The sequence below is a fragment of the Lepidochelys kempii genome, chromosome 4, assembly GCF_965140285.1.
Source record: "Lepidochelys kempii isolate rLepKem1 chromosome 4, rLepKem1.hap1, whole genome shotgun sequence".
In the NCBI taxonomy this organism is placed as follows: Eukaryota; Metazoa; Chordata; order Testudines; family Cheloniidae; genus Lepidochelys; species Lepidochelys kempii.
Window position 1 is genome coordinate 114,209,056 of NC_136383.1, and position 72,089 is coordinate 114,281,144.

Genomic DNA, 72,089 nt, shown 5'->3' on the forward strand with positions numbered 1-72,089 from the left:
GTCGCCCATTCCCAGCTTCTGGCAAACAGAGACTAGGGACACCATCCTTGCCGATCCTGGCTAATAATCATTGATGGACCTATCCTCCATGAATTTATATAGTTCTTTTTTAACCCTGTCATAGTCTTGGCCTTCACAACATCCTTTGGCAAGGAGTTCCACAGGTTGACTGTGTGTTGTGTGAAAAAAATACTTCCTTTTGTTTGTTTTAAACCTATTAATTTCATTTGGTGGCCCCTAGTTCTTCTGTTTTAAGAAGGAGTAAATAACACTTCCTTATTTACTTTCTCTAAACCAGTCATGATTTTATAGACCTCTATCATATCTCCCCTTAATTGTCTCTTTTCCAAGCTGAAAAGTCCTACTCTTATTAATCTCTCCTCATACGGAAGCTGTTCCATACCTCTAATAATTTTTGTTGCCCTTTTCTGAACCTTTTCCAAGTCCAATATATCTTTTTTGAGATGGGGCGACCACATCTGCATGCACTATTCAAGATGTGGGCATACCATGGATTTATATAGAGACAATATGATATTTTCTGTCTTATTTATCCCTTTCTTAATGATTCCCAACATTCAGTTTGCTATATTCTTATTATTCAAGCATGGAATACTATCCAAAGAGATTCTATGGTACAGTTTAGTTCATTTAAGATTTTTACTTCATTTGATTCTACACTTTCTTTCACATATAGTGCCACTCCCCCACCAGCATGACCTGTTCTGCCCTTCCAGTATATTTTGTCCTTGGTATTACTGTGTCCCATTGATTATCCTCATTCCACCAAGTTTCTGTGATGCCTATTATATCAATATCCTCATTTAATATGAGGCACTCTAGTTCACCCATCTTATTGTTTAGACTTCTAGCATTGGTATATAAGCACTTTAAAAACTTGTCACTGTTTAGCTGCCTGCCATTACATGATGTAATTGAATGGGACATTTTTTCGTTTGACTGTTTCTCATCAGATCCTACTTGTATTTTATCTTCTTCCATCCCCTCCTACTTATTAGGACGTAGGGAATCTCCATTTATAGATCCTTCCGAACCACATGCTCCTCTGCACCTCTCGGCTTTCCCCCAGCCCTTAGCTTAAAAACTGCTCTATGACCTTTGTAATGTTAAGTGCCAGCAATCTGGTTCCATTTTGGTTTAGATGGAGCCTATCCTTCCTGTATAGGCTCCCACTTTCCCAGAAGTTTCCCCAGTTCCTAGTAAATCTAAAGCCCTCCTCCCTACACTATCGTCTCATCCACAAATTGAGACCCTGAAGTTCTATCTCTCTAACTGGACCTGCATGTGGAACTGGAAGCATTTCAGAGAATGCTATCATGGAGGTCCTGGACTTAAATCTCTTACCTAGCAGCCTAAATTTGTCCTCCAGGACCTCTGTCCTATCCTTCCCTATGTCACTGGTACCTATATGTACAACCTTTTATGTACTTGAAAACTGTTATCATGTCCCTCTCAGTCTTCTCTTTTCTAGACTAAACAAACCCAATTTTTTCAATCTTTCCTCATAGGTCACGTTTTCTAGACCTTTAATCATTTTTTTTTTTGCTCTTCTCTCTTAATTAATTGCTCTGAACCATAAGAGTAGTTCCCCCTATCTGTGACAGATATATGAAGAATATTATATTCTTCATTTTACTTCATTGTTTCAGAGCACTCTTTTGGGGAAGTTTTATGGCCTGTGTTATGCAGGAGGCCAGACTAGATGATCAGAATGGTCATTTCTGGCCTTGGAATCCATGTATCTAAGTGTTGGAGAATAACGGAGAAAGGTTAAACAAAGCTTAGAGGATTTTGCAGCATTTTGTGGCACACTTCTCAGTGAAGTGAAAGGCATCTCCTATCCCAGCTCTCCACACACTAACATTTTGCATGCCACTATCAAAGAGCCAATGAAGCATATACCTTTGGGACAAATTCATATTAATATGAAACACCAGCGTATACTCATTCAACTACCGGCAGCACTGTCTACAGAAATAGTAGCAAGAATTTACACTGGAATTCTGGATCGACCCCTGGAAAAAGGCATGTGGTCAAATAGCTGGGAGCAAGGCTTGGCGATCTGCAGGCCATTCAAGCTCACTCACTAATTTGTCTTCACTGCTAAAAAAATGTGCATTTTTTACCTCAGGGTAACTAGTGCATATGTTATGCTTAAACAAAGCACACAAGATCTTTTTATAGGGGAAAAGGCAATACACTGCATTTATTGAGAATACAGCAATTGGCATATGCTTTTTAGTTACACACACACACACCAGGCACACAGTCCCGCCAGTCGATGTTTATAGTTACCAGTCCAGAGTTTGGATCAATCAAGTGGCCAGCCAGATTTGTCGCAGAGGGGAGCTGGGCTCTGTCAGTCACGATCCAATGCTTTTGGAGTAGTGGCAAGATGAACTCAAAATCCCATGGCAAAGCACTTTGTTTTTATAGTCTTTTTTTGTTATTGAAGTTTATGGATTTTGCTGTGTTAGTCTGTGACCGGTTACTCCTTAATTGGTGTTATTTTCTGATGTTAATATTCCAAAGCACCTCCGAGAGGGTGTTACCCCAAGGGGAGTAAGGTAACCTTCAGAGAGAAAATACTCGAGAAGTGGTAGGGGGAAAGATAGAAAAGGAAAGCCCCTTTTCTCAGAACAGCAGACTCGGCTCCCTTCTGTGTCTGTCACCAGTGGATTTAGCTTACAATAAGGGTGTCCCTCCCTCCCTGTGTGATGTAATAAAAATGAAGGCAAGACAAGGTAATATGGTGAGAACAAAGGTAAGTATATTAAGGGTAAAGGTACAGAGAACTGGAAAAATGGAGGGAAGAAACTCAAACTTAACCATACAGTGATTCAGTGACTGGCTTTAGAAGCTTGAAGCTCAGACCCACAAAACCTCCCTGGGTATTCAGAAAAACAATAAATAAAACCCCAATACAGAAACCTTTTCCTACGATTTAGGCGCAGTGGACACAGCATACAGGGGCAAAGCCCAGAACCTTCTACTCTCCGGCTGATGTGCAGCCTTTGAGGAGGACTACTGGGGAGTCCTGACAACTGTTGGATTTCATTGCAGGCAGGGAGACCCTCCTGGATGATGGACACCAGGAAAGCAGGACCCTCCAGAGGTAAAATGGATTCAGTTCGCTGTGGCAGGGATAGTGAGGACAGGCCTCTCCTTCCTCAACCTTGCTGTGGGATAGATGGTACTCTTCTCTCTAGCTCTGGAGACTTAGGAAGGCCTGACCATGTACGTGCTGCTGCTGGAATGGACAGCCCAGCACAGGTGCTGAGCAAGTTCTTATATAGCCTTTTTGGTAGGAAAAATTGGCTTAGTCCGGTTTGAGCCAGGGAAATCCAGGGTCTTTACAGTAAACAAGTCTGCTTACAGAGATGGAGTCCGAAAGTCACAGATGATATACTCCATATTGGATTTCATTAAAGCCAGTGATTTACATAACCTTTACCTTATACATACTATTCAAACAGCTAATTAAACACATTTAAACAATACCAACACAACATTTCTTACTAACAAGGGCCATTCCATCCTTTCGATTTAATTAATTGTTTTGTTTTGAGGGGTGCCAGCCTCCACCTCAGGGTCATCAATCTGCCTTCCCTCAGTCATGGATGCGCATTGATGGTCTTTGGCGTTGATAAGTCTGTTAATTTTTTTCACTTTTTCTCCCTTGACCATCTGGCTCCGACAATGGCCTTTACACCTTATTTTTTTCTGATGCGTGCATTCCTCATTCACACAAACAGTCTTTTACAGAGACTTTGAGCATACAAACAGCAGTATTTTATATCGAGCGAAAAGACACTGTAAATTAAACCTTGCTAAATTTTATAACCAAACCAATTCACATTGAGGCCCAGGCCTTCAGTGTTCCTCTAATCTACTTAACATAGACACAATACCCTGCCTCTTCCCACCCCCGCTCTGCCCCTGCCCCACCACTTCCCGCCCTGTTCCACCCCCTCCCCTGAGTGCACCCCACCCTCACTCCTTCCCCCTCGCCTCCAGTTCCTCCTGCACGCCATGGAACAGCTGGTCTGCGGCGAACGGGAGGAAGGTGATGGAAGGGAGGGGGAGACGCTGATTGCCGGTGTTGCTGGCGGGCAGAAAGTGCTGAGGGGAGAGGGAGGTGCTGATAGGGGGACTGTGGGTGGGAAGCACCCACAGAGTCAGTACCTATGGTCTCTGAGAAGACATGAGACTGAAGAAGCCATGTTGTAAGGAGCCACAATAAAACTGGAGCCTGTTAATTAATCTTGTGTCAGAGTGAGATCTTATATGGCAGATGATCCAGACACAAAGCATAAAACAAAGACAAGGCCTGGGTCAGAAAGACATTTATTCCTCAGTTGAGGAATTATATTGATTTAGAATAAAAAAGTTGACTGGAAACCTTCAAAACCAGTATCTACTACCTGGATCTAAGGTTACTTGAGCCACTACCTGAGGGGGTATAGCAAGAGACATGAGGCCAGATCATTGAGTTCAGCCAATCAGCGTTTTAGGCTAACCTTCTGCCCCACTATTCTAGGACTGGCTGTTGGCCAAACCGGCCTCTAAAATACCTTAGAGTAGCCTGAGACACAACATGTCAAACTGTTTAATTATGACACAAACAGGACACACTGATCTAGGAACAAAGGTAAGAAGTTTCAATCAGTAGCAGATTTTCAAAATAAATTAAGTAAAAATAACAATTTCAGCTATTATGATATACCATGAAATAATGTAATACAAAATAAAAAAACATAAAATTCAAAATTACGTTTAAAAATTTTTCAAACAAATTTTTTTCAAAAAATATTTCATGACATTTTCTCATGGAAATTCCTGTTGAAACCAACACAATTTCATTAAAATTTTCAGTTTTTTCAAAACTGCTTTTTCGGATGAAAACTGTTTTAACAAAAAATGTCCAACCAGCTCTAGTGTCTAATGTGGCAGATATGTGAAATTGTGTGGTATATGCTACATAGGATCCATCTCTAGCTCTGAACTGAGGTATATGTCAGCTGCCCAGTGATTGTACTGGTTGAAGGAGAAGGGGTTAAAGATGAACATCACATCACATCCCCATTGGGTATGTCTACACAGCAAAGAAAAACCCACAGTTGGGCCATGCCAGCCAACTCAGGATCACGGGGCTCGGGTTGCAGGGCTGTTTCATTGCTGTGTAGACTTCTAGGCTTGGGCTGGAGCCCAGTCTCTAGGATCCTGTGGGGCAGGATGGTCCCAGAGGTCAGGCTCCAGCCCAAGTCTGGAAGTCTATACAGCAATGAAACAGCTCCTTAGCCCAAGCCAGCTGTATGGGCCAACTGAGGGAAGAGGGGAAAGGGAATGAGGGTTCTTCACTGTGTACACATACCCATAGTGACCAGTACGCTAACTTGAAAGGCAGAATTAGCTATCACTTGTGTTTTGGGTGGATTGTAAAATTCCATTTGGTTATTTTTTTCTTCTTTTATAAAGTTTGAAGAGCCAGCTTCCTTTCTTCTCTTTTAGATGTGGAATGATCGATAAATAACCCGAAATACAGTCATTCTCAGTGTCTTTTTAGTTGTGAGTTGCATGTTTGAGAGAGCGGTAGATGGGAGAACATGCACTGAGCACAAAAGAGTTGAAAACAGCCTTTCCTCACCCACAAGTGTTAGAGGGAAAGAAAGAAAAGGATGCATTGAACACCATCTCAGAATGCAATAGGGGCCTGGCTTTGCTTCTCATTGGTGTAAATCAGGAGTAATCCTATTGCAGTAGGAGAATTACACTGGTGTAAGAGATCAGAATCAGGCTAGGTTTTGCTCCACAATGCAAGGCTGATATAGTGGATGAGGTGGGGGAGGGGTGGTTGGGATCTTCACGTAAGTGAATTGCTTATGGAATTGATTGATTTATGTTTCAAGACATTAGTGTTTCCTCACCTCTCTGCATATCATTAATGGGAAAATCTGCCCTCTCCTGTGATTGCTGAGGACCCTGGAAGCAACATAATTGAAAACTAATCCTGTTCCCATTGAAGTCAGTTGGAATCTTGCCTCTAGCTCCAAAGGCAGTCTCATAGTGCTGTTCCTCACATCCAGCCCACAAAGGAGTCCACACCTGTGCATGCTACAAAACACAGCTCAACAGTTCGGGGGAGGGGTGGGGGAAGGTTGGGGACAGGTTGGAGTCAGGTCCAAAAGATATGCCAGTAAACAAGTCCACCAATCTCAGCCGCTCTCCAGGTTGGTGGAAGGGTCCTACCCAGCTCAGAGCATAGCCAGGACACCTAAACTGTGTATTGAGAAAAAGATTTGACCCCACAGACTGTTTTCCCCCTTAATGACTTTTAACAGAAACTTCCTCAGCCTTCTTTGTTTTGTGAAATTTTTTAACCCAACCTCCAGCAGCCCTTGATTCTCACAAGATTTTTTCCCCATTTTGTGCATCTCTTTTGAAAACAGGTCATTTGTCTAGAAGAATCAATCTTTAGTTTGCCAACAGTAACCAGTGTGCATTATGTGTCTTATTAATGAGAGCTAGACAATATAACTGAACAATTCCATTTTAAAAAAGACATCTTTCTGCAGCTCTTCTGATGAAAGTGAAAACAGACAGTGATTTTAAAGTGACTTCCTTTAATCAGACCACACCTCATTAATCGAGGTTACATCGCTATTTGCAATAGGTTTTTTTTTAATAAGATCATTTTTAAATAGATTTTAATGAGCTTCAGCTCATTTTTGTTTACTCTTTTCCCCTTCTGCTCTTTATTTGATTTGGAACAAAGAACTTGAATCATCATATCAAGCTGAAACTCTCTAATAGGAGGAATTGTTTCACTGTAGCACTCTGATATAAGTGAAATTCTGCCTATTTAATTTTAAAAGCATGTCTTTCTAGACATGCATACATTTACATATAAGGCTCACTGGTGGCAGATGCATAGCCAATATTTCATACCTGAAATCATGTAGGACAGTTCACTGCTGAAATGTGTTTCTTGGAGTCATGGGGCATAAAGGACATATAGGAAGCCTCCAAGATTTCCTTTCTGGAAAACAAGAGTTAGTTTTGGCTCTGACAGTGAAGCACCCAGGTAAACTCCTCAAGCACTATAACAACCTTAACATGGAGTCACAGACAGTCCCCTTGAGTACTATGATCTATCTTGCTACCCAGATAAGCTTTGTGATAAATGGTCCCTTACACCAAAGATCACAGCAGTATTCAGGTAACTCCCAGCCACTTACCCCAGCTCAGTTGTACCTTACATCTCACACCAAAGACAATGCTTGTAGCCAATCTTCTAATGAACTATATACAGATTCAGAAATTAGGAAAAGGAAATGAGAATTATTTACCAGGTTAAAGCAGGGAAACATTTATATACACACAAATGAGTTCCAATCTACAGTTTCAAAATATAATAGAAGTTTCTGTGATAAGCAAGCTCTATATGTCCTTTAGGACTAACCCAGGCCAAAATACTGGGGATCTTTTGCTTATACTTAGTAATCCTTGCCCCTCAATGTCCAAGCAGCATAAAAATTCCTCTTTGTTAAGGCTTTTTATTCCTTCCCCCATTCTCCTTTGAGTTGCAAATTCAGATGTTGAGAGGAATTCTTTTGCACATATCCTCTTCATGAGGGTGGAAGAGAGGAATCAAAGTCTTTTGTCCCCTGATGTTCCACAATAGTTCGTCGAATGCTGATGGGCCTCCTTTGTAGGCCAGGAGATAACAGTTCCTGTTGGAAATGAATATTTCACATTTACTAATGCTTCTCTGCTGTCTGGTGATACACAGTTACAGAGCAAACACTTAAATGTTACCTTATAACATGGGATACAGATATTGTAAGTGAAATTGATGCATGCAACAACTTATGAGCATTTCATAAACACTAAACACATTCTTATAATTCTAATACCTACTTTAACAAACAGGTTGGTTTCAGCTATGTATTTGTCAGTGTTCAGTTTAGACCTAGAGGCTTTGGCTTGAGCTGGCACCTGGTCTGCCAGAATCACAAGCAGAACAAATCTTCATAGCTGACCAAAGCCCTCTATTCAGTAATATGTAGAGGGGTGATCATCAGCAGAAACATCTCTCTAGCATAAATTGCTGGATCTCAACCACAGGACTGGAAAACCACTTCTCTTTTCCATTCTTGAAAATTCTTATGTTCTCCATATGTTGGCCAGCCTTTAAAGAAGGTCTAATTTTGGTTGTTGGGTTTAGTGTGTGGATGCTGGATGAGGTTGGTGGCCTGTGATTACAGGAGGTCAGACTAGATGATCTGGAAGTCCCTTCTGGCCTTAAACTCTATGACTCTAAGAAATGGCAAACTGGTGACATAGCCCCTACAAGGAACTCCCCACCCTCCCCCACATTGCCCTCCCCCTGAGACACTAGGAACATTTTACATTTTAAAAAAACATTAGTATGCTTAGTGGCCTCTGTTCCTTCCTCATTGGCTGCAAAAGTTGTCTGAGAACCAAGGATTCACATTCCTGGAGTGTTGAAAAATATCAAAATTGTGTCCATCTACAGTAAAGGTCTGTTATAGAGGTGAAGAGAGGGGATTTCTCAGCTTCTCCAAAGGAGAAAATATTATAAATAAAATGCTACTCTTGTCTCTGAATCGGCAGGACCTTTGCCATTCCACCAAGAGGGAAGGAGCAGCACCCAGAGATTGCAGAGGCAGATGGAGAAGGACCCTGGAGGAGATGCTCATTGGCATACACAAGAGGTCTCAGGAGCACTTTTGAGTTCCTCAGGGCATGGAAGGATTGGATCTTCCACAGGAATAGACAATGATGAACCAGTTTGTGGAGCAAGAGGGACCCCATAGCATTCCCTAATGGAGAAGCTGATAGAACTGGTGGCTGAATGAGTTCAGGGTCTGCCTGCTGCCATGGGCACTTGGCCACTGCACCTGTCCATGAACTTCCACCTTCTCCTCCTCCAGCTGCCACTCAGGGTGTTGCTGAGGTGGAGGACCCAACCTCCCCAAGTGACTGGGAGGAGCCTGCAAGACTTCCTGGATGACACCCTCCACTCGCACCTAAACCCCTCTGGGACTTCCCCTGAGTGTCCAGGACTGGAACAATGAGCCTGCAGGAGTCCCTGAACCCTCCCAAGTGCCCCCACTCTGGGCAGGAGACATCCCTTTTTGTCCCCAAGACCAGTTTTCCCCTGTGGTTCCACACTCGTCAAGGGGAGGGTAAGGAGATGGGTGCAGAGACTTTAACATTTAGCCCACTGTTCATGGATTCAGTCCCATTATGTTTTGTTGGTTTCCATCTTTTTAAAAAATATTTTACTTACCTGTCTAATATAGTACTTTCAATAACTGTTAAAGAAGAGTCCTTGACTTGTGTGAGGACCCTCCTCCCTAAGTCTGATGAACATAAGATGTTTTCACCTTTGGGATTGGGTGCCTCATTCACAGCACATGAACTGGAATGGTGTAATTGTCCGGTGCCATCATACTGCAAACACTTTTCAATCTATCCTACACCCAGAATCTCCCCACTCCCAGTTGAAGACATATCCACATTCCCAAGGACACAAAGGTGGGATGGGGAAAGTGCAGGTAGGGTTAAGTACTAAGAGAAAGCACTGCTAGTTGTAAATCCAGCAGAATTCACAAAGGGGAGAAAAACGTCTTTACGGCTTGGTTCACAATACAGGCATGCTCACTACCCAGTGATTAAATGGCCCCTCCTCCCCACCTCAAACCTTGACCAGTTTCAACCTTAATAGCAATTAGTGCTCTACACCAGTGTCAAAGTGCAGTTAGTGTTGCTGACAATGAATGGTTAGAAAAAAAGGGTACCCCCCTAAAGCAAATGTTGGTAAGTTTGGTAAGGGAGACTGAGTGCTCCTGATAATAAAGGGTTGTAAACAACTGTGAACAGTTAAGATAAAAGCATTGCATAATGATTGTTTTACATTTACTCAATTGCCACCCTTCACAGTACAAACCCAACCCTAAGGTGTTAACCAATGGAGGTGCCTTGTTAGAATTGTCTGTAATGTGTGAATTGTCACAGGAACCAATGGATAAGAATCTGTAGCTACAGGAGAACATAACCTTCACAAAGGTATGGAGCCTCACAAGTATGTGCCAAGGCTCCTTCCTGTGCTTTTCCAACAGCTGCACAGGGTGGGAAGGCATCCTAAGCACAGGCAGGTGTCATCCTCAGTCTCCCTGCTGTGTACATATTTCCCTGATTTCCCTTGCCCATTGGGCCAGTGTGCCAGGGTGGGATCTGGCTGTCTGCATGTGGGTGGGATCCGACTGCCTATACAGTTGATAAATCAGATTTGTCCTCAGACCATTCAGGATGGAAGCGCTCCATTTCACCCTCACAAACGTTATGGAGTGTGAAACAGACAACGGTTGTACAAAGAGCATTTGCCATATTTGCATCCAGATGAGAGCGGGCACTGCCAATGAGATTTCCGCCTACCAAATGTGTGCTCCATGACCATTAAGTCACTGAGTTTGGCTATGTCTACACTATGCACCTTTTAGCGACACAGCTGTGCCTCTACAGCCTTGGCGCTAAAAGAAGCGCAGTGTAACCGCTGTTTGTCAGCAGGCGAGAGCTCTCCAGCCAAAAAAAACCTTACACCCGCAATGACCTCTCCTGCCGACAAAGTGCTTTTTGTTGGCAAAACTTTTGTCGTTCGGGATGTGTGTGTTTTTTTCACACCACTGAATGATAAAAGTTTTGTCATTCAGGTTCCAGTGTAGACAAAGCCTCAATAACTGAATTCTCTTTCTCCAGGGTCACTGATGATGGGGTACGGTTTCATGTGCCAAGTTAGGAATGGGTAAGCAAGGGTCTCCCAAAATAAGGGCTGGCACAGACACACTGTGTCGTTTCTGGGAAATAAAGTCCATTCTTCCCCCTTTAAGTATAACCCTGATCTCCTCAGCACACTGGTGTGATGGACGTTATCAGAGCTTCCGACACTGGTATAAATGAATTTGCATCTGAAGTCCACTAAGCCTTGCAGAATGACAGAATGAGTGAATTTCACATACCCGCTCGCCCCTTTTGGTGGGCAAAGTATTGGGATGTGGATGCCATCAATGGCCACTTCACAGTTCAGAAACCCCATCCTCTGAAATCCAGATATTATTTCTGGAACTTTCCTTATGGCAATTACCCATGGGTAGATCACAGTGTTAATTGCCTCACAAAACCTGCACAATCACAACCCCAACAGTAGACGTTTCAACCCCAAATTGGTTTGCAACAGACCAATAGCTGTTGAATGTTGCCAGCTTCCACAGGGTAATAGCCAGCTGCTCCTGCCCTGAATTGAGTGTTCTGGTGCTGGAGGTTTGGTGCAAGATCCTCACCCAGCTCCATGAACGTCTGTTTTCTTATTCATAAGTTCTGAAGCCACTGCTAGTCACCTCTATTTTCCAAAACAATATGATCCCACCACGTCGTGCTGGTCCTCCTGTACCAGAAGTGATGGTCCATCCCTGGGCACACTGTAGAAATACCAACGTCCATCATATCTGTACCATGGGAGCTGAATGGTTTGTCTATGATTCTGCAAATGTCAGCCTTCTTTGAGGTGCCAGAAAGTTTGGCTCAAATTCCATCCAGCATCTCACCAATCACCTCCTCCACTGCATAAACATTTGTCCCATGTTAAGGACAATGTGGAGAACCACATCATCATCCCATTGTTCCATGTCTTCCATTCAATTTGGCAGGGGGAGATGTGGTCAGGAACCACCATCGGCAAATGTATGAAGATGGGACAGTACGAACAACACACAGCAAAGAAGCTCCTAGAGGGTCTCCCTGGGATACTGCCCCTGAAACACTGCCCCACTAACATTGCATAACAGAGGCAGTGTGGACGCAGGTATACGAGTGTACATAACATTATACCTGTGCCCAGCAGCGTATGTGAACACTGGATGTGGGTATAGGGAACATGTGCAAGCATGTACTTAATATTTCAAAATTCCCTTCAAAAGGTAATGGAACTGTGGTTACAGGGCTGTCTGCATGAATGGCTGTCGTAGAGTCATGGACCTTGGAAGACCTCAGATCATCAGATGCATGGCTCTTGGAAGCTGAGCCAGGCAGGCAAAGTGGCAGGAAATTAGACAGGTTTCTGATAGAAACCTGATAGTTTCAAAACCTGGGGTCCATCGGAATGTTGGCAAAATTGGGCCGTCTCAGTGAAACATTCCAAACTGGGAAATTGGTTCATCAGAATTTTTCCTGTCAGCTCTACCTAGTAACCTCTGAATATGTCCCCTCTAGCACCCCTGCAGGCCTAGTCACAATTTACCCCTCAAACTCTAAGCAACCTGATAGTTTTCATTTTCACACAAGTCAACCAGACTGCATAGGAGAAGTAAATAGTTTAATTATTAGCTGTATTCTCTAGTAAATAGATAAAAGATTTGCTTTTCATTCTTTGTAACATGTCAAATAGGGAAATAAATGCTTTGCTCCTGTAGCTTTAGGGAAATTTGGGAAATCTGAAACAAGTCCAAACAGCTTCTCTCTGTTGAATTTATACAACAGCAGCTCTGAGCTCATAAAAGTATATCACTGTGGAACTTACAAATATGGCTTCATATTTATTACTCTTGAAAAGATAATTTGCAGCTATAAATAATTTACACTCATCTTTTCGGGGTATCCAAAACATGGGTTATATAATCCCTTTGGATTTTCCTGAGTATCTATAACATGGGTTTCATAGTCCCTTTGCTCTGTGTGTGGAAATCCCAGTGATATCAATGAGATCTAATGTGCATGCAACAAGGAGAGCATATAGTCCATGCATATTGCTCTCATTAGTTATATTTAATTACATCCCAGATATAGCACCCTTTTTATGTTTAGTAGTACCTTACTGCATGAGTAATTCAATGTATTTCATAGAATCATAGGACTGGAAGGGACCTCAAAAGGTCATCTAGTTCAGTCCCCTGCACTCACACTCACCAACAGAAATTCCGAGCCTCAGAGCCAACGCTGTCCCTAAAAGGGGGCAGGGCACGGGGCAGAAGTGACAAATCCGTCACTTCCGGGACTGCCCACGCTGGCCGTGGGGCCCCCCAAAGCGTGGGACTTGGAGCGGTCTTGAGCGCCCAGGCGCCCTGCAGCCTGCCTGGGTGATTTAAAAGGGCCCGGGCTTCCGGCCACTACTGCGGCAGCTCCTGGGCCTTTTTACATTTCCCAGGCCTCTGGGCAATAATGCCTCGCTCCTCCCTTCCCCCCGTCCCCGTTGGCAGGCCTGCCTGCACTCATGGCAGGACTAAGTATTAGACCATCCCTGACAGGTGTTTGTCTAACCTGCTCTTAAAAATCTTCAATGATGGAGATTCCACAACCTCCCTAGGCAATTTATTCCAGTGCTTAACCATCCTGACAGTTAGGAAGTTTTTCCTAATGTCCAACCTAAACCTCCCTTACTGCAATTTAAGCCCACTGCTTCCTGTCCTATCCTCAGAGGTTAAGAAGAACAATTTTTCTCCCTCCTTGTAACAACCTTTTATGTAGTTGAAAACTATTATCATGTCCCCTCTCAGTCTTCTCGTCTCCAGACTAAACAAAGCCATTTTTTTCAATCTTCCCTCATAGGTCATGTTTTCTAGACCTTTAATAATTTTTGTTGCTCTTCTCTGGACTTTCTACAATTTGTCCACATCTTTCCTGAAATGTGGCTCCCAGAACTGGACACAATACTCCAGTTGAGGCCTAATCAATGTGGAGTAGAGTGGAAGACTTACTTCTTGTGTCTTGCTTATATCCCTGTTAAAACAGCCCAGAATGATGTTCATTTTTTTTGCAACAGTGTTCTATAGTTGACTCATATTTAGCTCGTGGTTCACTATGACCCCCAGATCCCTTTCCACAGTACTCCTTCCTAGGTAGTCATTTCCTATTTTGAATGTGTGTAACTGATTGTTCCTTCCTAAGTGGAGTACTTTGCATTTGTCCTCATTGAATTTCATTCTATTTACTTCAGACCATTTCTCCAGTTTGTCCAGATCATTTTGAAATATAATACTATCCTCCAAAGCACTTGCAACCTCTCCCAGCTTGGTATCATCCACAAACTTTATAAGTGTACTCTTTATGCCATTATCTAAATCATTAATGAAGATATTGAACAGAACCGGACCCAGAACTGATCCCTGTGGGACCTCATTCGTTATGCCCTTCCAGCATGACTGTGAATCAGTAAGATTACTCATAGAATGAAGTACTATTCAACATGAATGGCAAAATCGGGCCATTAAGGATTAGAGGACGCTACAACAAAAGTGTTTTTTAAAAAGCAACAGTGCATTTCAAGAAGTGAAGCTATACTGGATATCCGCACTTCTTGATTAGGCGAAAATATATGGCCTCAAATATCATGTGCCTAATAATGCATACAAAGCATGTGCGTGTGCACAGCATTGGCTTGGAGATGGTGTGGAACCACATTGTCCCAAAAGAAGCACTCTCACAATGTTTTCCAGAGTTGTTCAGTGCATGGGAGAACACCCAAATTGATGCACCTCTTTGAGCGATTCAACAAACTTACTCCCACTTCTACTGGCAGGGATGGAGGCTCTGACTACTCTGTCCCCTTTGATGTATCTGTGATGATCAGATACCCCAGCTGGAAAACAGAAAGTTTAAACCCCCAAAATGAGCAGTTAAACCAACTAATTGCATACTGTATTATAGTGCTATAAAAGTGTATCTGGTAAAGTCTTTTATAAAAGCTTGTAATGTTCTGAACTTGATGGTCAATGAGAGATATATACAGACTGGTTGTGAATCTATTTAATTTTTGTTTAAATAGAAAACTGTGCTCTTCATCTGTTCTATAACTTCAACTGCACCTCAAAACAAAGGTTAGCACTCAAGTAGCCAGGGGGGCACACAACACTGGCTTCAAATAACTATCTATTGTCCAGCCCAGGAAAAGACAATGATGGATCATTAGAATTAATGGGAAGACATTGAGACATCCCCAGCTATCAAGAGGGAATTTCCCCATGCACAAAGAAAAAGCCTTTTAAATGTAGGCTTGGGAGTGAGGTTTTTTATCCAGAATTTGAGGGACAGTCTGGTGTCAGGAGGCTGCCCGTGATCACTGGATCCTTCCCACAGGTAGAGGGTATGCTGAGAAACTGTCTTAAGGCATTACGTGACTTGCATTAGTGAATGCATTTTGTCTAATATGAACGAGTAAAACCTGAGGTTGCACTTCTATCTTTCTTTTCCGTGTAACTTGTAGCTGTTTGCTTTCCCACAGTATTTCTTCTTTGAATCTGTGCTTTATCTATTAAATGAACTATTTTTTTATTTTCAACCCAAGCAGGTCTCTGGTGTGCAAACTGTGTGGAGTATGTGCACTAAAGTAAGTTGGCATCTGAGGGGCTGGTGTACCCCTTCAGGGGTGGTGAACCAGAGGGAAACAGTCTGAGGCTTTGTCTACAGAGCACTTTCATCAGTAAAACTTTTGTCATTTGGAAGTGTGAAAAAAACACACACACACCCCCCCCCGAATGACAACGGTTTTCCTGATGAAAAGAGCAGGTGTGAACTTTTCATTGGGGGTGGATTTATTTTGTTGGCGGGAAAGAGCGCTTTCTCCCACTGGCAATGAGTGGCTACACTGTGCACCTCTTAGAGGCACAACTGTTGCGGCACAGATGTGTCGCTAAATTGTGGGGAGTGTAGACATAGCCTGAATGTCTGGTAGTTCAGAACTTGAGGAGGACGGATTTGGGGAGATTCAGGACTGGTAGGGCTGTTGGTGTCATCCAGCAAGAAGTAACTAGTCTGGTAAGAGCCAGGGTGAGACCTTGTGCTTGAGGGAAGGCTGCTGGTGCCATGGAACTGAACCATAGTTGCACAGCACAGAGTTACAGGGCAGGCAATGAGTGGCCCTCAGAGTGTCACAGTACCAATCACACCAGGAGGATTAATTAGGGAGCAGTTCTTGCACCCCTCTGACTGCAGTGCGTTCTGGCCAATACATGAGCTGTACTAGGAGAGGTTTCTTACTCCTTGTCCCCACACTCCCTCACACACTGCTTGCCCATGTAAGGCTAGGCAGAATGTACCCGATACCAATTTATGAGGTGCTGGAAGAATCAAGGGTATGTTTATTGCTTTGTGCAGGTCTCCACTTGTGTGGCCATAATCGTCTATCAATTACACGGTACAAATCGAACTTAAAATGTGTGTGTTACCTTAATAAGAAAACCAGTCATTTGACAATTTCAATTAGAATATGCAAATTGCTTCTCACCTGCCATTACTAAGTTATTCACAGATCATTCATGATGGGAATGTGATTCTATAAAAAGGGGTGAGGATAATAGAAAAGTGGATTAAAAAGTGAAAACTAGTAACTCACACATATTCTCCACCTCGGGAGGGTGGGGGCGGAGAATAAATGCAAAACATCACTCTCACCCACAATAATGCATAATATAAATTTCAAATGTAAGCATTTAAGATATTTAAATCCAAACAAAACCTTTTTTCTATGATGGTTTGTGGCAGGACATTTCCAACTTTCAGGTGCTGGATTAACTGATCCTGCTATGAAATTCGACTGGATTGGAGTGATCAGTGGGTGCTTTTAAAAAAACACAATAGTCGGTAGCTATGTAAATGAACCCAGGTGATAAAGATTCTATTTAAATAAAGCTGGAAGCCTATTGTCTTTGGCAGGTCCATGAGATAAAGGCTTAGAAACATGGATTTGCTAGAATTGGAAGGAGACCGCTAATAAATGATCAGCTCTATCCCCTTTCATCATCAGGATTTTTTTCATGATTCTAGACTCACCTCTAGATTCTACCTCTAAACTGTCTGCAGTAGGGCTCAAATCTGGAGACCATCATCACCTTCCTTGAGTAGCCAAGCTGGGCGGTAGGCAGATACACCTATGTAAGTGGAGCAATATAAGAATCACCAAAAGAGACTACTATAACCAATGGCTGAACTAGGCTCTGCACCTCTCTACATGTTTCCCCGATTGGTGGGTTAGGACAGGAAGATCTGCAAAGAAGCAGATCTTCTGGGTCTACCCCTCTCCAAGCGCTTCCCTGCCTGGCCCCACCTGCACTTCTCCCTCCCCCTACATAGTAGTGCTGCCATGCAGGCAGATTGTACTGTGCCAATTGTCACCCCATATCTAGCCCTTCCCCTTACACAACAATATCACATAAATTCCCCTGCAAAGAGGGCCCTCTGCATCCACAGAGGAGGAGGTTCTGTTTGGCCTAGTTCCTTGTCAAGCCATAGCTTGAAGTTTTGATTTGGGGAGTTGGATCCATTCCTCAGTCTATTTTACTAATTTTTTTTCTTTCTGTTAAATTAAATATTCCTTAGGTCAAGTGAAATCCATTATCTCTAGTCTTGTATTGCTATACATTCAATTTCTGATTGCAACCAGCCCAGCAGTTAGGGAAAATAACAGACAAGTCCCCAGATATTTATACTGAAATATTTGGGCTTCATTCTCCTTTAACTTATACCAGTGCAAATTGATTTCAGCTGAGTTACTGCTGGAGTTACAGAGTGCAAAACTGGTGCAAGCCAGGAGAGAATTTTTCTGTGAGAAAATGCTGGTAAGTGACCTGCATTTACTGCACATGTTCCAAAGAGATCCCTTTGGTAAGTATCTAGAAATTGTGCTAGGAGCTAGGTCTGTGCGGAATCTCAAAACTAACCTCTTTTCCATGTCTTCATATAAGTTCAATGTACCCTTACCGTTACCTAATTACCCATCCTCTCTGCACTTTCGTTGTGAGGATTTGTTGTTTTTTCCCAGGCCTTCACAACCTCACCTCACCTAACAGGCAATTTCTCATTTAGATTTTTCTCAGATCTCGTTCCTTATATTCCTGTATTAAACTGCTTCACCTCAGGTGGTCGCTTTTCATCTGCTAAATTTTGTTTGCCTTGTCTGCATTTCATTATGTAATTTCATTCTTCTATCCGACAGTTTGGTTAGTTGTTTATACTGTGTTTATATGTATATATTATTTCAAAGAGAATACAGACACTCACGTTGGAGCACGTGACTTGTCACAGGGCAGAGATAGTCTGTTAGTTAGGATTAGACCTCAGGATGCAAATTTGATTACACCAAAATGTTTCCCGAATTCATGTTCACTTCACTGAATTATCCATTTAGAAAAAGAGAGAGAGCCCCAAAGCCAAAATGTTTCGTTTTAACATTTCAGAAGCCAAACACTGTGATTTTATAAATCTGAAATTGATTGAAACTGGTACTAGATCTGTCCCTTCACCTAAAGCCTGAGAGCTTCCTGAGTGAGTTCTGTGGCGCATTGCTCCAGCAGCAAAGGGAGGGGATAGGCCCCCATCCTGCCTCCAGTCATGTCAGGTGACCTGATGCTGGCAAGCTCAGCCTGTCTCATGGTCAATGCTGTGGCTATGTGTTCAAATCCATGTGACTTCTGACTGGTGTTCATGACTGACTGGGCTGGCTGGGCTCCTGCTGAGTGATAAAGCCAATTTTGGGATTAAACTTCTATTTTAAATAGTCAAGAGCACTATAAGAACCAGAAGAGACACCTCAGGATTTCCCAGTTTGAGCACTTGATCTGAGACCATATTGTTTGCCTCAGAAGAAGCTGACTTTGACCTGAGATACAACTCTGTCCTTGAACAAAATCTGTTCCTCCATTCAGTCCTGACAGGCCTGTGGAATAATAGCATTCAGACTGTGATGCAACCTTATTTAAAAGATAACCAGTTGCAGATGAGACCTTGTTTGAGAAGTTGCATGCTGCTGCCTGTGATGAGGTAGAGAAACAGCAGAAATGAGGGAATGGAGCAGTGCAATGGCAAACTGCAGAAGACATTATATACACAGAGCCCATGAAACAATACCTCCTCCCACCCCACTCTCCTGCTGGTAATAGCTTATCTAAAGTAATCACTCTCCTTACAATGTGTATGATAATCAAGTTGGGCCATTTCCAGCACAAATCCAGGTTTTCTCACCCTCCGCCCCCCCACACACAAACTCACTCTCCTGCTGGTAACAGTCCATCCAAAGTGACCACTCTCCCTACAATGTGCATGATAATCAAGGTGGGCCATTTCCAGCACAAATCCAGGTTTTCTCACACCCCCCCACCACCCACACACACACACAAACTCACTCTCCTGCTGGTAATAGCTCATCCAAACTGACCACTCTCCTTAAAATGTGAATGATAATCAAGGTGGGCCGTTTCCAGCATAAATCCAAGTTTAACCAGAACGTCGGGGGAGGGGGGTAGGAAAAAACAAGGGGAAATAGGCCAGCTTGCATAATGACTTAGCCACTCCCAGTCTCTATTTAAGCCTAAATTAATAGTATCCAATTTGCAAATGAATTCCAATTCAGCAGTTTCTCGTGTATCTCATTTATGTCATATCAATATTATAAGCATATTTTCATAAAGAATATGGAATGACACATCACACAAGGTTTCATGGCTGAACAAAGCCATCACTTCATAGACTTCATTACTCCATGGAGCCTGTGTGAATGGGTTAGAATTCCATTTGGTTTAAACAAATGCACCTATTGCCTTCCAGTGTGATACATAGATTCATAGATTGAAGTGCCAGAAGGGACAATTGTGATCACCTAATTTGATCTTCTGTATAACACCTGCCATAGAATTTCCTCAAAATAATTTCTAGAGCACATCTTTTAGAAAAACTTCCAGTCTTGATTTGAAAATGGTCAGTGATTTTCCCACCATGACCCTTAGTAAATCGTTTCAGTGATTAATTAACCTCACTGATAAATTTACACTTTATTTCCAGTCTGAATTTGTCTAGCTTCAAATATAGGATTGTATATACTCTAGCTTCTAGTATAGGATTGTATATACTCCCCCAATTTTATGTCATCTGCAAACTATATAAGTGACGATTTTATGTTTTCCTTCAGATCATTACTATAAATGTTAATGAGAGTAGGGGAAGAACTGATCTCCGTGGGACCCCACGAGAAACACACCCATTTGATGATGTATGGAAGAGTGTCTTGAGGAACTTAAGGATGAGGTGTGTATTCCACACCTGGATGATATCCTTCTGTACAGTGGTATTTTTGAAGAGCATCTGAAGAATGTATGGAGAGTACTGCGACAGTTAGAGAGTCATATATTAATTGGAAATGGTGGTGTCTGCTGAAAGTTATAAAATGGATTCTGATGACCTCTTGGTGGTGCAGAGAAACTACCAAGAACCACAGCAGAACTTCATACTCCTGTATGACTTGTTGACTGTTCCAATGGAATCTGACACACACCACCATCAAAAGTGATCTCAGAAAAAGAAGGCAAAGGGCAAGGAAAGGGGTCTGGACAGATACCCTCCAAACAGCCAGTCACCTGGGCTGAGTAACATCAAAGTATTTTAAACCACCTGATTGATTGCCTGGTTATAGCCACCAATAATAATTCTGTCTCTGTCTTTCTCCTTCATGTAGATGCTTTCAATAAGGGACGAGATGCAGCCTTGTACCAATGTCAGTAAGGTAAACTAAGAGTCATTGGTTATAGGTCAAGAAAACAGACTGCAGCTCAGAAGAATTATCTCCTTCACTCAGGAAAGCTGGAGTTTCCAGCTTTTAAATGGTCCATAACTGACAAATTTTGTGGCTCTCTCTATTATGCAATTCTTTGTGGTTTACAGTGATAACAACCAGCTAAACCTATCTCTTCACCTCTGTCAGGTCAAATGTCACAGCAAACTGGTGGGTTGCAAAATTAGCTGACTAACTTCAAAGTTAGATATCATCCGCAGAAATCTAATGTGGAGAGATGCTTCATCCATCATGCCCCTTTATGTGGAAAAAATATATATGACAGAATTCACAGAAGAGAGAAGCAAGATGTTGTTAGTGCTGTCTTACAGTCCTTGGACGTGCCTTGCCATTTCTTTGTATCTTGGTTAGCAGCTATTACTGCCAGTGCTTTGGCAGTAGAACACTTCTCCCTGGGCATTAAATCCACTAAAGCCTATTCCATGAGAAGACCTTTTGGCAGCTCAGAAGGAAGAGCCAGTTATTACTAAAATTCTTCATTGTAAGTCCTTGGGGCACAAATTGAATAGCTGAGAAAAGACAGGAGGATGTGGAAAGATCGCTGCCTTGATGCATAAATGGTACGTGTTGCATTTGGATACACATGAAATATTTTTATCAGAAAACCAAGTTAAAAATGAACTGATATTACCTGAAAAAGACAAAAAGGCAGGTATGTCAAGAACTACATGAAGAGATGGGACATTTAGGGGCAGAGCAAGTAATCAGTCTTGCAAAGCATCAAACATTATGTCACTAGATTCTGTATATGCATCAAGTAAAAGAAACCTCACTTCTATCATTTTTATTGCATTCTAGATTTGCATTAATATAATCGTTGTTCCCTGTATTCAGAATGTTGTAATATATGAGTTTACAATCTTATACCTCTCAAACTAAGGAATTCTCTAGGTTGAATTGATCACTAAACATATTTGCTGCCCACGGGCCCCTTTCTCCCCATTTCTTTAACGTTTCCACAGTCATAAAACAAGAAATCTGTGAGCTTGGATTGTCCTGAATTGCTTAAGGGTTTACTATATTACTGCAACCTGGCAAATTCCAACTTTGTTATGTAACATAGTTTCAATGCAGCCCATACAAAGAAACCTTTTTAACGTTTTCACAATTATGTTACTTTCAGTTTTCTGCGTTTAGCTATCTTCCACCTCTGCATTTTAGAAGCAGATCAATCATGAGAAAAGGAGTACTGGGACAAAAGCAGAGGGAAGTTTTAAAATAACTCATTGTAAAATGAGTTCCACGCTGCTACTGCACAATGAATCCAACACCCTACGCATGGTATACTCAATGGAATAGTATGACATTAAAGAGTCATGCACTCCTATGGAGCCTTTTTTCAAGCAAGATCCTATGAGAGAGCATTCACACAACAAAGCTTCTCCCTTTGGAATGCCTGTAATACAGTAGTCATTCAGGATGTAGTGGAACAGTGGCAACATCAGGCAATGTCTTTTCCATATCCTCCTCTTAAAATCCATGAAGGAAGTATGATTGAATACCTACAATATTGCAAAGGTGATTCTGACATCCTTTTCCCATTCTAGTTTTGGGAATTCTAGTTTCCTTTTCCTAATTTATTATTACTTCATTGACAAAACTTAAATTTAGTAAATGTACAGTGATTGTAACACTCTTCTCTCTCAACCTAGTTTTCCCAGACTGAAAGAAATACTATCACTGTCTTGTCAAACAAACCTGATTTCATTTTTTGAGGAGCCCATTAAACAAAATGCATTTTAATACAGCCAAATGCAAAGTTATACATCTAGGAAGAATGACTGCATCCCATACAGAACATTTAGAATGCCTACATATACATATAGGAACATGTCTCCCCTATAGAATAGGAGACTGTATCCTGGAAAGTAGGTATTCTGAAAAGAATTTAGGGATTATAGTGGACAAGCAACTGAACGTGAGCAGCGGGGGTGACACTGTGGCTAAAAGGGCGAATGGGATCCTTGGATGCATATACCAGGGAGTAGTGAGAAGGAGTTAGGAGGTGATTTTACCTGTATATGGCATTAGTGAGAGCACTGGAATACTGCATCCAGTTCTGGTTTCCACAGATTGAAAGAATGTTGAAAACGGAAGAGGGCGAAGAAAAGAGCAACGAAAATTATGTGAAGGCTGGAAAAAATGCCTTGGAGTGAGACTTAAAGAGCTCAATCTGTTTAGCCTATCAAAAAGAAGATTGAGAGGTGACTTGATTGTAGTGTACAAGTACATTCATGGGAGAAAATATTGGGTATTAAAGTGCTCTTGAATCTAGCAGAGAGAAGCATAACAAGAACCAATGGCTGGAAGATGAAGCCAGACAAATTTAAGTTAGAAATTACACATTTAAAAAAAAAAAAAAAGTGAGCATGACTAGTCATTGGAGGAAGCTATCAAGGGAAATGATGAATTCTCCAGATGGCTTCACAAGGGCTGGATACCTTTAGGAACACATGCTTTAGTCAAACACAAATTATTGCGCCTAATGCAGAGGTAACTAGGTGAAATTTAACAGCCTGTGATATACAGGAGGTCAGACTAGATTATCGAATGGTCTCTTTTGGTTTTGAACTCTATGAATCTATGAAGGTTTTGAACTCTATGAATCTATGAATCTGAGCTACCTTCTTCTTACATATTTGCAAAAGATATCATGCTATAAACAGCAAGATAAACAATGTTGATAAGAAAAGAAAATAACTCCATATCAGGCTTCCAGGGTTACTATAAACAGTGAGAGGGAGATATAAACAAATCAACCAAGTAAAAGGACACTATCACTGTAATATTCTTTCCTTTGTTTCCCTACACATATTTATAGAATGTTATGTTCGTTTTTGTCTTAAAAGTCAGAAGTACAATTATGGCATCAATACTATGGATAAAGGAATTACTATACTTAAATGCTTTTATACATACAAAGACAGATACTGGATGCAGAGCTGTCTCTTGGGTAGGGCAAATTGGGGTGACCGCCCTGGGCCCCGTGCTTTGGGAGGGCCTGCGGACCTGTGTGAGTGGCCGGCACTCAAGACCCCGGGCGCGCGGGGTGGTAGCAGAGCCCCGAGCGCATGGGGTGGTAGCAAAGCCCGGAGCATGTGGGGCGGCAGCCAGGACCCCAGGCACAGGGACCCCAACTGAGACCCCGAGGGGGGTCTGGCAGCCAGGAGCCCGAGGTACTGCAGCCCCCCCGTACCCCTAATTCCTGCACCGACGGAGGGGGCTGATTTGTCCCGGGCCCCGCACACCTCTACAGACAGCCCTGACTGGATGTTAAATACTACGGACTAACAGTACAACAAAAGCAAAGGAATTCAAAGTTAAACTATCTTGTCTTTTCTTAAAGAGTTGCATTTGCGTCATAGCAAACTTTGAAAAATGTTCTGCTTAGCAATGATGCTCTTTATAGACTGCAAATTATGTAATTTTCTTCTTCAGCTTTAGTATTATATAGTTATTTTATTAATTGATGTAGATGTACAAAAAGTATGTCTGGTCTATGCTCTATGCACACAAAAAGTTGCAAACAAAAATGTGCAAATAATTACAGACAACGCCCAAAAAATCATTCTCAACCCACCCAGCCCATCCATAATAACTCCCTCCATACACACACTCCCCTTAATCTATTTGAAATTATTAGTAACACATGCTTCTTGTTTCTTATCCCTCAACTGAAGTCATAATTATCTGCTTGTGATATTATAATTAGTTGCTATGACTATGATTTTGATGTCAGTACAGGACATCGGCTCTCTTCTTGCAGAAAAAAAAGGGGAGAAGGAAATATGCATATATATGTCAGGATCCCAACAAAGGCAGTCAGGACCAATGGTCAGAGTAGGGGCAAATCTGAGGCTGGGAGTCGTGGAGAAATTAGAATTGCCAATTTTTTAACTGCAGAAACAGAACACCTTTGCCCCACCTCTGACCCGAGGCCACACTCACTCCACACACACACACACACGCACACATCCGTTGCTCTCTCTCCCCCACCCTCACTCACTCTCTCATTTTCACTAGGCTGGGGAAGGGGGTTGGCATGCAGGCTCCGGGTGGGGCCAGGGCCGAGGGGTTTGGAGTGCGGGAAGGGGCTCAGGGCTGGTACAGGGGGTTGGGGTGTGGGAGGGGTGGCGGGCTTTGGGAGGGAGTTTGGGTGCAGGAGGGGGCTCAGTGCTGGGGGAGGGGTGCAGGCTCTGAGAGAGAGTTTGGGTGCGGGGGGAGTGCGGATTCCCAGAAGTGGCAGGCATGTCTCTCCGGCTCCTAGGTGCAGGGGAGGCCAGGGGGCTCTGCAGGCTGCCCCCATCTGCAGGCGCCACTCCTGCAGCTCCCACTGGCCGTGGTTCCCGGCCATGGAAGCTGTGGAGCTGGAGCTCGGGGCAGCGCCTGTGCTGCAGGTGGGCAGTACACAGAGCCCCCCGGCCGCCCCTGCACGTAGGAGCTGGAGGGACATGCCGGCCGCTTCTGGAAGCCGCGTGGAGCCAGCCGCTGCAGCCACTTTTAGCAGCCCAGTCAGCTGTGCTCACAGGAGCTGCCAGGGTCCCTATTCAACCAGGTGTTCTGGTCGAAAATCATACACCTGGCAACCCTAGGAGGAGTTCATAGTCAGGTTCCAGACCATCATCAAAACCAAAGATCAGACTATGAGTCAGTTTTCAGGGTCTGGGGCAGGAGGTGAAGTCATGAATCAAGCTGAGGTCAAAGTCAAGAGCCGGAATGGTCATAGCAGCTACAGGAGATCCACATTGTTGCCTAAATTCTTCCTGGAGTGCCCTTCGGGTGTTTATAGGACAGAGAGCCAATCAAGACCTATGAGGCTGCTGCCTATGTCAGACCCCTTAACTGGGATGTCCTATGCTCTGTGCCTACAGCATGTCATTAGCAGTGGAGTGCAAGCTAGTTACAGCAGCTGCTGGGTAAAAGCATGAAGATGCCAGCTACCTGGCAGCTCTGCATAGATCATGGGGCCTTGCATATATCTCCCAACCTCCATACAGAGAGCATCAGCAGCAGTAGGTGGAGCTTGCATGGAAAAAGTGGATTAAAAATGCCTCAGTGTCTGTATATGTTCACTGTGGACTGAGTCCTGAAATATTTATGCAAATGGCCCCACAGACATGGATGGGACTGCACAATTGTGTAAGGGGTGGCAGAATCAAGTCCTAAATCAGCATAGCAAAATGCCTTATTAACATTTGTTTTCAGAACAAGTTACTGACAATGTAAAGCAGCTAATTTTCAAAACAAAATACTGTACCAGAATGTTTGGATTTTTTCATCTAATCTGTAAAAGTAAAGCATGACCGATAAGCTTGGTTTTGGGAAAAAAGATGTCTATGTGGAAGCGAAAAACCATGAAAATAAAGGTTTATGCTGGAATTTCTTAAAAACCCTTCACTATGGAGCTGTTATTTGGTCCTCTGTAACATAGCTTGGGAAGTTGCTCCTGGTAAATCTATTATTGTAACTAGTGATTAATAAATTATCTTTCCAGGCAAAATATATTAGTAGAAACAGTGCAAATATAGACTTCCCCAATCTTGCTCTTCATTGCAGACTCCTGCTTTCATATTTTGGACCAGTTTGGTCACTGGTGTAAATTAGTATAGCTCCACAGACTGCAGTAATGCTCTGCTCATTGACCCCAACTGACTGACCCCAAATTATTTTTGTATTGCATGGGTCTGCTTTTCTCCTTTTGAAATCAGTGAAAGTCTGACCATTATTTCAGTGGGAGGAGGAGGATGCCCTGTGTTTGTGCTATTTCTAACACATTTTGCCTTGAAGAACCATGTATCACTTTTGGCAAATGCAGATCAATTTAGATAAATATTGACAGAACTACTTAAAATGAATCCCAGCACAGCCTCCTTCTTTTTAGTACATTATGCTGTGAATTCAAGCAAACAAACATGAAATAAAACAAGTAATGCTGAAACGGTTGTTAAAAGGTAACACTATACACTGATTGGCCAAGTCTCTCTCATTAGTTTCCCTCATTAAAATTATTTTAGACAGGGTAGGAAATTCTTTGTGTTATTTTCAATACTTTAAAGTATATATTTAGATTATTTTTCCTATTAGTACTTTTATTCATCACATTTATTCATGCCTCAGCTACCTGTATTTTTAATCTTTGCAGTATAAGTGAAAAACTTTTAACAAAAGTGATTTTATTATACTAATTATACTAATTATTATTTACCTATTATATTATTATTATTATTGTTATTATTATATATCCCAATCACAACAGAGGCCCCATTGTGCTACAAACCCATAGGAAGAGATAGTCCCTGCTGCAAGCAGTTTTACAGTCTATGAAACCCAGCCCTGCACACGCTTTGGGGAGTAATTTTACACCTCAGTAGTTGCAATGCCCATGTTTTGCCACGATCAGGGCTTATGGCAATTGCAGGAGTCCACTCCGGAAAAGTGGTTTGGGGGATTTTGAGGGGTGGGGATCAGAGACTTAACTGGATCCGGACTCCAATTTCATGATTAGACTCTCTCTGTAAAATAGGTCAAGAGGGGGGTCAGATCAGCTGGAGCAGATTGAGTTTCTACTGCTAGGGCCACGGACCCTTTCCCGGAGACTTTACACCTTACTCCTTCCAGGGTCCAGTCCAGATCTCAGCGAAATCAGTGCCAGTCTTTCAATTAGCTTTCCCGGCGGTTGGATCCTGTGGCTTCCGGGCGCCGAACAGGCGTGGGGTGAAAGCGGGTTAGCGCCAGCCCCTGAGTCCCGTGCCTGGGCGCGGGGAGGAGCGCGCTGCTGTCCAGGTGTCACGCCCCAGGGCTGAGCCCGCCCAGATCTCTGCCTGTCCCCCACCGGGCTCGCCGCCCCTCGCGGTGGCTTTGCCGTCTGCCTAGGGCAGGGCGGCTAGTAGGGGCTGCCCGTCCCCTCCCGCCGTGCCAAGCCGCAGAGGCCGGCCCCGCCTCCCCTTCCCGCGGGCCTCGGAGTTGGCGCCCAGAGGCGGCGGGGCTGGCCCTGGACGCGGTGGGAGGAGGCTTCGAGCCCTAGGTTTGTACCTGAGCGAGGCTGGCAGCAGCGGGCGCTCGCTCGCTCCCTGGCTCTCTGTGCCAGGCTTCCCTCCTCCGCGGGGATCAGCGCAGCCTCTCGCCCGCTCTGCCTGTCGCGCTGGGGCTGCAGCGGCCAGCGCGCCCCGCTCCTCGCCTCGCTCCGGGCGCCCTCCTGCCCGCGCAGCTGCTCTCTCTCCCCGGCGTCTCAGTTCATGGCACAGCGGGGCGGCCCCAGCTGCAGGAGCCCGGCCGACGGCTCGGCGTCAGGCGGGTAAGCGAGGGGCAGGTGCAGCCCGGGGAGCGGAGCTCCTCTGCGGGTAGGGCAGGGCGGATCGGGGCTTGCTGCTTGGGTGGGGCACGGGGAGTGAGGTTGGGGGGCGCATTGGGGTGTAGGGTTGGTGTTTGAGGTGGTGCATGGGGCGGGAGGTTGGGGGCACGCGGGGTGTTTGGGGGCTGGTTTGGGCGGCAGGTGGTAGTGAGGTTTGGGGGCAGGCGGGGTGCATTGGGGTTTGTTTGAGGTGGGAGTGAAGTTGGGGGCAGGCGAGGTGCATTGGGGTTTGTTTGGGGCGGTACGCGGGGAGTGAGGTTGGGGGGCAGGCGGGGTGCATTGGGGTTTGTTTGGGGCGGTACGCGGGGAGTGAGGTTGGGAGGCAGGCGGGGTGCATTGGGGTTTGTTTGAGGTGGGAGTGAGGTTGGGGGCAGGCGAGGTGCATTGGGGTTTGTTTGGGGCGGTACGCGGGGAGTGAGGTTGGGGGGCAGGCGGGGTGCATTGGGGTTTGTTTGGGGCGGTACGCGGGGAGTGAGGTTGGGAGGCAGGCGGGGTGCATTGGGGTTTGTTTGAGGTGGGAGTGAGGTTGGGGGCAGGCGAGGTGCATTGGGGTTTGTTTGGGGCGGTACGCGGGGAGTGAGGTTGGGGGGCAGGCGAGGTGCATTGGGGTTTGTTTGGGGCGGTACGCGGGGAGTGAGGTTGGGGGGCAGGCGGGGTGCATTGGGGTTTGTTTGAGGTGGAAGTGAGGTTGGGGGCAGGCGGGGTGCATTGGGGTTTGTTTGGGGCGGCAGGTGGGAGTGAGGTTGGGAACTTGGGGGGCTCATTTGGAGGAGGAGGTTTAGGAGCACGTTGGTGGCTATAATGGGGGTTGATATTTGGGATGGTAGCTGGGGAGTGAAGTTGAGGGGTCTCTGGAGGGGGCGGGGTGGGGGCACATGGGTGGGTAGGGGTTGACGTCCGGGTGGTGAATTGAAGTTGGGGGTCGGTAGGCTGGCGGTGTGGGGCAGGACATGAAGGATGCACGAGAGGTTCGTGGTTGAATTGGAAACTGGGGTTCGGGTAGGGGCAGGGGTGACGGTTGGGGGTGCGCGGCGAGGCGCCTTAGCGCTGAGGTTTGGGGGTCACCTGGGTGGGGTTGAGGCACTGGGCGGCAGGGGTCCGGTGTCGGCTCTGACTCAGGCAGACTGTGCCCAGGTGAGCGAGTGCGCCGGGCTCTGCAGCGCTCCGGGGGCCTGCCGGGACCGGGCACCGCTCTGACGGGCACGGGGCGGGGGCAGCGGGGGACTCGGGGATTTCAGCCTGGCACCGGCAGGTTCGCTGAACGCAGTCCTGAGCAGCCCCAGCCCGGCCCTGCACGGAGGCTGAACCCAGGTATGCCCTGCGCTGGGCAGGGAAGGGAGTGAGCACCGAAGCGGCTGCTGGTTTTTGTCGGGATCTCCTCCGGCGGCGCGGGTCCCTTCGGGAGACTCTAGGCTCTCCCACCCCAGCTGGCCACGCTGCGCCCGTCCCCTTTCCGAGCCACTCGCATGTCAGCGGGGAATAGGGAAGAAAGGAGGAGGCACCTGGCCCGCTGGGGTTTGGAAGTCACGCTAGGTTTTGGCCGGGGGTGATGTTTGTGGGCAGGCGGCAGGTGTTTTCTCGATAAACCCTCGTGGCCAGCTTAGTGACACCGGGGTGCAAAGCCGGACCCTCGCCATCGGGCCCCGGGGAGCTACACGGGTGGAGAAAGCAGAATAACCCAGCGCAGCATTGTAGTGAGCAGCAGAATGGTTTCCTGTTCCTCCTGGCATCGACTCACCTGCTGAGCGTCATATTACCAAAATGGATCCAAGTAGGACAGAGCGAGCTACAGATCTGCCCACCCAAGATTGGATGAGAGTTTGGGGGGATTGAAGGGGGAGCTAATTATTATTAAACCCCACCTTGGCTTTTGGGGAAGGAGGTGAGCTGTTAGCTTCTAGTATATAGGGGACAGAATTAAGCTGTCACAACATGTCTGCATGGGACTTCAAAATTGAGGGACTAAAAGGTCTTGCTGAGAGACACTGCACAAAACAATCACTCAGAGGAAAATGCTTTTATAAGCCTTCTCTAAAGATGTGCTGCTGCGCACACACCCCTTACCACTCACCCAGACAAGACATCCACTCCCCAGAGGGGTGCAGCTTGGCAGATTTTTGTGTCCTGTCTTCCATCCATTAGAAACAGTAGTAGACACTTAGCTGTGAAATATAACCAATCTGATCTCTGAATTTATTTTTTTTTACATACACACACACACATATATATAATGTGTGTGTGTAACATATGTCTTTTCCTGTTCTCCCTGTAGTGGAATAGTTTGAGGTTATCTTTAGCCAAACCTTGTGCCTCTTCCTTTTTAGGAGACACAGGGAGAGAGAACTATGAAGTCCTAATAATTTAATCCTCCCAGACTTTGTATATATCAGCTTTGAAGTGTTTGAGATCGCTGCAGTGGCCACCAAGAATCCAGCTGTGCTCCTCATTATTCCTACATAGGACAGCAGAAATTGCTCAGTTCATCGCACATATCCAGTGAGATCGCTTGAAGTATATGCTCCCCAGTTATTTGACAGCATGGCTTAATGGAAAGGAACTGTGCCATTTGAGGTAATGTTTAATGCAGTGCATATAAGTAAATTGTGCCAGTGTTTTTCCCAGCGTTAGGAGGTCCTAAGCTTAGTGGAATAAGATCTACTTTTGTGCCTGCTTTATTTGCACTTTTAAAACAAGTATGTATTCCACTTCCTTTGAAATTATACGGCATTTTGGTTAAATGCAGTTAGTATTCTTGACTTCAGATTCAATTTCACACTCCCTGTATTTAGCACACTGTTGTATCTGTTCCTTTGACATTAACCCTTTTTAATATGCCTGCATCTGCAGAATTAATTTTTCTTTTCAGGTAGGTCAGTAGCAAACAACAACGTGTTGACTGCAGTGGATTTGCACCAATTTAATACAGCAATATTTGTCTCTAAAGTTGCCATGATTTAGATACTGGAAAAAAGCTCCTTATAGTTTACCCATCTCATTGGCTGCACTCTTATCCACCTCCATTAGTCCTATTTCCAGAGAATGAGAGAGGGAAGATATCTGCCGTCTCATCTGGTCTTCTTTCGAGAGCCAATGCAGGATTGTTCCTTCCAGAAGCTAGTGCCTAGCGTATTGACTGGTTTAGCCAAGTATGGCAGTTCATTCTGCTCTGATCTTGAAGCGAAGCACTTAGTTACCACAGGGCCAGGTATGAAGGAGTCGAAGTCAGCTTAGAAGATGAATTGGAAAAGGTTGGATTTTTCTATATAATAGACTAGTAGCCAGAAACAGGGCCTGCAATTACAAATCAAGGTAGGAAACTACATGATGGGAGGGAATGCAAAAAAGGTTAGTTTTATTTTGTTTATTTCAAAATACAAAATGAGGGTGGGATTTGGGAACAGGGAAGGTGGATAGTAGTATTCTCTCAGGCTTGTAACTGTCTTGGAGTTTTTTGATGCAATAGCAAGTAATGGACAGTTAAAGCTCTGACATTTGTGAGCACTGTTTTGTGTTTTTTCTCCCTTTTTTGTTTCTGCATAAGAAAACCAACTGTTTTACTTAAGGGGAAAAATAATGTCTTGAACGCTCTGAGTTAGACCTTTGTGTGTTTTTGAAGGCTAGATGATGCAGTGGAGTAACTCCTCTTTTTTAGGAAAAAAATTAAATCTTGGCTCGGCACACAAGATTGATTATTTTGGGATGCGTGGGATATTTAATCTTAGCACATAATATAAAAAGCTCCATCTCCAGTGTCCTATTTTCCTTCTAGCCGTATGAAGCGTTTGCTGTCTCTTTACCACTATAAAGGTTTGGCTTATTCCTTTGCATGAAAGATCAGACTGATCTCTTCTGGCCTTAAAGGGAAGAAGGGGGAAGGAAATCTACAAAAGGGTGTTATATATATCACTAATCTATTTTAGCTTCTCCTACTTCATTGCTCACACTGAAACTAAGCCCTTCTTTAAAAAAGTACAGACTTGTGTTCATCATGATCAAACTAATTTGTATAAATTGTATTTAGCATTGTGAGCCCAGAAATATAGTAAAACTTCAGCCAAACACCAAGCAAGTCAGGCTTCCTTAACATGCAAATTTACATATATTAATGTTTAGAGATTTTGCTAATTGTGAAGTCAAATATATATTTAAATTACCCTCGGAACTCTCTTAAGGCTTTCTGACAAAAGGCATTTTCCTGATAAACTTTAGACCATTTCAACCATACTGAAAACTAGACTAGACTAGCCTAGGCTTCCCATGGTATCATATTAGCTATAGGAGTTCTAAGACAAAGGTAGTTCCATTTGTGGTGCAGTAGTTTTCAAAAAATCATAGGTTTTGGCAAGTACCCAGTATAGCAGAGGGTTCAGAGAGAATTTCTTTTGCTCCAAGTTTTTTTCCTCTTCTATTGAGACACAGATGGGCATTTTTCTTGTATTACGAGTGGTAATCAAGAGTTTATGCCCCGGAGATTTCTCAGTAGCTCAAGCAGTGCACAGTATTGTTTCTTTTAATATACTCTCATCTTTGTACAATTCATTGCAAACACAGAGACTGCCAGGTAATTACAGCACAAAACTAGAATTTGAACGTTTTCTTACCAAGTGTTACTTAAAAGCTGTATTACATTGAATTTTTTAGTTGAAAACCAGAGAAAATATTCTTATGGATTTAAAACTCGCAGAGAGACAAGGCGTGGGATGAATCTCTTCCTGAGGAGGGTATGGGAAAAGTTTTGCTGTAGAGGGAACTATTACAGGAAAAGTTTTTCCTATGAAGAAACAAAAATGTTTTGTAAGACCGCTATTAGACAACTTAAAATATTTGCTTCTTTGCACTTTAAGAGCTCCCATTTCAGTGCTCATCATATGGCAGTTTCTGCTCGAAGTCCTGCAGATATATTGGGGAGTTTTCTTATAACTTGACCCAATATGCTTGCTGAAGTGTTTTGAACCCAGCATATAACAAACAAAATAGGGAGAACATATAAAGTCAGACATTTATTCTCTTTGTAGAAGAGATGTGTTCACACTGTAGAGAACTTATCCTTGAAATTCTTCAAAAATACTCAAACAAGTCTCACTCATTCTTAACCAGAACTGTCTTACACCATCTATTTGTAAAGGCTACTTTTAATTGGTTTTTAAAAATTGCTTGTGTTCCAGAGAACTAGTACTGCAAAGTTTACATTACTTCAGCTGGACATTGTCTCCGTATAAATAAGCCCGTCTAGGACACTTAAGGATTGTGCAGCATGGATAGTTTCAAACCTTTTTAAATGGCAATGCAGTAATGTATGCCAGGTAACATACATCACAGTAGAGTTCAAGAGCACAATTCATTACAAGAAGTCTGGCATCTAGGGTGTGTTGAAGTCTAAGTTCTGATCAGCTTACTGTGTGCAAATATCCAGCTGCTTTGGAGAGCCTGAGGCTCTCCTCGGGGGGTTCCAGCCCTGGTCTCCTTCTAGAGGTAAGGAATTTGCATTAGAGATGAGCCTAAACTCTAGAAGAAGCATTCAGATCTGGTATTTTCATTCAGGCTCATCTCTTGTGCCAGATTGTGCCCCTTTAGTTGGTTGCACTGAGAGGTCCCTCAGGTGCAACTCTCCTACAAGGAAGAATGTGGGGGAGAATAGGAGACTCAGATGCCTTTGCAGCATCATACATTCTTCACTGCAGGACCTGGGGCTGCGTTTGTTTGTGGGTTAGGGATGGGAGAGGCAGGTAAGTCACAGTGAGTTCAGAATTTTTGAACCACTACAAATTATGGCATCTGTATAAGACTACTATGGTGCAACAATGAGTCTCTTTCTCTTACAGTTTCTATTGGTGGGCTCTGAGAAGCATTTTCAGATTTACATAATTATTAAAATCTTATAATGTTGTTTAGAATTGTGTATGTGCCTAGTTTAAGAATGGTCTTCTATGTTCATGTTAAGGGGCCAGGTTCCAAGTACAGATACTGAATTGTTGGTGTGTTTTTGTTTTGTTAAAAGAATTGCACAGAACTGGGAGTCAGGAGACCTGACTTCTGTTTCAAGCTCTGCTCCTGACTTACAAGTCACTGTGGTAGGATTTTCAAGAGTTAAACTGCTGACTCACTGAGTTTAAATTGAACTGGACACCTAACTCCCTTAGACTTCTTTGGAAGTCCCAGCCTATATCTTCTCAGTTTCTCGTTTTCCCACATGAGAAGTGAAGTGACTGTTTAAGACACATTTTTGGTCAGTAATAGTATTTAATATCTACATTAAAATGAAGTTAGTTCAAATCAGTTAAACTAGGTCTAGTTAAAATGCCTCTTGAGTGAGGATAAAATATATTAAAGATAAAATATATTAAAGCACTCAGATACTCCGGTAATGAGACCATATAAGTACCATAGATAGACAGATGTGCTTTAAAAAAAACCCTCAATGCAATTCAGTGATTATGACAGCTCTCACTTCTTTCCTAGTTACATTTACAATGAAAAAAAGTTGTCCATTTATTTCTGAGCTAAAATCTTTTTCAAAGTTAATGATAACTGTGAAGACTGATTTGATTGTTCCACAATTAATCTTATTGAATAAATAATGTGACCACTATTTTGCTAATTAATCTGAGAAAATTGCAGAAGAGATCAAGAAAACGTAATTCAAATTTAAAATGTCTAGGTATATTCCTCAAAGCATCATTTAACAGTAAATGTATTTCTCACACCAACTCACTCATTTACATGTAGCAGATACAATACTAATGATACTGACAGTTAAATTTTTGTATTAATCTAGAATGCATAGTCATTCTGTGAAGTCGTGTGTGCTCTAAATGACTTGTGGAAACAGTGAAATAAATTTTTGAAGCAGGAAAGTAATTTGGCAGAGTGGCTGTTAAGCTTACCTTCAAGAGCTTATTCTTGCCAAAACATTTTGCAGGTTTGAAAATTGCAAAGCTATATAGTGTATGTTAGCATCCTTAATTTTATATAAACTGCTGCAATTCTAATATACACACCAGTAATTTGGCTAATATTCACCTGAGGAGGGCATAAGAGGAGAAAGCTGAAGTAACAAACCAATGTATATGCAGTTTTTTTCATGGATATCACTTTGCCCATACAACAGATGTTTTGTTAAACTTGTATGGAATATTATGCACAAGTGCTACTGTCCATCATTGATATAAGATTCCAAGATTGACACTGAAGCCTAGAATGTCTGTAGAGCTAATGTGAAGTGATGGAAAAAGCTACAAGCATGGCCGAGAGCTCTTTTTGTTTAGAATATCACCAGGTTCAATTATCACTGGGATTCACAGTTTGATACTGTACAATTTTTAAGTTCTTGGCCATTTTCAGCTTTTTTTTTTTTTTTTTTTTACACTTTACAAATTACACCCATCTGACAGCATGAGCTTTCACCAAGTATTGTGCTGTTACTGCAACACAACAAAAATAAGTGATCCAGATAATGGTCAAATCATAACAAAGTCTTAACATACTGCATGCATTTAAAAAACGAACACAAATTATTCAGTAATCAAAAAGGAATATATTTTTAACTGCACAGCTGAGACTCTGTTAGTTGCGCATGTGTAAAGAAGACAAATACTACAAATAGTAAAAACAAAAAAAACCCAACCCTTTTTAACAAACGCAATTCAAGAATCCAATGGAATGACATTATGGGAAAACTACTATGAGGTCTCATGATGCAAAGCTGTTTAATATCTGAAACAAGTGTTTCAAAAAGAAAAAAAAGAGACAAGAAAAGTCATTTTTGCTCCACAGAGGCTCAAGGGTCCACCTGTCTACCTGGTCAGGTCTAGCCTGCTCCAGTCCCTCAAAACCATTCCTATGACATACCCTTCCTAGGTAAAAGGACTTGGGTTAAAAAAAAAAGAAAAAAAAGCATGACTGGCATGAAACAATCCTTTCAGCCAGTTGATGGTTCTGTTTTTACTCACTATTTTCAGTAAAAGCATCGTTATTCAGCATGTTGTGGGAATGCCAGTTAATCAAAAATTCTGGTTAACTAAGAATCCTACTTACCAATGGAATACCAATTTTCAAAAAGTAGAATACAATAAAATGAACAAAGTATAAAACAGTATACGGGTACTTGCCAATCCAGTAGTAGCACTGCACTGCAGAGTGGTTGGTTTCTTGAAGCACTTACGTGTATACAGGTAAAGTTTTCTATACAGTAGGTTATCTTATGACACTACATATTACTATGAGCAGCGCATGGCATACACCTAAATCACTAACAATACACTTAACACTAAAACTATACTGAACATAATTTAATATTTGATTCAGAAGGCACTTCAGGATCTTGCAGTGCCTCAGGGTCATCGTTATCAACATCAATTATCATTTTAGATGTAGATGGTGAGTAGATTGGGCTGAATCTGTAATGACCCTATGACACACCCTGGAAGCTGCTTTTTTGAATAAATTCCTGGTAGCAGCTTGCTTACTTATCTTCTGCTTCTTTTGCATAAAAGTAGACTGTAGAATGTGCAATTGCATAACCTGCTGGGCAGTATACTAGTCCTGGTCACTAGATTGAAGATTTGTATTGGGAGATATCAGTAATGCCAGTTAATAGAGCTTTCTGGTTGATAAAGTGTCGGATAACACAGCTTTTACTGTATATGAGACTCTGATGAACTGGTAGGCATAGTTCATAAGATAATAAAGTCAGTTTGGTTCACCGAAGTTTGAAGATAGCTAAATAATAGTTCCAGTGATGATTAGCTCACAGAACCCTTGGTTTACTGGTAACCTAGTTTACTTTCATGCGACTACACATGAGTAAGGGCTTGTGCGATCAGGCTCTTTAACGTTAGCATAACTTACTGGAAAATACCAGGAATTCAGCAGGAAAAAGGGCTGAACTGTTGTTTGAGGGGGTCCACAGGGAAACTCAGGCTTATATTTATGGAGCTTGCCCACTTAAAACATACTGCTGTGGAATAAGTGGCTGTGCCCTTAATTACCTCAATCAAGATTTGATATTTTGTTGTTTTAGTATTCTGACCAGCAACTATCCACCTAAGCAGGTTGTTGCTGCAACATTTGCTCATATTGCAACTAAATGTGGAGTTAGCATCATTCATTCAGGATATCTAGCATGCAGTTATCTATAGTGGAATCCCTATGGTTTACCCCCATCCGTGGGTGCCATATTTTTGGTATTATTTCTTAGCTGGTTTATATTGGCAAGAACAGAGTGGGATGGGGGGGGGAATAAAAGAAAGATTAAGGACACAAAGCCACATCGCTGCGTGATCAAACCTATGATGGGGCAAAGAGGGAAAGAAAGCTTACAGAGTTTCCCTATATCATACTTGTGAGTGATACATCACAAGACAGACTGTGCTACCCTCTCCACCATAGGACAGGCTCTCCTCTCAATCTGCAAGAGGGCCGGTTTCCATGCTTCTATACCAGTTCTGGGCCCTGCACCCCTTCCCCCAACTACCTAGCAGAATAGCTGAATTGTAACCATTGTTGAAGCCACCAAGAGGATGTGTAAAGCTTGGGTAACCATTAGCAACAATAAAACACAGCAAACCTCCCCAATTTGGGGTACAGTCAAGCCCTTTGTAAATTCAAGGAAAGCACTTTGAAAAGCTCTTTATTAACCAGAAACTATCACTAGTTCTTGTTTCAGAGAACTGACTTATTGTGAAGTCATCACTGGAATGTCTTTTCAGACTTTGAAGCATTTCCAGTACTTAGCCCCAATCTTTCAGGCAGGTGACCTGTAGCTCAGAGCTCCAGCTTTTTGGGCTGTTCAGTCCAGGCTGTCCCATGCGTAAAACCTTAGCATTTCACTATCCTAACAAGTCACAGCAATCAGATGCTTTCTCCTTGTGGCTTTAAACTCTGACTAGGATTAAACAACACTGGCAGCTGCCTAGATCCTTGTCTATACTAGCCCACTGCTGTTTGGAATGATGGAAAATTTCAGCAGAGCATCCTTGTATAGACAGGTATCGGGGTAGCCATGTTAGTCTGTATCCACAAAAACAACGAGGAGTCCACTGGCACCTTAAAGACTAACAGATTTGAGCATAAGCTTTCGTGGGTAAAAACCCCACTTCTTCAGATGCATGGACCATGCATCTGAAGAAGTGGGGTTTTTACCCACGAAAGCTTATGCTCAAATAAATCTGTTAGTCTTTAAGGTGCCAGCGGACTCCTTGTTCTTGTATAGACACCACCTGTGGCTAGCTCAAAAGATAACTGGCATAGCTAGCATTTCCACACCAAATCTGACATGACAAAACAGGCCAATCGGTATCTAAAATGAATCACAATGGGCAACAAAAGATAGGACCATATTTCTTAAATTAAAATGCAACCTGATAACAGCTTGTAAACAACCCATCCTGATTCTTAAGAGTATTAATTCTTAACTGGAGTATTTAAAATATTATAGAATCAGTACTTCTTGCTGAAAATTAACTTGTATACCATAATGTGTCTGTGGACTTTGCTAATCACCTCATGAAGTGACAGTCAGTAATATCCATGAAGTGTCTTCCTATGCCAGCATTTGACTGCGACTGATTATCACCACCAATACTTGTTCAACATTTTGCAAAAACATTCAGAGTTAACGTAACATGCACAATCACAAGAAGATAAGCTCCAGAACTCAAAAGCATAGTGCACTAAATCTATAGTACATTTGTAATAGCCATCTTACCTCATTCCAGGATGAGGTTGTAGCCCTGATTCTGTTTCCCATATGTACTTCAGTTTCTCCTCTGCCTGGTCAGATGAGTTAATGTGTTTATGACCTGGCCCTCAGGGAAAATCAAATCCCTCCAATTCTAGGGCATAGAAGAGCTTCAAACAACAATCCAAACATAACTCCTAGTCTATTAACTTGGGGTACATCTTCCTCTTCCCCATCATTGCAGGGGTTTGCCATCTTCTGTAGATAGCACCATTAGGGAGCCCACTCTATTCCAGTCTCCAGTCCAGGGAATCTATGTGCACTGGATATCAACTGCACTTAAACTCCCCTACTTCACTTTTCCCCAAGTCATTTCCCACTCAGGCCTTGTCCCCCAGCCCTTTCTCACACTCTTTCTCCAGGCTTCCCCGTAGCAAGACACCATACTCTCTCTAACTCTCCTGCTATTCTAGGCAACTTTTTTTTATTTAATAGTCTGACTTTCCCCAGCAGGCTCTGCTGCCAGGCTGCAGTCACCTGACCTCTCAAGGGACTACACTACAGTTCCCAGAATTCCCATCTTTAAAAGGCCAAAAATTGGAGCAGGGATGTTCTGGTCCAGGCCTACCCTTTTTCTTTCTGGGTTTGGTTCCAAGGCATTTATCACACTTGTAGTTACTGATATCAAATTTTCATGTTATACCAGTGCAAACCCATTGAAGTCATGTACATAAACGAGAAATTATCACACTTTAAAGGCATCTTAGATATCTGAGTCAAGAGAAAACTTTATAATGTTTCTGTCTCCAAATGGCAGGAAGATGTTTTCTCATGCAGTTCTTATATTTACTTGTCTTTGAAATGTTGGAGTCTACTCTTGGGAGAACTAGGAAGTTTGATCTGCTGCAGAAACCAAGATGATATTTAACATAAACAATGTAACTTTTAGCAGTGATATATTTGAGTATATATTAACATGTTTCTCTTTCTTTCCCTAGTGAGTGCTCTACTTAAGAAATACGTGCTCAATCAGCAAAAGGAACACAACTTTTCAAGACCGGTCTATGTGGAAATCACTCCACACCCCATTATCTGGTTGAGTGAAACCAGATTAAGAACTTCTGCCATGGCAGCTCTTCTACTAGGAACTTTGCTGCTTATTGTTCAACCTCATATAGTGCCTTCCAGACCAGCTGTAATTTCTAAGGTTGAGGCCACTTCTCAATCTGTTGAGAAAGAGCTTTTAAAAAAAACAATTCTCAAAAATGACTTCAAAAGAAACATTCATTTTAACGGATCTTGCCAGCAGCTACCACAAACTATCATTATTGGAGTAAGAAAAGGTGGAACAAGAGCCTTATTAGAGATGTTAAGTCTCCATCCAGATATTGCAGTGGCAGAAAGTGAAGTCCATTTCTTTGACTGGGAAGATCATTATGGAAATGGATTTCAGTGGTATATGAATCAAATGCCATTCTCTTATCCCCATCAGATCACAGTGGAAAAAACCCCAGCCTATTTCACATCACCCAAAGTGCCTGAAAGAGTTTATAACATGAACCAGTCAATAAGACTACTCCTTATTTTAAGAGACCCAAGTGAGAGAGTACTATCTGATTACACCCAAGTGTTTTATAATCATGTACAAAAGCACAAGCCGTATCCATCCATTGAAGAATTCCTGATTAAAGATGGTGAACTCAACGTGGACTACAAGGCAATAAACAGAAGCTTATATTACTTTCACATGCAAAACTGGTTGAAGTATTTTCCTCTTGATCGCATTCACATTGTAGATGGGGATAAATTAATCAAAGATCCTTTCCCAGAAATAGAGAAGGTAGAGAGGTTTCTAAGGTTGTCACCTCAAATAAATGCTTCAAACTTTTACTTCAATAAAACGAAAGGCTTCTATTGCCTAAGGGATAGTGGTAGGGAACGTTGTTTACATGAGTCAAAAGGAAGAGCACACCCTCATGTAGATTCTCATTTACTTGATAAACTGCATGAATATTTTCATGAACCTAATAGGAAATTCTTTGAGCTTGTTGGCAGAACATTTGACTGGCACTAATTTGTGGTAAGTTATTGATAAGCTTCAGAGCCTAAGTTTCAGTGTACGCTTAGAAATTATATTAAAAAGGGCATTTAAGCTATAATTTATTTGTAAAATCCATAAATACTTCTGTACAGTATTAGTTTCACAATTGCCATATAAACTAGTTATATTTTTCTACTTGTTAAATTTGAGGACATTTTGTATTGTTTTTCATGGTTGTTACATTGTGTATTACGTCTCTATATGAAGGAACTAAAATATTTCATTGCAGAAGATGCTTTCTTGAGATTGTGTTATCTGTTTAATATATAAGAAATTCATTTCAACGAAATCCCTCAGAATTATCTGAATCTTTGAAATATGGTATCTGGACTTTCTTTATTGTGAATGACCACATGAACTTTAAACTTCTCTTTCTGTTGTTTTTACTAGGTGCTTTAATTTTAAAATGTCACTGTGGGCAGCAAAGTTCTCTAACCTGCTTTATACAATTAATTCTTACTAAAGTGGTACCTCACATACTTATCAGGACATGACATGTCAGGTACAATGAAATGCTCTGTAAACAGACATACCAACTATTGTACTTACCTTCATATTTAATTTCATAACCGGTGCCCCTGAAATTCTTTGACAGTACAGTGCCAGTTTCATGGTAGATTTTAAAAGATTCTGTGGATACATGCTCATAAAAAACACTATTGGATGCAGAAATACAGTCAACCTAAGAACTTCCTTTATTTTCTGCATGTATGTGTATATGTTCTTTATACTGAAAAATGGGAGTGAAGGGTTTAAGCAATATTGGTAAATTTTAAAGGTTGCTTATGATTTTTCCTAAATCCTATAGCATTTATTTCTGCTTCAGAATCACTGAAAACCAACACGCACTCATGAGACATTAGTTGGATTAACCTCTAGAAATTAATGGCCTTATTCTTATTTACATTAAGACTTTCCGAACACTGCTCTGGCTATATAAAGGTTCCAAAACTGAATGTAAATTACATTTGCACTCCTATTAAAGCCCCTTTTTTGCTACCGGAATGGTGCTTTTTGCTTTCCACTCTACACCAGGAAAAATCCACACCTCTGAGCGATGCAGTTAAACTGACCTAATCCCCACTATGGACAGAGCTTCTCCTGTTGACATAGCTTCTCGCAGAGCTGGAGTACCTACATTGACAGGAGAAGCCCTCCTGTTGGCATAAGTATCTGAAGCATGACTGCAGCGTTCGAAGTGTAGATCTGTCCTTACTGCAAATGTGAATCAGACCCACAGATTTTTCTTTCTTTCTCTCTCCTCCCTTCAAGAATCATGAGGTCGCATATAGCTTCCATTCATGATTTACAAGGCTACACATCTAAGGCCTTTTTTGTATATTGGGATTAGCCCCTACTTCAGCAATCCTTATGGCTCCCCCTCTGCTGGAAACAGTCCAGTGCAAATAATGGCTTTCCTTGTATACAGTAAGAATTTCCATGTATTATTGGCCATCAGTTGCTGAAATCAGAACAAACCCTGCATATAGACACGGTCCAAAACAGTACTTCAGAATGTAAGCTCTTCAATTGTAATGGAGGGATCTGGCCCAAGGTCTAGAATATGCAGATAAAGTTTCACACTGAAATTGAATTTTCATTGAATTCTGGACAGATAAAAACAATACTTTATATGATTTAAATTTGCATACATTAGCCTTTGGTGGTGAGATGGAGGGTGGGTTCAGGACCAGGCTGTGTTAGGCAGGTATGGCTGCTCGTGTACTATCTTCTGGATGCAAACATCACATACAATTCTGCTTGCATGAAGATTTGTAGCTGCTTTTTTTCTCTCCATCCCTTGTGTAATTGACCAAGCTGGATTCAACCTCAGAGAGGCTTTTTTATTGATTGATTTAATTATTTTAAGTAAAAATTTGGAAAAAAAAATACTTAAAATGAGGCAATATTGTACTGAATAAAAGATATTTTCTTTATTTCATTGGTCTTTTATTTGACAGTGTCAGCCTTAGAAGACCAAAATTTAGAATTTGACACCTATTCAGCACCTGGTTAAATAACACTTAAGAATTTGTCAGTAGATTAGTGCATTCAGATTGAATGGATATTTTTAGTATCACCATCCTGATTGAACTGCCAGCCATTGATCCAAGGGCTGCGGGGTTTGGGGCTTCTTTTATTTGGAGGTTGCTTGTTTAGGCTTTTTTGTAATAGGCACCCCTACTTCTGTGCTGTTGCTGGCGGCAGCACTGCCTTAAGAACTGAGTGCCTGGCCAGGAGTTGTTGCTCTCCGGCCACCAAGCTCTGAAGGCAGCACCGCTGGCAGCAGCGCAGAAGTAAGAGTGGCAACACACCATACCATGCGAGGCTGGGAAGGTGGTGGCAGGAACCTGCCTTTGCTCCCCTGGGATCCCCTTCTCTGGGGAGGGGGTAGTAGGCAGGGTCCCCCCCATTGCTGCCCCTAGGAGAGCCCCCTGAATGGGGAGTGTCAGGCTGACCCTGGGGACAGTGCAGGATTCTGCCCCAGCCAGACACCCTCTTCCCTGTGGGCTCCACTGCCTGCAGCTCTCAGGGTGGCTTCCCCAGCTGGGCTTGAGGGCATGGAGGTTAGCTGTATTTTTGGGGAGGAGGGGTGCCATGTGGGGACAGGGGTGATGCTGGGAGGGTGCGATAGGCCCTGAGACCTGTGACAGAGCAGTGCCTCTAACCAGAAAGTGGGATGGGGGGCCTGGCCAGTCCCTGCCCCTCTTCAGGGTGCTGCAAGGGGAGTAGAGTGGCCAGTTACACAGAGGCCCAGCCAGCCACCTTTGGGTCCGTGAGCCTGCTGCCCTTCTGAGCCACAACCATCTGGTAACCATCTATTACCAACTGGAACACATGCCACTACTCCAGCCTCTTCCATTCCCCTGCACTGCAGGAGGTGAGTCTCACTGGCGGGGGTCAGTCACCCAGCAAATGATCCCTGCCATCACCTCCCTTTCCCCAGCCTCGCACTCTCCCCTGCTCCTTGCTCACCACCTGGCTATCCCTTCATGTGCTAGCAGAGCTTACTGTTCACCCTGCTCATCCTCACCCAACCTTTGCAGTGTGAAGGGTGAGGGAGGCCTTGCGAAGTTGGTGTTGGCTGTTGACTTTCAGAAAGACAGAGACGTGTACATCATTTCCCGCCCAGTTAAACTCTGTTGCAAACATTTGAGTTTTTCCTTTCCAAGCAATCTCTCACTGTTATTGCCCCTTTTGGTGTGTGCAGTGCTTAATTTGTGCCAGGACTCCTCTTTCATTACAAAGAAAGCACGGAAATGGGTTGGGCTTGTTTTGAAAGGCAGTGCCACTTTTTTTTTTCCTTGTGAGACTTGGCAATGTTCATTCCTACCCATTACCTCTCTCTCTCACTGCAGGACCTCATGGAGGGTTCTCCATAGAGAACAAGATTCACATATGGGGACTGGGGGTATTAGGGAAGCATATTTTCTCCTCAGTCAGCATCAGCAATTACCCAGGAAAGGTAATACAGCTGTTGTTGGCTTTCCACAATACCCTTCAGTGGAGTCCAGCTTTTAAGGGGAGTCCTCGGGGACCCCCAGAAAGTCCTGATTCCCTGGCCTTATTGGAGAAATGCTTCCAAGGAGTGGGGACAGAAGGGTGTTGGGGGCCCCAGAGCCAACATGAAGGAATCTTCCCTCCAGCTTAGCAAGAGTATTACCTACTGCCACCGCTGCAGCTGTTAAGAACAATGGCCAAGAAAGAGTGTATTTTGTCAGGATAGTCACATGTATTTCACACTGAGGTGTAACAGTTTTGAGAGAACTAGTTAAATGCTGGCAGCAGGTCACCCCCTGCATTAGCTACAATTGGACACCTTCGGCAGGTCAAATGTTACTGTTTTCACCCATTTTGAAGCACAACACTTAGAATGGGGATTCTGGGGTGAATACTCACCTTTACAAAATCCTCATTCACGTTCCAAAAATATATTGCTGCAAAAATTTCTACTGGCAAAAACATCTTTGCAAAACATGAACAAACAAGAGCTGCACCCCAACTTGGCTGAAGCAAATTCAAACTTTTAGTTAAGTGAATCGCCATGGCAAAGTTTTGAGTTATTTGGCCTGCTCTATTAAGAAGCAGCAGGATTTCCTGTGAACACCTTTCAAATGTTGAGCAATACAGCTACTTCCTTTTGTAAAAATGCTGCAGTTGTAGGTGTAAAATACAGTCACGCTGGTATTTTCCTGGAGGACTGATTTCTTCAGGGTTCTCAGCCAAGTATGTGGTCATTCCTTGGAAAGTACAAAATAATTTATAGCAACTTAAAGGAATCTGATATATTAGCCTTACCACTCCCTGTGACTGAAAGCAGAAATGATAATTATCCAAGCATGTCATTAGTCACGGTGGCATTGAAAGATTAAGCTTTGCCCTTTGATTCACTGTGCTTGCTGGTATATACACCTTAGAAAATCAGCTACTATACTTGCATGTACAGCACATACTGAATAAGAGAAGATGATTGAGTTTAAAACATAACAATGACCCCTTAAAGTCTGGAAGCTGGAACAAGATGATTAGGGTACATAAGACTCCCACTGGGGCAGGAGGGGGAATTCTCTGAGCAACAGCCCAGATTCTTATGATTACATTTACTATAGCATTGTCACAGGTACAGCTGGTATTGCACAATTGTTCTAAATGTCTCGTCACATTTACTTGTTGCCCAGAAACAACATTGCTTTGGAAAGCTTCATAAAAATCTGTGTAGGCATTTTCTGACTTGAGTGAGTTCGAGATTGAAGGAAAGGCAAGGCAGCATTATACCTGCTAAGTTAACCTATTAATGAGGCACTTCAGATATGACAACTCAAGTATAGCTTTAGCTGGAACCTTCCCATGTGAGGCTCAATTTTGGCCAACCTTACAGAACTCAGCTGGAAAATAGAGGGTGCTGGACACATTTCCCCTTCTCTGTGCCATGAGTCTTAGGGAACCACAAGTACCGCTCCCTGCTAGCACCCAAATGGACTCTAGCTACCCAAAATGATGCAGGGTGAGGTTAGGACCACTGACATGTGCTTTCCTTGCAAAGCAGCCTGAATGACCACTAGCATCTACACTGGGGTGGACAAACATTTTGGCCTGAGGGCCACATCAGGGTTGTGAAACTGTATGGAGCGCTGGGTAGGGAAGGTTGTGCCTCCCCAAATAGGCTGGACCCCGCCTCTATCTGCCCCCTCCCACTTCCCGCCCCCTGACTGCCCCCCTCAGAACCCACAACTCATCCAACACCCCTGACCCTTGTCCCACCCTGCTCCCTGTCCCTTGACTGCCCCCCTGAGACCCCAACCCCTATCCAATCCCCCCTGCTCCCTGATGGCCCCCCAGGACCTCCTGCTCCTTATCAACCTCCCCCCCACACTCCCTTACTATGCCACTCAGAGCAGCAGGACTGGCTTATTGGAAAGCCTGGGAGGTGGGTGGGTGGAAGCCATGCTGCCCGCACGGCGGCATAGCTGTGAGGGAAAAGGGAGAGCGGGGGAGGGGCAGGGGACTAGCCACCCCGGCTGGGAGCTCAAGGGCCGGGCACGACAGTCCCGTGGGCCGGATGTGGCCTGTAGGCTGTTTGCCCACCTCTGATCTACACCACACTTGGGGGGAAACGTATAACTGTGAAACAAGTTTAAATGATGTTTAAACTAAGTGTACTCAACTTGCTGTTCCATACATGCTAGCTGACGAATTCATGAGACACTGCCCCAAATTTTGTAAGCAAAATATTTATCATTTTAACCACATTCCTGGTCACTTGACTTTATTTCTCACTACACGTTCTCAATTAAATTGGAAGGCAAGTATCAATGCAAATATATTGGAAAGACCAGTCACGAGTGAAAAATCTGAAAACATTCTATTAGACTTAAAGGGCATTATATGAATATCTTGCTTGCTAAAAGAATGTGGAGACAATTTCTACCTTGTGCGGAACATTAGTTGAGGAAAAGCAATACTCTCTTTTCCTGCAACAATAACCCACCACCTTAAAATATTCAACTTCCCACCCATACAATAGTTGATTCAGCTTTAAAGTTAGTGCAATAAACTCAGACAGTGAGGATCCAGATTTTAAATAGATTCTAGGATAAATACAATGTGCAAGTCAGGGTAGGGAGAAACAGCTGGATGCATGAAAGTAGCTGGTCTTGTTGGCCTGAAAAGACCTAATCTCATTTAATTATAAAGGCTAAGAAAGTTTTGGCTTGGTTAGTACTTGGATACCACCTAGTGTTGTCTATGATAGCAGTGGCTACTATGAACGATGTTATCATTTTTTAACTACAGTTTAGTCATTGATTCTAGACTCTGTGCTCTGCCAAAACATAGTCTAAGGCCCTGATCCTGCCAGTTCTGCGTGGACAGACTTGTACACCTGGGAGGAGCTCTTTGCATGATCAGGACTGAACTCAGCAATGAATACAATTCAGACACATATGCCATGTGGAGAAGAGGCAATGGGTGAAATCCTGGCCCCATTGAAATCAATGACAATATTATCATTGACTTCAGTGGTGCCAGGATTCCACCCAATGAATTTAGAGTGAAGCAGTGCAGTAGCTTGTCATAGGGTTATGCTAACCAAGTTGGTGTCTTGCCTCCCTTTCTAATAATAATACATCAACAATAACATCATTAATCTGTACTCAGGCTGTCTTGAGCTGAACTGATCAGCTCCCAAAAGCTGACCAAGGTTCAGACTCAGCTACACCTCCAAGAAAAAGAAGAGTCCTTGCAACATACATCTTTTGTTATATCCACTACTATCATTACATCATGTTATGGAGCCCACTCTTGCAGTTTTGATTGTACTTCACTTTACTCTCTCACCCTTTTAGTCTATGTCATTTTTCTGTAATTAAAAAGAACAAAGAAAAGGCATTTTATGCCGAAGTTACAAGCCACATTCCTCTCTTACACCTGTGGAATACACTGACATCAATGTCATACTTGTTACTAAGAGCAGAATATTGTTGTGCTAATGTGTTATGCAGGAGATTGTAATTAGACAAAATTCAAATTTATGGACCTGTCAGCTTGTATTACAGTAAAGACTATCATCATTTGCTTATGTAATCCACATGACTTCTGGGTGTGGTGTTCTGTCCCATCTAGTGGCAGAGACCACTTAAAAGAGAGAGAGATTAATGAGTTTGCTCTTCAGCCTTGGCTAAGAGCTAGTTCGCTTTTAGCTCATGTGGTAGAGGCTCATGCACTAAGCTCCAAAGGTCTTCGGATCAATCCTGCCAGCCAACGACCGGGATTTGTCGGCATTACATAGCAATGGGTAATAAGAATGGACATGCTGGGTCAGAGCAATGGTCCATCTAGCTCACTATCCTGTCTTCCAACAGCAGCCAGTGCCAGATCCGTCAGCGGGAATGACCAGAACAGGGCAATTTCAAATGATCCAGCCCCTGTTGTCCAATTTCAGTAACCCTGGAGTGTGTGGTTGCATCCTGATCATCTTGGCTAATAGCCATTGATGGATCTCTCCTCCATTAACTTACCTAATTATTTTCTGAACCCAGTTATACTCTTGGCCTACAGAACATCCCCTGGCAACAATTTTCACAGGTTGACTGCATGTTGGGTGAAGTGCTTTCTTTTGCTTGTTTTAAACCTGCTATCTATTAATTTCATTGGCTGACCCCTGGGTCCTGTGTTATGTGAAGAGGTAAATAAAACTTCTTTATTCACTTTCTCCAACCATTCATGATGTTATAGTCCTCTAGCATATCCCCCCTTAGTTATTTCTTTTCTAAACTGAACAGGCCCTGTTTTTTAATCTCTTCTCATATGGAAGCTGTTCCATCCCCCTAATCATTTTTGTTGCCCTTCTCTGTAACTTTTTCAATTATAATATATATATTGTGAGACAGGGCAATGAAAACTGCACACAGTATTCAAGATATGGCTGTACCCTTGATTTGTATAGGGGAATTATGATATTTTCTGATATATTTGTTAAATAGAACAATACAAAGGAATGAATTTTTCCTGTAGGCATAGATGCACATGTTACATGTACTTTTACATATGACCTTAAATTGAATGTTAATGTTCGTCCTTCTGAATCACTGTAAATAAGATGGATCATGTACCATTTATATCTGAACTTCCTCTCTTCATGGTTAGATACAAATACAAGTAGGCATTATTAATAGCATTAATGTACATATGTTGTGTGGTCTTGCACTGAAAGGCCCTAATGGAATGTACATACACAAAAGGTCCTCTCCTTGGACCGTCACCTTGTTGTGGTAGAGAAGCTTGTGTCCCAATGGCTCTCAGAACTATGTCATCTGGAGTCTTGGACTCCTGGTAGGGCCACCTTTAGTGAGCAGTTCTGAGGTGAGGTTCCAGACAAAGCATGGTCCAAACTTCAAGAGCCCAATGGTGGAACAGGTGTATTTGAGTTCTCTGCTGCTGTGAAGGCAGATTACGGCTGCAGCAGGACAGAGACTTCCAGTTGTCTCAGACTTCTCTGCCCTGAGTCCAGGGCTCCTTCCTGTCAAGTTTCATGAGGTTGCTGCCTGCGCACCAGCTCCCTCACCCTTAAAAGATTTCATGCATAGGCCTCTGCCAAGGGTGTTAACATCTCCCACTAATAAAGTCCTGCGGTGATGGATGAGTGGTAGTGGGCACAGAAACAATGATCTCTGGGAGTCCCTAGTCACAAATCTGCATGCAGGTGGTGGTTGTGTGTTGGTCGTCTTGCAGTTGGACTTGTGAGACAGAAGCGTTATCTGGCAGCTGCGGCCATGACTGAGTAGTCCTTTTCAGGATTCCCTCTGCTCACCGTGAATGGGGAAAAGGCTAGAAAAGGTGCCCTAAACATAGGCTGTCTCAACCACCTCCTCCACAGCTGGATGGCCGTGTCCAGCAAGATCACTCTACATATGGTCAGAACATATGAAGTAAAGTAATGAAGTTCACCACTTCGGAATGTTCGAACTCTCATGGATTCCTCAAGCAGTGACTGTCCTGAAAGAAAGTGCCATGATAGCTAGAGAACTTGCAAGTTATGACATCAATGTTGCTGCCCTAAATGAAGGCCAACTGAAAGAAGATGGAGATGGTTATACCTTATTTTGGAAAGGAAAGTCATCTGAAGAGAGGCATATTCATGGGGTTGGTTTTGCCATCAAGAACAAGATTGCTAACCAGCTTTAGAACTCCCGATGGGTATTAATGAATGTCTCAAGCTTAGTAACAACCACTATGCCACAGTCATCAGTGCATACACTCCCACACTTGACAATGATGAAGACAAAGAAGTTTTACTGTGCTCTTGATGCAGTCTTGATTGCCACAGCCAAGGAAGATATGCTTATCCTCATGACTTGAATGCAATAGTTGGGTGACACCCTGAACTCTTGAGAGGCACCATTGGGAAAGAAGGGGTGGGGAAAGTAATCTCTAATGGCATTCTCCTCCTCCAATGTGTGGAGCATGATTTGCTTATATAAATACCATCTTTAGACAGAGACTACTTGGAAACATTCACATTCCAGACACTGGCATCTTCTTGACTATGTCATTGTCAGATCCCATGATTATACTGATGTAACTTATCACACGAGCCATGAGAGGTACAGATGAGTGCTGGACAGACCATTGTTTGGTCAGATCGATCATGAACATGCAGGATGCACTACAATGCAATAAACAATGAAAAGGAATGTGAAAGATTTAACATCAGGGCACCTCAAAATTATTCTAGTTGCAAGACTCTTCAGCAACTCCTCCTTGAGAGGCTCTCTGACCTACAGGACAACAACATGATATCCAAAGACACTGGGAGGAGTTCAAGACCATTGTTCACAAGGCATGCACTGAATTGATTGAATACCACCATCAGGACTGGCTTGATGAGAACAAGGAGGAAATCTTAGCACTTATTCATCAGAAGAGAAGCACATTTTGCACTTGGCAAAATGAACCCTCTAAGGAGCAAAAATGAGAGATTTATCAGCTCAAAACTGTAGTTCAAAGGAGGTTGTTTGACAACAAGAACCAGTGGTGGCAAGCAAAGGCCATGGAGATCCAGAGCTTTGCTGATCAGCATGATATGAAAAGCCTTTTTTCCAAGCAACAAAAGCCATCGATGGACCAAGCTCAAGTGGCACAATCTCTCTGCGATCTGATGACAGCTCCACCCTTCTTAAGAACACCCCTAAGCAGCACTGGAAGGAACACTTTGAGACTCTATTGAGCTACAAATCTGAAGTCTCAGCTGCCACCATTGAGTTCATTCCTAGCATCCGGTAATAGAACCTCTTGCCAGTCCCGCCATCTTTGGAGGAAGTTTGGCAAGCCATCACTCAGACTAGAAACAAGGTGCCAGGCCCAGATGGCATCCTCATGGAGGTATTCAAAACTGGTGGAATAGCACTAGCGAAAATACTTCAACTTCTTGTGAGGATTAATGAGGAAATTCCACCCGACCCAAGGAAAGCCAATATTGTGACATTTTTAAGAAAGGTCACAAGTCACTGTGTGGGAATTACCAAGGCATTGCCCTGCTCTCCATAGTCAGGAAGTTCCTTGCTCACATCCTTTTGAACAGTCTCCTCCCTCTTGCCAAAGACATCCTTCTGGAATCCCATTGTAGTTCCAGACCATCTCGGGGCACCGCTGACATGATTTTTGTTGCATGACAGATCCAAGAGAAGCGTAGAGAACACCAGCCATTGTTTATGGCATTTATTGACCTAAATAAGGCATTTGATTCCGACATTCATGAAGCATTATGGAAGGTGCTGTCTAGATTCAGTTGTCCATTGAAGTTCATTTGCTTTCTCAGGCTACTTCATGATGGGATGACCACCACCATCCTCTAATGCATTGGAGACAGACCTGTTCACCATCCGCACTGGTGTTAAACATGGATGAATTATTGCCCCAACCCTTTTTCCCCATCTGTCTTGCCATGATCTTGATTCTTATTTGTGACCTCCGTTCTTCTGGAATTGGGACTGAGTATCATGTGAACAGCCAGCTCTTCAACTTTGGTGTCTTCATTCTGAAATTAAGGTCACTAGGGCTGGTATTACTAACCTTTAACATGCTGACAACTGTGCTAGCCTCGTGCACACTGAGGCTGACTTGCAGTCCACCCTAGATCTTTTCTCAGGTGCCTATCATAGCCTGGGACTTTCCCTCAACATTGGGAAGATCAAGGTGCTCCACCAGCCCCAGCAAAAGTTGCTCCCCATTCTCCCACAAATTGCCATTGGGGGTGAACTCCTGGAAAACACTGAGCATTTCCCTCACCTTAATAGCCACCTCTCCCAGAGAAGCCAATCTTGATGCAGATATTGAACATAGGATCCACTGTGCCAGTGCATCCTTTGAAAGTTGATCCGTTGTCTCTTTATTGACAGGGAACTGCAGATGGAAACTAAAGATCCTGTCTATAGTGCAGCAGTCATCCACACTCTTCTTTACGGATCAGAGACATGGGTGATATACCGAAGCCATCTTAAGCGTCTGGAGAGGTACCAACAGCTCTGCCTTAGGAAGATTCTCCATATCAGATGTGAAGATTGTCACACCAATGCCAGTGTTTTGTCTGCAGTTAACATCACCAATGTTGAGGTGAAGATTATGAAACATCTTCAACTTTGCTGGGCTGGCCATTGTTTGCAGGCTGATACTCTTCTTCTGAAGCAAGTCCTCTTTTCTCAACTTAGTCATAGTAAGAGGACTTGTGGGGGACAGAGGAAACACTACAAGGACACCCTGAAAGTCTATCTTAAGAATGGAGGCATTGACCCCACGCATTGGGAAGAGCTGGCTGGCAATTGACAGCAATGGCATTTCATTATACATCAAGCCTCAGCCAGTTTTGAAGAGAATCGCCTTGCTTAAGAGGCTAAGAAATGGCAGAGGAGGAAGGAAAGGGTACAGCATCCCAACCAGCAGTTGTGCTCTCTCCAAGCAACTACCTGTCAGATGTGGAAAAACCTGTAGAGTATAGAGTACAGATTGGACTCCTGAGCCATCTTAAGTCTCATCAATGACCTCCCCCCCTCATCCTTGCAGACATCATCCTCCTATCTAGGGATAGCTGCCACTGATGACACAGAAGATAACATCCTGGGGTTTTAAATTTTGGTTTTGTGCCTCTTTAGGATTGCAAGTCTTAATTTATTACTTTATATGATTAATATTTCAACTGTACTGTTGCATAAGTGTGTGCGTGCGCAAGCAGGTGGCTTAAGGAAGGAACACAGGAACCACAACCCTGGGTAAGACCAGTAGTTCATCTAGTCTACATAATGCTGTCTGTTACTGTGTCCAGTGCCAGATGCTTCAAGAGAAGATGAAAAGAACTGAAGTAAACAGTCACAGTATCCTTCCCATAGGGCCATAGGAGAAGTTTCTTCCTAACCTCTATCACCTCAGGCTAATTTGTGTTGCCATTATTCATGTTGAATTAGTACTTTCAGTAAATGGGGCTTCAAACTGCTACCCAACAAGAGTAAGGACATCAGAATTTGTCCCTTACATTTTCTATAATTTGAGTTTGCATCTCTTAAAAAAAGTTTATGTAACATAATTAAATGTTCTAATTCTCCATATAAATGTCTAATCCTTGTTTTTGTATATTTAAATTTATATCCAGTCCTCCATCTTCTATGAATAAAAGATTTTGGTGAAGAAATTTGTAACCTGAATGAGGAAGGGAGTTCATTTTAAACACTTTGCAGACAGGAGACTTAAAAAAAATATTTTATAATATAAAAAAAGAGCATCTGTGGACCAGTTGGTTTCTTGCTGAATCAGCCAACTGGATGTGATCCTGATTTTGGCAGTTTCACCAGCCCTGTGTAGTCTTCTATTCTGTGACTTCCATGAGATATTTATTATTGAATATGGCTGTAGGTTGGATTGTCATTTACATCATGTTTTAATCACTCTGACATTAGTTTGCTAATTTAATAATTAAAGTGATGGTTAACATCCTGGTGTAGTTTTTGCATATTTAATAAACTAGGATCAGCTGATGCTCAGATATATTCACAACCTGGAAAAAGTTAAACAATGTGAAAGTCTGACCATGTCAATGCTTCTTTTCTGTGACTCATGGTAGAATTTCTTCTACATCTTTTAAGCAAGAAATGTAAACCTGAACTATGCAAAAATAAAGGAAATAATTCTTTGAAAATAGGGCAATATCACAGACATATTTTAATAAGGGGATTAACTGGTCATGAAAGACGTTCCATTGACACCATAGAAGTATTTTTTTTCCTATTTCACAGAACAAATACAACATGGAGAACAACGCAAATTTCCCCACGATGTCCTAAAAATCTTTCAACTCTCATTTGGAGGCACCACTTCTAGAGATAAGATGAGTTGAGACTAAATGCCCATCCAATCCTGAGCTTCTCTGCTAACAAGGATCCAATTGGTGGTATATGTGATAGTCGCTTTTTGTATTATGTAGACACCTCTGAATTAAGAGTCATACCACTAACCAGTTTCACATGAGCCACTCAGTGTGAATTTTACATAACCAACTAGATATGACACAATGATATAGAATCCAAAGTCTGAACAGCCTATTACCAATGCACTGAGCTAATAACCCCCACGGAGGTTCTTAATAATTATAGGTTTGACCATAATAATTCTGATTTTGCTTTTCTATTCTCAGATAGCTAGGTGTAAATTATAGAATATCAGGGTTGGAAGGGACCTCAGGAGGTCATCTAGTCCAACCCCCTGCTCAAAGAGGACCTAATCCCCAACTAACTCATCCCAGCCAGGGTTTTGTCAAGCTTGACCTTAAAAACCTCTAAGGAAGGAGATTCCACCACCTCCCTAGGTAACCCACTCCAGTGCTTCACCGCCCTCCTAGTGAAAAAGTTTTTCCTAATACCAACTTAAACCTCCCCCACTGCAACTTGAGACCATTCCTCCTTGTTCTGTCATCTGCTACCACTGAGAACAGTCTAGATCCATCCTCTTTGGAATCCCCTTTCAGGTAGTTGAAAGCAGCTATCAAATCCCCCCCTCATTCTTCTCTTCTGCAAACTAAATAATCCCAGTTCCCTCAGCCTCTCCTCATAAGTCATGTGCTCCAGCCCCCTAATCATTTGTTGTCCTTGGCTGGATTCTTTTCAATTTTTCCACATCCTTCTTGTAGTGGGGGCCCCAAAACTGGACACAATACTCCAGACGAGGCCTCACCAAGCCAAATAGAGGGGAATGATCACGTCCCTCAATCTGCTGACAATACTCCTACTTATACAGCCCAAAATGCCGTTAGCCTTCTTGGCAACAAGGGCATACTGTTGACTCATATCCAGCTTCTCGTCCACTGTAACCCCTACGTCCTTTTCTGCAGAACTGCTGCCTAGCCGCTCGGTCCCTAGTCTGTAGCAGTGCATGGGATTCTTCCTTCCTAAGTGCAGGACCCTGAACTTGTCTTGTTAAACCTCATCAGATTTCTTTTGGCCCAATCCTCTAATTTGTCTAGGTCCCTCTGTACCCCTACCCTCCAGCTAATCTACCACTCCGCCCAGTTTAGTGTCATCTGCAAACTTGCTGAGGGTGCAATCCACGCCATCCTCCAGATCATTAATGAAGATAGTGAACAAAACCAGCCCCAGGACCTACCCTTGGGGTACTCTGCTTGATACCAGCTGCCAACTAAACATGGAGCCATTGATCACTACCTGTTGAGCCCGATGATCTAGCCAGCTTTCTATCCACCTTATAGTCCAGTCATCCAGCCCATACTACTTTAACTTGCTGGCAAGAAAACTGTGGGAGACCGTATCAAAAGCTTTGCTAAAGTCAAGGAATAACACGTCCACTGCTTTCCCCTCACCCACAGAGCCAGTTATATCATAGAAGGCAATTAGGTTAGTCAGGCATGACTTGCCCTTGGTGAATCCATGCTGACTGTTCCTGATCACTTTCCTCTCCTCAAAGTGCTTCAGAATTGATTCCTTGAGGAACTGCTCCATGATTTTTCCAGGGACCGAGGTGAGGATGACTGGCCTGTAGTTCCCCGGATCCTCCTTCTTCCCTTTTTTAAAGATGGGCACTACATTAGCCTATTTCCAGTCATCCGGGACCTCACCCAATCGCCATGAGTTTTCAAAGATAATGGCCATAGGCTCTGCAATCACATCTGCCAACTCTTTTAGCACCCTAGGATGCAGTGCATCCGGCCCCATGGACTTGTGCTCGTCCAGCTTTTCTAAATAGTCCTGAACCACTTCTCTCTCTCTCCACAGAGGGCTGGTCACCTCCTCCCCATACTGTGCTGCCCAGTGCAGTAGTCTGGGAGCTGATCTTGTTCGTGAAGACAGAGGCCAAAAAAGCATTGAATACATTAGCTTTTTCCACATCCTCTGTCACTAGGTTGCCTCCCCCATTCAGTAAAGGGCCCACACTTTCCCTGACCTTCTTCTTGTTGCTAACGTACCTGAAGAAACCCTTCTTCTTACTCTTAACATCCCTTGCTAGCTGCACTCCAAGTGTGATTTGGCCTTCCTGATTTCACTCCTGCATGCCTCAGCAATATTTTTATACTCCTCCCTGGTCATTTGTCCAATCTTCCACTTCTTGTAAGCTTCTTTTTTGTGTTTAAGATCAGCAAGGATTTCACTGTTAAGCCAAGCTGGTCACCTGCCACATTTACTATTCTTTCTACACATCAGGATGGTTTGTTCCTGCAACCTCAATAAGGATCCACTTTTGCTGGTATACATTCTGAATAATTCTGTTGACTTCAGTGGAATAACTAACTTCCTGACAATCCAGGAAATTTTCTGGAAAGTTTAGGGGACAATTTCCTGGTGCAAGTGCTGGAGGAACCAACTAGGGGAAGAGCTCTTCTCGACTTGCTGCTCACAAACAGGAAAGAATTAGTAGAGGAAGCAAAAGTGGATGGGAACCTTAGAGGCAGTGACCATGAGATGGTCGAGTTCAGGATCCTGACACACGGAAGAAAGGAGAGCAGCAGAATATGGACCCTGGACTTCAGAAAAGCAGACTTTGACTCCCTCAGGGAACTGATGAGCAGGATCCCCTGGGAGAATAACATGAGGGGGAAAGGAGTCCAGGAGAGCTGGCTGTATTTTAAAGAATCCTTATTGAGGTTGCAGGAACAAACCATCCTGATGTGTAGAAAGAATAGTAAATGTGGCAGGTGACCAGCTTGGCTTAACAGTGAAATCCTTGCAGATCTTAAACACAAAAAAGAAGCTTACAAGAAGTGGAAGATTGGACAAATGACCAGGGAGGAGTATAAAAATATTGCTGAGGCATGCAGGAGTGAAATCAGAAAGGCCAAATCACACTTGGAGTGCAGCTAGCAAGGGATGTTAAGAGTAAGAAGAAGGGTTTCTTCAGGTACGTTAGCAACAAGAAGGTGGTCAGGGAAAGTGTGGGCCCTTTACTGAATGGAGGAGGCAAACTAATGACAGAGGATGTGGAAAAAGCTGATGTACTCATTGCTCTTTTGGCCTCTGTCTTCACAAACAAGTTCAGCTCCCAGATTACTGCATTGGGCAGCACAGTATGGGGAGGAGGTGACCAGCCCTCTGTGGAGAGAGAGAGAAGTGGTTCAGGACTATTTAGAAAAGCTGGATGAGCACAACTCCATGGGGCTGGATGCACTGCATCCTAGGGTTCTAAAAGAGTTGGCGGATGTGGAAGGGTGTGGGGGGGTGGCGCTTTGGGCAGAAGGGGCAGGGCTGGGGGCTAGCCTCCCAGAATGGGCTGTTCACATGCCATCCATATGACTGGGGATAGCTAATGTGACACCAATTTTTTTTTTAAAAAGGCTCAATTACAAGCCTGTAAGCCTGACTTTAGTACCAGGCAAATTTGTTGAAACTATAGTAAAGAACAGAATGAGACACACAGATGAACATGATTTGTTGAGAAAGAGTCAACATGGCTTTTGTAAAGGGAAATCATGCCTCACCAATCTATTAGAATTCTTTTGGGGGGTGGGGTTCAACAAATATGTGGACATGGGTGATCCAGTTGATATAGTGTACTTGAACCTTTGGAAAGCCTTTGACAAAGTCCCTCACTCAAGGCTTTTAAGCAAAGTAAGTAGTCATGAGATAAGAAGGAAGGTCCTCTCATGGATCAGTAACTGGTTAAAAGACAGGGAAAAAAAGGGGTAGAAGAAATGGTTAGTTTTCAGAATGAAGAGAGATAAATATCGGTGTCTCCCATGGATCTGTACTGGGACTATTGCTGTTCAACATATTCATAACCTGGAAAAAGGGGTAAACAGGGAGGAGGCAAAATTTGCAAGCGATACAAAATTACTCAGGATAGTTAAGTCCAAAGCAGAGTGTGAGAAATTCACAGGGGTCTCACAAAACTGGGTGACTGGGCAACAAAATGGCTGATAAATGCAAATAATGCACATTAGAAGACATAATCCCAGCTATACCTAGAAAATGATAGGGACAAACATTAGCTGTTAACACTCAAGAAAGATCTTGGAGTCATTGTGGCTAGTTCTCTGAAAACATCTGCTCAATGTGCAATGGCAGTCAAAAAAGTGAACAGAATGTTAGGAATCATTCGGAAAGGGATAGATAAAGACAGAAGATTTCATAATACCACTATAGAAATCCCTGATATGCCCACATTTTGAATACTATGTGCAGTTCTGGTTGCCCCATCTCAAAAAATATATATTATAATTGAAAAAGTTACAGAGAAGGGCAACAAAAATGATCAGGGATATGGAACAGCTTCCATAGGAGGAGAGATTAAAAAGACAGGGCCTGTTCAGTTTAGAAAAGAAATGACCAAGGGGGACTATGACAGAGCTATATAAAATCATAACTGGTGTGGAGAAAGTGAATACGAAAGTGTTGTTTCCTCTTCCATTACACAAGAACCAGGGGTCACCCAAGGAAATTAATAGACAGCATGTTTAAAACAAATAAACACAGTGCACAATAAGCCTGTGGAACTCATTGCCTGGGGATGTTGTGAAAGGCAAAAGCATAACTGGGTTCAAAAAAAGAATTAGATAAATTCACAGAAGATAGGCCCATCCCTGGCTATTAACCAAGATGGTCAGGGTTGCAACCCCATGCTCTGGGTGTCCTAAGCTTCTAACTTCCAGAAGCTGGAAATGAATGACAGAGGATGGATCACAGAGGATGGATCCTGTTCTGGTCATTCCCTCTGAAGCATCTAACATTGGCCACTGTCAGAAGACAGGATTCTGGGCTAGATGGCCATTTTTATGGTTTTAAATGATATGTACTACTATGTGTACATTTCTGGTTTCCATAAAACACAATGTGATGTTTCTATGCTCAAGTATGTTGCAAATATTTGGTAAAAAAAATGTGCATAAGACTCACAGGGTGAAATCCTGGCCCTACTGAAGTCAATGGCAAGCTCCCAATTACTTCAGTCTGCCAAGATTTCACACCCAAAGTGCTAAGCCAATTCCTCCATGGCCCTGCACCATACATAATTCAAACTAGTATTTTAGTGAGTCAGCTCTGGTTCTATGTTCAGTGTGTTTTGATTTTTTGAAGACCTCAATTTCCAGTAGTCTGTTATAGCCGAATATACCTTGCCATAGATTGAACTGTCAGAGTAACAGTGTCCTAATCAGTACTGTATATTTTTTCAGTTCAGTAATAATATTTTATATTCATATGGTACCTTCCTTTTCAAAGTACTTTGCAGCCATATGCATGCAGCACCATTGAAATGCAGCCACCTCTTGAGTGGAAGAAAAAAAGACAGATTATGCATAAAACATAGTAGAACAGTGCAGGGGAAGAGCAGACATTCTATTCATTGACACCAAGACAAATCTCTGCTCTTAATGAGTATCATGAAACCTTTAATATGAGTGTAAAACAAATCGGATCTGGAGTTTAGAGTCTCATCTACCAGCTCCTCACACAGTAAACTGTAAAATACACAGTTAATGTCCCTCAGAAGGTACAAGTGCTGGGATATAAAACTGTGGTTCAAAAATAATCTGAGTGTTTCAAATCCATGACCTTCAATATTTCAGAGAATGAAATAGACAAACTTCAGATTTGCTAACGTATATGGCTAGTGAGTGCGGGGTTAATGGGATTCAGGTGCCTGAGTGCTTTTGCAACTCTCAGGAAGCACCTAATTGCATTTTGTGGTGCCTAAATACCTTTGTAAATCTGGCCCTGAGTTTCCTTTGGGGGCTTTGTGAATGGTTTTTAGGAGTTATGTGACATACCAACAGAAAAAATATTTTAAAGCCTAAAATATACAATTTCATGCAATTGAAATAGAAATTTTAAGTTTTATGTATCTAGAAATTTAAGAGTGATGAAAATAAAATCTCCTAATCCTTAAAGCAGCCTAATCGTTCAAGCAAGGTCATTTCTGTTTACACAGAGCTATTTTTTTTTCCAGTACCATCACAAGTGATAAGCATTTAAGCAAACAGTTTCTGAAAACTGTTGCTGCATTATGTTTCCTTAGGCAAAAGTTAAAAGAAACTAATAAAAGAAACACTTTTTGAACTGTTTTTTTTTTTCTGGATCCATTTCAAATTCATACTACAGGAATTTAGTGTTAAGGTAAGTAAAGTGATGGAAGAGAATAAATGAATTAAACAAAATATCTGTGAGAAATACACAGCCTTTTCAAAATAATGGGCCAGATTCTCAGCTAATTTAAATCAGCATAGCTCCATTTAAGCCAATGGATCTGTTTTTCATTTACAGTGATGCCCCTTTTTGCTTTTCTGTCATTTTAAATGGGACTTGGAGGGGAAGTAAATGATATTGATAGCTATTTTAGTGGCTCTGAATTGCTAGAGTGGTGTAAAGGGCCCTTAGTGTAAATCAGAATCAGACCTTAATATACGTAGGGATGTTGAGGTGACTTATCCACTTTAGCTGATTTACCTCTAAATTGTATCAAGAGAGTATGATTTGTAGAACTGGGTGAAATTATTTGGTCGAATGACACATTTGCTAAAGAATGCAGTTTCAGCCAAATCAAAAAGGAGAAAAATTAGGAGGAAACAATGGATAAAGTCAAACCCAATTTCCAAGTGACATTTTGTTTCAGTTTTTCATTTCAGCAAGAAAAAAAAAAAAGAAAATCAGCTTGTGTGTGAAACTAACTGTATTTTTTTTCAGATATTTTCTTTCGGCCACTGAATTGAAAACTCTTTATTCACTCTAGTCTAATGATATGCCAAAAATCTTTTTAAAAGCCTTATACTATCAGTGATAGGTAGGGCAAGGTGTTTTTCACAGAATGAGAGGAAATGGCTTTCATTTACAAGTTAGCTTGACTCCAAGTGTCCATAAAAACTGCTTCTCATCTCGTGAAGTCCCACAAAAATATATGATTTTTCTTTGAACTCATTGCCTGTCAATTACATGTTTGTTATTTATACCTGACTTGCAAAATTTTACTTGGCCACTGTTTTGGAAAGCTAATTTAAATCCATGCCTACTGTATAAATATTGCCGCACTGGAATCAATATGAAAACTTGACTTGTGGCTTTATGGCTTAACACAAAGGAATACAGTGAAGTTAAATGCATCATTAAAATGCAGACAAAACCCTGCAGTTATAGTTTGTTGAGCATGTGTGCTGTAGATCAAGTGAAGATTCATAGTAGACCTGGTTATTTTTCTTTTTTTAGTCCCAGTAAAAATGTACTAAATTACTCATATTTGGACACCTGTAGCTTAAACTTGGATAGAACCTTCTTCTCGGTCTCTAAGAAGGCTGGGGGTAGGGAGAAGCTCAAAATACATGTTTTTATATTTTCTATTAAGTTGAGATCATATCTTGTGACGGAGAGTGTGGATCGCTCTAGTCCATTCGGGGGAGTGGCTCCTCCCCCTCTGGGTCTGTGGGCAGCCAATCTGCCCCACTATATCTTTGGCGGGGGGGGGGGGGGGAGGGTGTCACCTGACATGGGGAATCAGCGGGGTGGCGGGAGACGCGGGCTCAGGCCTGTGATCAGGGCCAAACAACAAACACAGTTACAGAGCCCCAGCCCCTGGGCAGGGCAGGGCAGCAAAGAGTCTCTGGCTCAGGCCTGTACTCAGGCCGAGTGGAAAACAGTCAGGCCTCCTAGCTCCAACGGAGGGCCGACAAGTGCAGGCTTCTTGCCTACGAGAAGGGGAGACTGCCACCCACAGGGACGCCGGCCCACCCACTGCACTGCATACCAGCCCGGGGCCCTAGCAGTGGCAGAGCCATCTGCCACTGGGTCAGCGGGGATCCTGACCGCAACACGCTGACTCGCTCACTGTCAGTGCTGCAGCCAGACAGAGGTCAGCTACCCCGGGCCACTTCCCAACTCCCCCTCAGGGTGTACCTGACTCTGTAGAGGGTCGCCCCGGTTGTCAGGGAAGAAGGCCTCTGTCAGTGCTTGCAGCTCCTCCGTGCGTGGATCCGTAAATGGCCCTGGCAGTCCTGGGCTCCTTTGGGCTCTGCAGCAGCCTCCCAGCTCAGGAACTCAGAGGAGGTTGTCTAGCTCCTCCAGTGGCTGCCTCCCAACTGAGTTCTCCGGCAGGCCTTTTGTACTTCCGGTCACGCCCACTCACTTCTTGGGGGAGGGTTGAGCGTGGAGTGGCTCCGCCCACCAGGGTTCAATGAAGGGCTCCTCCCCCTCTGGGTCTGTGGGTAGCCAATCCGCCCCACTACAATCTCCATCTGTAATTCAGAGATCATAACAACATCAAATGAGGGTGGGATAGAGGACTGGTATTGAGGAAAACTGTCCATTTGAAAGGACAATATAGAAACTGGCTGAAGAAGAGATTTGTACTTTGGTCTTTGAAATGTGTTAGCCTTTGAAAGGCAGCTATTAATAGTCAGTAAGGGTCTTTGCATCTTTCAGGGGCTCTCTCTTAGAGAAAGCTGTGAGTCCAAACCCAATTGTGTATGTAGATAACTAGATCATACTGGTCTGAAAGGCAGAAGGCATATCTGGATAAGCAAGCTGATCCAGTTGCAGGGGCTAGAGATTTCTAAACACACCAGGGAGTTCGTGACAGGCTGTTCAGAGAGAGGCGATAACGGTCATGAGGTACAAGATATTTACATCTCTGTTTTCTCTGTAACTACACTGAGAGGCCTCAGCTGGTTTAACTTATGGGAAGCATAAATCTAGAGATACTAAGCAAATATTTTTTTAAAATTCCATTTTCTCTCTGTTTTCATATATTTTGTCTTTGTTAAGTTATTGTTGTCTGGGTAATTTCATGCAGACATTGCTGGAGAAAAAAGAACACTGTAACCTCTAAGGAGAGGTGCTGAAGGGCAAAGAGTTTGTGGAACCTCCATGCCCATTACCTCCCCACTCCATCTTGGCCAAGGCAGAAAGATCCACTCCCAACAAGTTGTGTTACCATCAGGACGTGGCAAGTGGATACAAGGAAAGAAGCTGAAGGACAAGGCAGAGAGTTGAGAGCTAGCATAACACCGACAGATCCCAGTCATCAGGATCGAACTGGGGACCTCTGGAGCTTAGTGTATGAGCCTCTACTGCATGATCTAAAAGCCACATGGCTGTTAGCTAAGGCTGTAGAGCAAACTCTACAGCCTTAACTAACTCTACATTAATCTCTCTCTCTACGTGGTCTTGGTGCCACTAGACAGGACAGAACACCACACCCAGGAAGCGTGTGGGTTACATTAGCAAAGGCATTGGTCACACCTTACCATGAGAATTGTTTGTCCTACTGGTAACATTATAACTAAATTGCTCTGGCTAGATGGCTTAATCTGGTACATTAATGAAACACAGGCTTTTATACAAGACTCAGCACTGCGTTGCCTAAACACTGATGCCATTGTTGCTAAGTGGTCAGAGGTCTTATAAGGCCCCTGGTATGGAATACCAGTAGAAATTGAAGCAGACAGAACAGGATGTAGTTTTAGGTGAGGGGGTGTCACATACTGTCTGGGAACTCACCAGGCTGCCGTGTTTGGGCCTCACACACTGGGCCCATGTTCTCTTAAGTTCCCTTGGTCTGAGCACACTCTGCACTGTGTCTTTCCTCGGTCTCTCTGGCACATTTCCGAGGCACAGGCTCTCTGTCTGTTGCCCCTTCACAGAAATGGGGTTCCCCGGCCCATCTACCCTAGGCCCCCGTGGACCAGTGCTGACTACCCAGACACTCCAGTGTTTTAAGCACACCCTTTCCCAGAGCTCCAGCCCTTTGGGCACTCTGGTTTACAGTTCACCTTTTCAGGGATACGTGGTAGTGAAAAAAAAACATATGCTCGGGCTCTGTAAGGGTTCCAAAAACCAGTTACTCTTTACTCTAGCACAAGAAATACACATATCTAGAAAAAAACAATAAACTTGTATTTATATTTCCCTGGCTTGGTTTTCTCACCATCTTGAGCATTCCTTGGTCTTAGATCAGAGTGCTCCAATGAGTCCAGGATCTCCCCTCCTGCACATGGCTTCTCTGCTGAATCATGGAGTCTCTTCTTTCTCTTTTCAGAGTAGCAGCCGTGTTAATCTGTATCAGTAAAAAGAAAAGGAGTACTTGTGGCTCCTTAGAGACTCATAAAATTTATTAGAGCATAAGATTTCATGAGCTACAGCTCACTTCGTCGGATGCATACAGTGGAAAATACAGTGGGGAGATTTTATATACACAGATAACATGAAACAATGGGTGTTACCATACACACTGTAACAAGAGTGATCAGGAAAGGTGAGCTATTACCAGCAGGAGAGCGGGGCTGGGAGGGGGAACCTTTTGTAGTGATAATCAAGGTGGGCCATTTCCAGCAGTTGACAAGAACAGTAGGAGGGGAAATAAAATAAGGGGAAATAGTTTTACTTTGTGTAAGGACACATCCACTCCCAGTCTTTATTCAAGCCTAAATTAATTGTATCCGGTTTGCAAATTAATTTCAATTCAGCAGTCTCTCATTGGAGTCTATTTTTGAAGTTTTTTTGTCTAGTTTCTTTCTTCCTCGGCTGGTCACAGTTGAAAAGGACCACCCCACTATGAAAGCATGCCAAGCTTACTGTGTTTGTGAAACCCTGAGTTGACCCTGAGTGTGTCAGACTCTGTGTCTTTTAAGACCCACTATTTATATCTGACTTCTTTGTTCTCCTCTTTGGGGATTTTCCACTCTCCAAATCCCACACCTTCAGACAAACATGGTTGGACTGGTTTCCCTAGTCTTCAGGCATCCAATTGTCCCAAGTCACTTCCTCTTGACTGGGAGTCATCAATGTTAACAACTCTCCATTTTCAGCCCTGATTCACCACACTTTAGAATTTTAGTCCAACACAGAAGTAAAAAGATAACAGAGAAAGCAACAAGCCCACCTTCAAAATGGAATCTGCAGTCTAATAGAGAAACATAGTCTCCAATACCAAACAGAATGCATACGCTGTACATAGGTTCCCCAAATCACCTAAGGGGGTACAAGAGATATTGGAGTACAGATACCCTAAACAGGGTTTCAAATTTCATTGCACCACAACCCCCTTCTGACAACCAAAATTACTACACAACCCCGGGCAGGGGGACCAAAGGCCAAGCCCCACCATCCCAGGCATGGGGACCAAAGCCAAAGCCCCGCTGCCTTGGTGGGGGGGAGGCAAAGCTTGAGGGCTTCAGCCCTGGGCAGACTTTGGCTTCAGCCCTGAGCCCCAGCAAGTCTGCCAGCCCTGGCAACCCCATTAAAATGGGGTCATGACCCACAGTTTGAGAACCACTCCCCTAGAAGGACAAAGGAGTTTGCCAGCCAACTTTCTGCTAGCAGATATCAGAGAGGAGCCAAGGAAAGCAGGTAGAAGGAAGGAAGTGCTATGGCAATGCAGTCAAGGGCAGAAGCTATTAGCCATGGATATTTATTAAAAAAATCTTCATACATATACCTCAGTATAGCTGATGTCAGCTAGTATACAGTGAAACCCTCTTTGAAAGATGGTGCTATGTTCTTTCCTAATGGAACCGACAAAGCAAATAAACAGATACATAAATATAATATTTAACAGTATTAAACACCCACAGTAAAATAAGTATCTGTTGAAAGGATCGAGTCCTTCAATAGATTTGAAGTGCTTATGTTAATATTTCATTTGCAGAAAGTGCTGAAGATCCTTTTAAATCGCTGCCAATCGGACAGTTAAAGATATGTTCTTCTAAAGATTAAATGCACTAAAGGTAAGTAGACATCCCATAGTTACAGCACCAACCTGACTGTTGAAGGGATGTTGTTCTAAAGAGTAAATGCCCTAAAGATAAGTAGACATCCCATAGTTACAGCTCTGTGAAATAAACAATATTATTCTGTTCGACTTGTGTGAATGAATATCAGAGATGAAAGTTAATTTGGCCTTTAAGTAATCTGGTGTCAAATCATTTAAAGGTTTATAAATTATAGTGTCAAGATGTTGCTCATGCCCTCCCGCAAAAAGTAACCAATGTAACCCGTCATACTTTTTACAATACTGTTAATGAAAGTTATTTTCCAGTGCTGTTCTTGCTGTTTGGCTGTAAAGACCATATAAAGGATTTAAAGGATTCTATGAAAGTCCTTGACAACATTATATCTTTTGTCCACATGATGTAGAACAAAAAACTTTACAGCTTTACTTGCAATGCCAGTCACACAATAGTGAATTCTTCATAAGGCAATTTCTGCTAAGTGTAATTTAGGTCATGCATGTATTAATGTTGTCAAGTGAGATACTAAGGTAGATGTAACATAGTCTGGGTTAAAACCAGCAACAAAGGTTTAAGGGAAGTAAAATTGAGGATCTGGGGGGATGGGATTCCCCCAGGTTGTGTATAAACTGATTATTAGTGACAGCTCACCATATCCCTTCCTCCAGAAAGGTTTGGTTAAGAAGATCCTGTCAATTATACTCCTTAAGTAGTTATTCCATCACTCCTATGGTTCCCTGAACTCCCTGCAGGGCCTTTTGAATAATTCAGTTCTGTCTGGGATGTATCATACCCTAGAGCATACACTGGAGTTAATGAGACTTAATAAGGAGGTGCCTGGATGAGAAATAAGTAGGACTTTCCAATTGAGAGACGTCCCAAGATTTTGGTTTATATGATCTGAACCTCCAAATAGTTTATAGCTTGCAGGTTCACATTTACAGCCTGTGGAAGTTCAAAGAAAAGGATATAGTTTCAAAGGACAAAGGGAGTAAGAGGAGCAGCAGTATAAACAAAGCAATTGTTGGCTTAGCAGGGCAACAGCCTTAATAATTTTGAGTCTACTTCCTTCTGGATCAAACAATCTGATATAACATTTATTTCTCCCTTGCTTGCTAGCTCTACTAAATTCTGTCTTCAGATGGATGTGGCTCCCATTGGGGTACAGTCAAGGGCAGGATTGGTCTCATAAAACTTCTGAATAAAGCTGTTCGAATAACGGATTTCTCAGTTTGCTGGCAGGTAAAAAGAAGATTAAAATAGTTTAGCTGAAATGAAATATTTTGTTTCCAAGCATTTTTAAAGAGCTACATTCACAAAAGAGTTAGAGAAAGGGATACCCTGTAACCTTTTTAGCCCAGTGGTTAGGGCATTCACTGGGATGGGGGAGACCCAGGCTCAAATTGCTGCTCTGGAATAGGTATTTGAACCCTGCTCTCCTCCAGTGAGTGCCCTAACCACCGGGATATAGGGCATGCAGCAGTGGTGGGAGGCTCTCTCAATTTCTCCTGTTGAAGCTGTTCCACTTTGGCGCAATGACTATTCAAGTATTTGAGAGAGAAAAAGTGCAAGAATTACTTAATCGCCTGGCAGTTAGGGCACTCAGCTGGGAGACCCACATCCAGTTCCCCTACTCCACTGAATGTTTGATTATTTATACAAGCTTCAAGAGGAGAGACTGAGAGCAACCCATACCAGAATACCCCATAGCTCAGTGGTTAGGACACTCAGCTGAGTTGGAGGAAACCTATGTCCAAATCTGTATTTGTTGGCAAATAAATTGTCAAAAAAAAATTGCCCAGCTCGACTGCTGATACAACCAGCAGTGGATGTAAAAAGAGTGCCAATGGCTCTTTGAGGCATCTATGTTTATTGAGCAGAAAGAGGGTCTAAGTAACAACTTTGTAAGAATACCTTTTTATTTATTATTATTAGGTAACAACTAGTGAAGTAAGAAAAGAATGAATTGTGAAAGAGAAACATTTATATATTGTATTGTATGAATAGCCTTCAAGGCAGTGCAGTGCACCATATCAAACCCTTTTAAAAAAAGAATCAGGTTGATATCCATTCTACTGACCCAGTGCAACCAAAGGTGCGATTCATACGGAGGACTTAGATGCCTAACTGCCATACTAGGAGCTTCAATCCAGGTGCCACTGGCATTCACAAAACCCCTGCCCAGCTGCCACCTAACCCTTTAGGTGCCTAAAATCCCTAGCAGCCTAAATTCCCTCCATTGAAATCCCCAAGGCACTTACATTTCAATGGCTGAGCATGCACACAACTGCCTAAGTCCTTACACTACCCAACAGATCAGCACCTAACTTGTTCATAAACCACACTGGGATTCACAAACCAGGCATTTTCCCACCTCTCGTGCCTTTGAGGCCTGATCTGGTAACCACGCACTGAGCATTTCTGATCCCCCACAAAGCAGTAGAAGGCGGCAGTGGTGCCTTTATAACCTTTAGACCCCGCAGGGGTAGAGTGGTCATGCAGAAAATCCAGGTTCAAATCCCTGCCTATCTGATATGGAGCAGGGATTTGAACACACATATCAAGAGAACTACTGTGCTATGTGCTACTCTGAAGCAAGTCTGTCCACTTGATGCCATTTTGCTTTGTAAAACTGATTTAATGTTCTGTGGAGCAGGGAGACTGAAACCTGAGTTGCCCCTCCCCCCCAGGTGTGTGTCCTAACCACCAGGTTATAGAGTCATTCTCATTGTACTCTGGCCCAATCACTATTCAGATATTTTATACAAAGTGGGTCAGCTTCAAAAGGAGAGATTGAGAGAGACCTACCCTAGTAAATCCCATAGACCAATGTTTAGGGCACTCACCTGATAGGAGGGAGACCCACATTCAAATTCCTGCTCTATATCAGGCAGAGAGGGGACTTGAACCTTAGTCCCCCACATCCTGGCTGAATGCTCTAACCACTGGGCTAAAGATTATAAGGAAACCCTCATTTCTCCTGAAAAAAGAATGTGCTGGTTTAGGCACCAAACTCCAGGAGAGGGTTCATGGCTGTGAATCCAAAATGGAGATAGGTGCTTCCCTGCAGCTCAGAGTTAGGTGACTCAATCCCTTTGAGGAATGGGGTTAAGCCACACCCTTCTCCTTATCACTTCCTATTGGCTATTTTAGGCAGCTCCCCACCTATCATGATGGCTTTTGTGGATCCCACTCTTAGGTACCTAATTCTCCTCATACGTTGTATAAGGAACCCGTGTGTCATATTCAGGATTGTGAATTCCACTTAATGGTGGCAGGATGCCAAAAAGTTAGGCACTGCAATTCCTTATGAATCCTATCCCATGTGAAACATACCCATTTTGGAGTTGTGTTAAAAACAGAAAACTCCGATCAGTTTCCTTGATAGATTCATTAAGGTTCAGTGACATCACAAGCACATTTGGATCATGTATTGAGCAAACTTATTGTATTTATGGTCTTTGCTTCAAAATCGTAATTTCACATGAGTTCAACATGGCAGCAGATGAAACTAAGCACTTACCATCTTGTTTTCACTTAAAGATTTGACCTGACACTCAAAGCAAAAATTGGGGGAGGTGGCTGCAAATGCACATGGATTGGAACCAAAGAAACCATCCTGTGAAAATATTCCCACACACAACCCTATGCAACCCTATGTTTATCTGAGAAACATTAAGTAGGCTGAGCCCAAGACGGCATTTGGCAGATTTTTTTTTCATTTATTTTTCGCTGAAAATTTTTAAAAAAAGCTCTGTTGGCTGAATTTGTAAACCACAAATAAGCCACTCTCTGTAAAACAAATTAGAATGGAGAGAATTTTACTGCTGCTAAACAAACAAGAACCCCCCCCCCCCCCCTTGGTTATTAGCATCTCAAGGAGATTACAGAATCCAAGTTTAAACATTAGATTGGGTGATAAAATGCTCTTTCTTCATAAATATTTAACCTTCTTCAGTACGACAGTAATTATAGCATGGAGCTGTCGCTGCATATTGCATTTAAAGGTCTGTCATGCCACCCATTCTAAATACTTTCTTTCAAAGATTTAGAATGCTAGGATAAAAAGAAAGAAAATTCCCCCAGGGTGGAGACTTGGAATAAAGTCTCAGACTCTAAAAAGGATGTTTTGGTTACTCTCTCTCGGGTTATGGGAGCTTCTGAGAGTTAGGCTGTGTTTGTTATGTCCTGTGTACACGAGCTGAGTTTCTCTGTTTATTTTGTTATTTGCTGTTTCTTTATTTAGGGGTGTTGGTTCCCCTCCTTTTTATTGGGGGTCCCTCCATGGGGTCTACTTCAGATGGGTTTAGCAGTTTGACCCACAAACATGGGGTTCAGTGTGGCCTGCTATCTCCTGCACTGTGGAGAATGTGTTGGTGAATGTAGGTAAGGTGGCTGTGCTAATATAAAATCTGCCTCTGAAAACATGAAATGTTTCCTGTGTGGTGACCCTGGTCATTTGAGGTGCGCCTGCCCAGGCACTGCCAGCTGAGGGGTCCTTGGTAAGAATGTGCAACCCCAGGATAGTGTGGAGGAGGCTGGGACATCAAGGATCTGACAGTGAAGATGCAGGCTCTTACTCCCTCCTTCACTATAGCTGGTCTGCCATTGTCCGGGGAGCAGCTCCCGCAGAGGATTCCTCTATTGTGGCCCCATCACTTGTGCCTCGACAGAAGTGAGTCCGGGAGGCTGAGGAGCATCTGCCTGCAAAGGAAGCAGAAACAGGGTGAAGAACAAACCAATGAGATGGATTTATGCTGGACTACTTCTAAAAGGGCTCAGATTTTGGCAGCTGCTGGCAGTGGCTGAGGATGGAGCTGTGTGCCCGGTAAAGGAGGATAGCATTGCTCTGGGCGGTAGCTCCATGCCTGGACATCCCAGTAGGGTACTGTCTTCCCCTGGCATGATGAGTTCTCAACCCTGATCCTGGATGCTGTAGTGATGATGCTGGGTGCCAGCCTGGGGCTGCGCTGCCTACCACTCCTGGGAAAATAGATATCCCAGCTGATGCTCCCACTGAATTTCTGTCCATGAATAAGGAGAATGTTCCAGTGGTGGCTCAATGTTATTCTGTGCTGGTGGAGCCTGAGGGAGATGAAGAGGAGAAGGATTATTTCTCTGACTCATCCCTGGTTCCTGACATCCCAACCAGTCAGCTATATAGGAAGGGTGGGTACAGTGTGAAGAAGATTAGTGCTATCCAAAAAGTCACTAAAGGGAAGTAGGGAGTTGGGCTTGAGTTCATCTACACTGCTTTGTTCACTCAGCCACCCTTGACTTGAGAGATACAGGGGTTGTTCATAGGAAATTGATGCTCCCACAAGGTTCTTTTCAGAGTTGGAGCAAAAGTCTACAGACCATTGACCCTGCTGAGATGCATAAAGCAGCTGTTTCTTTGTTCAGTACTTTGTACTCACCTAAAGCTTGTGATGTTCTGGCAATGGAGGAGCTCCACCAAGGGTTACCCCATCAGATTGGTGAAGAACAGTAGTGTCGGATACCCTGTTGGCACTGCAGGAGCTCTCTGTTGCAATCCAGCAGCTCCCTACAGGCAAGGACCTAGGTATTGATGGGATACCATCTGAATTTTACAAGCATTTCATCGGTCCTGACTTTTTTCTAGCGGTGTGAGATTGTATCCATGAGAAGAAGCTGTCCCTCAATTGCTGCAAGGCAGCAATCACCCTGCTGCACAAAAAAGGGGACCTCTGCGATGTATTTCTGTTTTCTGTTCTGATTATAAGACTTTATCCAGGCCCTTAGCCAACTGATTGAAGGACTCTAATAAAACATATTATATACCTGACTGCTGTATTTTTGATAATTAGTTTTTTAATTCATGCTGTTTTTACTGTTAGCAAACGTCGTAATCTGGATGTGAGGCTTATTTCCATGGACCAGGAGAAGGCCTTTGATTGAGTCAACCACAGTGATCTTTTAAAAATATTTGAGGCTTTCAGGATTGGCCCTGTGTTCTCTTCATATTTTTTTTTAATTGTACCATAATGTATTTAGTGTCCTAAAGATTAATGGGGTTCTTAGCCACTGCTTCCCAAAAACAGTCGTCATGGTTGTTCTCTGTCTGGGATGCTGTGTGCTCCTAGTTTG

The 72,089-nt window shown here is 43.0% G+C and overlaps 1 protein-coding gene and 1 long non-coding RNA gene across 6 annotated transcripts; one reads left to right on the forward strand and one right to left on the reverse strand.

Annotated features, from left to right (window-relative positions):
* Positions 1-4,867: 4,867 nt before the first annotated feature.
* LOC140910745 (uncharacterized) lies at positions 4,868-27,922 on the reverse strand. The gene is made up of 3 exons (XR_012158715.2): positions 27,689-27,922; positions 16,867-16,964; positions 4,868-7,754 (listed from the first exon to the last, which is right to left on the reverse strand). It is a non-coding gene; the product is annotated as an uncharacterized LOC140910745 (long non-coding RNA).
* Positions 27,508-42,700, forward strand: HS3ST1 (heparan sulfate-glucosamine 3-sulfotransferase 1). Of its 5 annotated transcripts, none has more exons than XM_073342493.2 (3): positions 27,508-27,680; positions 30,332-30,578; positions 39,684-42,700. In XM_073342493.2, the coding sequence occupies exon 3, from the start codon at positions 39,812-39,814 to the stop codon at positions 40,757-40,759; it is 948 nt and encodes a 315-aa protein (XP_073198594.1). In that variant the 5' UTR covers positions 27,508-27,680; positions 30,332-30,578; positions 39,684-39,811; the 3' UTR covers positions 40,760-42,700. The 5 variants fall into 5 exon arrangements, with proteins under 5 accessions (XP_073198594.1, XP_073198597.1, XP_073198592.1 ...); XM_073342491.1 differs by lacking the exon at positions 27,508-27,680 and adding an exon at positions 27,687-27,950; XM_073342496.2 differs by lacking the exon at positions 30,332-30,578.
* The last annotated feature ends 29,389 nt before the right edge of the window (positions 42,701-72,089 follow it).

Bases quoted from the DNA above. Each gene is read 5' to 3' on its own strand.
- HS3ST1 (XM_073342493.2), top strand. From the start codon at position 39,812: ATGGCAGCTCTTCTACTAGGAACTTTGCTGCTTATTGTTCAACCTCAT.